The 59,135-nt window shown below is 39.1% G+C and overlaps 1 protein-coding gene across 4 annotated transcripts; it reads right to left on the bottom strand.

Annotated features, from left to right (window-relative positions):
* Nucleotides 1-13,930: 13,930 nt before the first annotated feature.
* On the bottom strand, nucleotides 13,931-58,813 carry PRTFDC1 (phosphoribosyl transferase domain containing 1). 4 transcript variants are annotated; one of them, XM_052695318.1, is made up of 9 exons: nucleotides 58,562-58,811; nucleotides 53,870-53,976; nucleotides 50,796-50,979; nucleotides 33,229-33,294; nucleotides 21,024-21,041; nucleotides 19,563-19,645; nucleotides 19,072-19,118; nucleotides 17,515-17,591; nucleotides 13,931-16,906 (listed from the first exon to the last, which is right to left on the bottom strand). In XM_052695318.1, exons 1-9 carry the CDS (start codon nucleotides 58,619-58,621, stop codon nucleotides 16,859-16,861), a joined length of 690 nt encoding a protein of 229 aa, XP_052551278.1. In that variant the 5' UTR covers nucleotides 58,622-58,811; the 3' UTR covers nucleotides 13,931-16,858. The 4 variants fall into 4 exon arrangements, with proteins under 4 accessions (XP_052551278.1, XP_052551279.1, XP_052551276.1 ...); XM_052695320.1 differs by lacking the exon at nucleotides 13,931-16,906 and adding an exon at nucleotides 18,182-18,249 and having other exon boundaries at nucleotides 58,562-58,813; XM_052695319.1 differs by lacking the exon at nucleotides 33,229-33,294 and having other exon boundaries at nucleotides 58,562-58,813.
* Nucleotides 58,814-59,135: the final 322 nt, after the last annotated feature.

Genomic DNA, 59,135 nt, shown 5'->3' with positions numbered 1-59,135 from the left:
AGGAGTGGATAACAGCTTATCTTCTTCACTGCCGGATAATGTGGTAACTGGAGTTCCATCCCTTCATCCTAACTGAAACTGAGAACCAAAGCCTCCCTACAACAGATTGTTTTCCAATCCTTGTGGCTGTAGGACAGCCTTTGGGTGTGACTTGAACTCATATCAGTGCAGTTACTCTCCTGGTGCTGCCAGCAAAGTCCAAGAACTGCCACATTTATCGCAGTTACGATATTAATTTATGAAGTGCATACAGCTCAGAGTTTTAACAATAATTCTTCCATAGGGATGAGTGTATTGAAAGGTACACCAGATGTTGAAGGTGCTGTTGACTACAGATGTGATTTAAAGGTGAAGAAAAGATATTATGAAAAAGAAGTGCCAGTGGGGTCAAAAATGGATTTAGTTTTGTGCACACGGGAGAAACTGTGATTCAGAGACCCATCTAAAACAGGCTTTTGGCAGTAAGAAGGGCCAGCTGGAGAAACCATCATATTCCAATGGATGCCAAGGGAACCTGCTAAAACCTCTGTGGATCACTGGTGTCAGGTCCTGCAAAGCTCTCCTAAACCTCTGCGTATCTCACTGTGGATCCTCCTTTATCTACTTGCTTTGGTGTCAAGAAATAGAGTCCCACACATTCCAAACCAAAATGGCAGCCTCCCACTCGCTCCATACTCACATGCTGCCATGACAGGGACTGCTGAGGTGGCCTGCAGTTCCTGAAAGTCTCCACGTGACAGTGGCATGAGGAATGAAGGCCTATCTGAAAGGGGTACTTATCATTATTTCAACAATTATATGTATGAAATAATGAATATAGTATTGAATATGCTTTTTTTCCTGCTCAATTGTAAGAAAACCCATTTTCATCTTTCTTTGAGATTGGCATCCAAATGCTACTGCGTCTCAGTACCTGCAAAACCCACTTCTGTTTCTGAAGTACACTTTCCTTCTTGATTAGGATTTACAGGAGTATAGTCGTGTTGAGGAAGTCACTGAATCACAGCAGGGAATGCTCCAGGCACCTCACCATTTTTGTGTCCCTCCATTGGACTCTCTAGAAACTTCCTGTCTATCTTGAAACGAGGAACCCAGATTTGGACACAGTACTCCAGATGTGGCCTCACCAGGGCAGAGTCCAGGGAGCAGAAAAAGTAGAGGAAAGTCAAGCAAAGCAACAAGTCCTCTCACACATTTTTGTACTAGCCTCAGGGCCACCATGCCTCATTACTGCTCTCACAAAACTACTGTTGTGTGGTCACCCCGACAGACCCCCAGAGGTCTTTACAATACCAGTAGCACATTAGAAGTTCCATCTACGTCATTTACAAACTTTGGAGCTTTCCATGATTTTCTATTTCTGTGGAGAAATCCCTACAACTATAGGAGCCGGTTTTTAGCCGTGTGACTGGTTGTACACATAGCCCATAATTACTGAATTGGTATTCAGTGAGCAACGCTTTCAATGTGTGTTTCATCCACTGTGTAGCTAGATGGGAATCCGCGGCTCCATCCTTATTTCAGTGTAAAAGCATGCAACTGTTTAGTGCTGAACCAGAAGAATATCTTTTCCTGTTGTACCTCCAAAGTAGTTCTGTTAGGAAGATCTACTTCTAAACTAGCACATAGATGTCACTTAGAGACAGGTTGTAATGGGAAACATTTGGGTTTTGGCTAGATTAGTGCATTTAAATGGATCAATGATGAGATGCAGCTGTAGGGTGGAGGCTCTTTAAAAGCTGCACTGCTCATTGCCAAATATAATGAAATACGAATGACTTCCAGCTAACTTATTGTTGATCTTTATATGAGGGAAATTTTGCAACATGAGCGTTTGATACTGCAAAACTGCACCATGGGAAAAAAAAAAGATACACAGGAATTATGAAGATAAGACATAAAAGTCATTAAGGGAGGAAACAAAAGCTGAAAATACAGGTAAGGTAAACGTGAAATGAATGGAAACAACCAAAGGTGGGGGGGAAATCAGAAATATTAGAACTTTTTCCAAACAAGGGATGAAAATAATGGAAGGCTGTAACAGGAGTGGTAAGGAAATTGTTAGTAAAAGAATTGCTGCAAGCATTCAGAATTACTGATATAAAGAAGAATCTCTAGGGATGAAGTGTGAAGCTGTACAAATTCAAAGCTAAGAAAGTTGGTAAAAGGTAACTTTTACCAACACAAATAAAATATTTTGCTGTGTTCTACTTTCAGTTCCTGATTTGGATTGTATTACTCATCTAAACTTACACATTCTGATATGTAAGAAAAGGAGACTCAAAATGATTCCACTCGATCTTCTTGTTTCCCAGGTCATTTCATTGTTCCCCCTGTATATCCACCACAGCCACAATCAGTTTATTTACTTTGTCTTTGACTGTAAGATGGGAAATTCTCAGGCATCTCGTGGCAATCTAACAAGAGTTCAAAAACTAACTCCTTCTGCCAGCTGACAGAGAACATTCTGCGTGAAATCGCTCAGCCGAAAACAGCACAAAAAAAGTCCCTGACCTGTTGTCCTCTTCTGCAAACTGTAGAAAACGGGAACAGTTCTAGAGATAACAGAAGTAGTTTTTATCACATCCTTAAACTTGCAGAAAGCGATACGCAAAATTTTAGTCACAAGAAATCCTCAAGATGTGACCCCATTTGGGTTCAGCTTTCTTCAGTTCTTCAGTCCAACAGTAATGCAGTGCAGCAGACTTCAGTTAAGAAATACAACTGTGTGCAAACGAAAAGAGAAACTGTGGACTAACCACTCCTAATTGGATAACCTGTAGGTTTACATAACAAAGGGTTTGAATAGTGTAAATGGACAAGAAGGTCATTTGTAGCTTCTCTGACTCCTCTCATCACGTTCATTGCTTTTCCAAGTTTTTACACAACTATATACAAGCTGTTCTGTTGTTGTAATTATTTGTTGGTTTTTTTTCCCCCAAAAAGTTGGCGTAGATGGATTAGGGACTGTTTTCTTGGCCTGCTGTTCTTGAGAACTGGAAACTTGAATAATACATGGATAATAATATACTCCTGGGGCCAAATCCTACCTTCATTGACTGCACATGGATCTGGTCTGTCTTTCACGTGAACCATGACAGCAGACCTTTTCTAGCAAGCAGTTCTAGAGACGTTTGTAGGCTATGAGAGTTGCTGTTACTGCAAGGCTGTATTAAACTTTCACATTTTTAATTGCTTCAGTTGTGCCATCTAGGGGATCTCAGCCCAGCAGGTAGATCCTGCTGGTGCATGGTAGAGGAAGTAGTGAGGAGTCAGTGCAACACAAAGGAGATTTTTGGCAGAAAACTCTTATGATGGACCCACACAGGTCTGCACTATGGGGAGGACCTGGGTCCATGGGAGCATCGCTAGGAACACCAGCAACCTAAAGCTGTAGCACTCACATGGCACAAAAAAAATCAGTCACATCAGCATTTCAGCCTGACTGTGAGGAGGAGAACACAGCGCAGCTGTGGAGTTGGCAGCCTTCTGTGAACAGACCCTAAACAAGGCAGAATATTTGATTTCAGAATAAGAGAAACTGAGACCAAAACAGCCTTTCAAAACCACCTAGTTCATCCCTATCCAGTTCCATCTGGGTTGTTCCCAGCCCTGTTTTTCAGTGATTTATCTGGTCTATTTTTAAATGACTCAAGAGATGGAGTTTCTACTGCTTCCCATGGGAAATTGGTCCATGGTCTGATAGACACAGCCAGGATGTTTTCCTGATGTTCAGCCTTCAGTGGTTTTGCTTTGTTCGGTTTAATCTCATTACTCACAGTAATTCCCCATTGGTCGGTGCCGAACACTCAGCCCCTCTCCTTTGTGCTTACACCTTCACAGTTGGATACGGTTGTCTTTAGAAAAATCCAGTAGGCTTGATTCTATATTATTCACTTTTTCAAATGCAGAGACAAATCAAAAATGTGAGCAAAGGATGGGATAAATTACTCTTAGAGGTTGCTTTGAAGATTTAATCTACTTCTATTCAGAAAACCCGGCTGAGACCCACTCAGGTCTTCTAAGGTACGATGACTGGTGACCCCACATCCCACCACCTCCTTCCTACCTGTGTCAGAAGTATGGGAACACATTACATGAGGTGGGAGTAACTGATGTGGAAAAGCAACACCAGTTATCTATAATAAGGGAGTATAGAAACCAAAGACTTGCAGGAAAATGCGTTTAGTGGAGTGGTGTCAAGAAAAGATTACCAAAAATATCTCCATGTGGGTGCTGCTTTAACTCAGCTTAGGAAATACCAGACAGTAACACTGTAATTAATGCCAGAGAGACAAATCAAAATTTTAGCTCAAAAAGAATATGGCAAATCTGGAGTAGAAAGACTGGTGAATCATAAGCATGGGGAAAGCTGTTGAAATGTTATTTGTGGTGAGATTCTTCAGGGACCAAGTACAGAGAGGAAAAAAAAGGTGACTGAAAACAGCTATTTCTTGAGTGTTCAGAAAATGCTGGAAAGAGAACAAAGATCCTGTAATACTTTGTAAGAAAGTTTAAAGGTGTAGAAGCTAAAATAGAACTGTGGAAGTGAAATGAAAGCACGAAGAGTAACCTGATCAAATCTCTTGGAAGTAGGAGACAGATCAGAGGAGGGAGCAGTAGTATGAGCTAGAAGGAAATCAATAGAGGCTTTTGTGAGGCCCTTAAGAGATAACTGGCTTCCGGAAGCTTGAGTTGCAGTGCAGCATCAATAGAACAGGCTGTTCCTTGTTAGCCTTACTCATAACAAGGCTGCTGAGAGAGATGAGATGAACTATTCCTCTCCTTCTCTCACAAGCTCCTGTCTTTAAAATACCGGAGTTTTAGAAGTAACAGTTTAAAATTAAAATGAAAGATACATCTTACCTCCAGTTTTGAGTTTTGGGGGAGTCGTGAGCTAGGGATGCTGCAGCAGAAGGGACAAAAGCCAAATCAAGGAAGACAGAGGTCCGAAGTGAAGAAAGCACTGCAAGCAATGATTGTAGATATGCTGCCCAAGGAGCAGATCACAGCAAGGAGAGAGCACCTGGGGGGCAGGTAGGAGGGACTCAATTATCCTTGGGAAGCCTTGCTCCTTGCACCTATAAACATGCATTTTTTTCTTTCACAGGGAATCCATCAAGGAGACAGCAACAGAACATTATATCATGGATAACAACTAATTTTGTAGTGCTGACTTTATCAAGAGCTGCTCAAACAGCATGTGCACAAGCTCCTGGTGCTTGCCACTTGAACACAACTGTAATGTAAAAACATTCAGATATTATGTGGGACAAAAACCAGTTGTTATGGGCTCAGGCATGTCTGTTCCCAGGAAACTGCATTGCATTCCCGCCCATCTGGACTGCAGTGAGGTGCAAAAGAAGATACTCTGGCATATCTTTGTGACCTAAGTGTAAAGTTATTGTTGTTATGTGACGTGCTAGTGGTAGAAATTGGATGAACTTGTCTGGAGACAGCAGAACCTTCTTTCCACTCACTCAATTCAGATAACACCGAAGAGATAGACCCTGGCCAGAGACATCCAAATCAAGAGATAAATTTTAAACCACATAAGATATTTAGATTTGATTTTTAGATGTTTAATTCAAATGTCCTCTCTTGCTATGGATGACCTTTTGCAATGATTGTTTAAAAATTAGTTTTCTATGATTTCTTGGCTTTTTTTCCCCCTCACTTTTTTTAAATTGCAGTGTGATTTTTCAGTCTTTTCCTTCTTCTTGTCTTCCCCTATTTCTTATATCTCTTTTTCTTCTGTCAGTTTTTCCCTACTTATTTCTCTATTCTTTCATTAGTCTTTCCTTCCCACACCATCCATAGACAGGTGGCATTCCCCATAAGCTCATGTTCCATTCTTACTCATTTTCCAGATCTGCAGTTATCGCCCAGTCCTTTAGTTCCTAGAAGTGAAGTGCACAAAGAGAGGAATGCAGATGTGTGTTGGACCCAAGCTTATTTCTTAAATATTTCCAAGACAGATTCTGCCTTTCAGTGGGTCATTAAATGAATTTGGCCATGTTGTACACTCATACCTTGGCCGCTGTCTGAATAACCAAGTCAAGAAGATTCATAGTAACTGTGTACTCATTACTAACCTGCTGACAGCCACGGTAAAAACATGTCATATTATAACCAGCATGGCTTGTGACACTATGAACTGTGTGGACAGATTTTAAGGTTTTAATATGGTACCATTACACATTTTGACTTTCTACAACACAGGACAACATGAAGTGGCCTGGTCTGGCTGGCCTCCGCTCAAGCTCTCAGGAATGAAAAAAGACTGGGCAATGGCAATTTAGAACTCTTTTGAACTTTCTGAAAAGATACGGAGATCTGCTGAGGGGATTAGGAATTATCAGGGTACATAGTTTTTATGTTATCTGTAAAGCAACACTATGAAAATAAAAATATTGTGCAGGCCAAAATCTAGCGATCTGTGTTAATTCTGCATTTTGTACTGACTCCACCTAAGCCATTTGTCTAGATATTGTTGGCTAGGCAGTAGTGGTATGGTATGCAACTTCACTTAATTGTCCATTTTCAGGATCAGCCTTTGGCTCAAAAAGATAAGAGAAAAGTCAAAATGGAAAGCAAGAACCTGTGATTCACAAGATGTCACAATCTTTGGTTTCTTGACTGAAATTTCTGAAATGAGAACCACCTGCTCCTGGTAGTAAGGAAGCATCAATGACTGGAAAGTCCAATGCCAATTTCAGTAAAGTTCAAATAGAGAAGAGGGAAAAATAAAGCGACAATTACAAAATTCTGCCAGAAGCTTCAGCAGTGGTCCTGGGAGACTGGAAAGAAAGCACAGCAGATCCTTTAGAGTCTGACAGTCTTACAGAAGACAGCTAATTCCAGTGAAATAAAGGCAAAACAGAATCACAAATGCAACAAAAGGCAAAGCAGGACAATAAAAGAAATGCAGCAAAGTAGACAGGAGGTGGTATGACAAAGAGGCAGCAAGCAGAGTACGCTCCAGCTGCTGAGCAGGGAGGCAAGAAGGTGAACTCCAGGGCAACTGCACAGTCCTACAATGAGATCCTCACCTCAGAGTGCTGCCATTAAATAGGACTCTGCCATCTGCAGAAGCCATTGGCACCAGGCCCTACAGCAGCTTGCTTTCAACTGTTGCGCTTCTTTACTTAGTGTGAGGGTGAAGCTGACTCGTATCTCTAACATCAGGGCTGTAACCTTTCAGTTTTTGAATCAAAAGGTGAGGCTAACTACATGCCCACATCATACATTTATGCCATGAGAGCCAGCTTAGAAATGTCTGCAAAGGGTCAGCTTGTAACACTCTTATCTGAAGTACTGCTGTACAATTAACAAACATACAGTCAGAAGAGCGACATGGTTAGGATGGTATTTTACAGGCTTATAGATAGAAAGATCATTGTGGGAGAAAGAGACAATGAAAAATGAAATGTTCACTTGTGTCCTAGGCTCACAGTAAAAAAACTCCAAAAGGAGGGATCTCCAGAAAGAAATCTTTCCTGAGTGGCAGTCAGCCCTTAAATGGGGGCTAGGAGAGGCGCAGCCAGGCTCTACCCCTTCTGGTCACGCAGCTGAATCACCTCCACCTGTGCTCCCATGGCCGACCCAGTGCTTGCCCCAGGTGATCAATCAGAGGTTCAGGCTGTGACTCAACAGTTCCCATACAAGTGCTTTACCCTTGGATGTCATCACGCTCAGCCATCCGTGCCGTTGGACGTACCTCCACTTTCTTCTCAAGAGCAACTTAAAAATATGAACAATGAAAGAAAGATGGTGTCCAGAAAGAACAAGAGGACAGCACATGACCCCAAGCAGCACAGAATATCTGGGTGGGAGGTGCTGAACGCACACAACTGCTACTTTCAACTGTAGTTGTAAAGAAACTGAAAGAAATCCGAATTAATGTCATGAGAGCTCAGAGCGAATGGCTTGGCACAAGCCCGGCCTGTGGTTAGTTTAATCATCTATCCGGCTCACCCCTGGTAAATCAGGGTCAGGAAACAATGAGAGGGCTGGGGACTGTTTGCGCTGTTGTTTGCTGACTGCCTGTTTAAAGGAATGTTGGAGGAATGTGCCAAGAATCTGGCCTGGTCAGGGAAAACGTTCTCGTTTTTGAAAGACTGACAGACCTTTACAAAGAAACAGGCGAGAGCCGACGTGTCAGTGAAGAGCGCCGAAGCCAGTTGAGCTTCTCGAAGTTTCTCCAGCTACTAGAAATATTGGAACCAGCAGGAGAAGCAGCTTCACAGAAGGCCAGGCTTGTGGCACTGGGCATGGCCTGCTGTTGGTGCTGCGGCTCAGGGAGCTGCTGGCAGCAAACTTCATGCTGTGAGGCACCTGCACACTGAGCGGCGAGTGGCCTGTGCTGCATTGCTGCCTGCTTCCACGTCACCACCCTCACCTGGGCCAGAGTGGAGATGAGGCCCTGTGTCTGTTTATTGCTAAGGGCTCACAGAATGAGAGAAATTCTAGAGCTAGCTGTTCTTGCTTTAAGGCTGACTTACTGCACCCTAAAACGTCGCTGGAGTGAGAAAGAATAACCTCTTGGTGGCTGAAATAACTCAGTGTTCTGACGGGAGCATCACAGTGCACTGTCAGAGATGCACATGGAAAGAAAAAGTGAGTGAATGTGCTGTGGAAAGCATGAAGGAAGGCAAAAAGAAATTTGATTGGGGTGAGTAGTCCAGGTGCTGCCTTTCTAACGTACTGCTCTGTAATGCACTGAGCCTCTAAAAGGAGAAAGCCAAAGCAGTGGGTTCCCTTAGCCACTGTTTCCAGCATCAATAAAGCTGAGCTGAAGAGAGAGGTGGAGCAGGGATCCTGTGAGTGACTGAAAAAAGCTGAATGCAGGAGAATCATAGAATCAGAAAATCGTAGAATGGCTTGAGTTGGAAGGGACCTCAAGGATCATCAAGGTCCAATTAGCAGGGTTGCCAGTTGCTAAATCAAGTCCTAGACCAGGCTGCCCAGAGCCCAGTTCAATCTGGCCTTAAACGCCTCCAGGGACAGAGATCCACAGCCTCTCTGGGCAGCCTGTTCCAGCACCTCATCACTCTCTCAGGAGTTTTGGTAGAGTTCTGGAAAACAGTGAGAAAATGGGAAAGAGAAAAATACATTTTAGCTGAAACTTCATTAAAAACAGGAATAAAAATACTGGGTTTTATTCTAGGCCATTTTTCTATGTCCATATTTCTATTAACAATTATACATAATTAAGAACATTTTGCGTTTCACAGAACAATTAACGCACAGGGAAACATGCCCAATTGTGTATTTTGACTCTTAAAGAGAGTTTATTGTGATTATTTTTATATAACTCGGAACAGTGAAGGAAAATTCACAGGACTTGATTTCAACTTAGATGAGCCTATAGACAGAATATCAGGTAAGCATTTGCTTCCCTGCAGTGAGTCACTTGAAGACTTTTGAAAATATGATGGAGGGGCTTTTTGCAAAGCGTGTCAAGGCAGAGGAGAATTTCCCTCCTTCCCTCCCAAAGCCCTAAATTCTCCAACAATAATTTCTAAGTTTGGAGCTCCTTATCTGTTATTAGCTATGCTACAGATAAATACAGCGCTGGGACTACAGGACGCTGCATTTCCATATGCATCAACACATCTGAGGGAGTGAAAGCAGCATCTCCTTTCACCAGCAGCGAGAGGACACTGGCCAGGCCCTGCTGCTCCTGTGCTTAAGTGCCTCAGTGCTGTAATTTTGGCAAAACCTAAACATGGAAATTACCTACATACCTGATTTTCAAAATCCTTTACACTCACCTAATTATCTACACTGAGCCATGGGCTGGCACAGGCTGTAGTCAGGAGTTTGGGGCCTGTAAAGCAGCACCCGGCCTCAGGGGGCAGATTAAGAGAAGAGGTTGGGGACACAAGCGGGAGCAGCCAAGGACGAGAAGAGCTGGTGCTGGCAAGAAGCTCAGAGGAGGCAGCACTGGCACTCGTGCAGCAGCTTCTCAGAGGAAGGGCAGGGATGCTTCAAGAAGTTAACTCAATGACTTTCTTTTAAATTTAGAGCATATTCTCAGTGAAAAGCTAACTCCTACGTCTTTACAGTTTTAAACTGTGATCCCATCTGTTCTAAAGTTGAGCAATGAGCTGGGAAAATACCAGGAGACCTCAGCATGAGGCTGGGGATGAAGCTGGTGGTGGGGCTGCCATCTCCTCTCTGCCACCATGTCCTCCAGAGGTGATTCTGAGGAGTCCTGGCCAGTTGTGCATTTGATGAACTTTACTGAGAATCAAATAACTGCATTTCCATCCTATTTGGTAGTGTATGAAATTCAACTGAAAATTTAAATTATTGGAGTTAGCAACAATACAGGCATTTCTACCTTTAGGCCGATGCCATTATTCTGGCATGCTGAAGGAATGACATTCACATGGAAAATTGCTATATTTTCATACTATTTTCATACATACACCTGTACTACACTAACTAAAAACTAGTCTGATAACTTGCTGAGACTTCTAGGGGTGTAACCAGGGGAGTGTGAGCACTTGTATTCAGTCTGTATGTCTGTGGAGGAACTGGGCCCATGTTATTATTTTGCTACCCAAATACACAGAACAGGTGCTCCTTGTTCTTGAGGAGCTTACACACAATTTTCACAACCTATTTTTACTTTATAAAACACTTTTGTTCTCCTGCATACAACAATTTAAATGTCTCATGCTGAGGCTGAGACAGCGTAAACACAGTTTGAGGAATGGAAAATAACATCAGAATGCTGCGCCCATCCGAAGAATTCAGATCATGCTGAGGTAGTGCCATGACGTACCTTGACTTCCTTCTTCCCTTTTGCACAGGAAATGTGTTCTTGTAGTTGACTCTTTTTCTATAAATAAGTGGGACATAGTCAGGAAAACACTCACCAGCTTCAGACTCTACTTTGCGACCTATGTGGGGACAATATCAAAATATTTTGATGCGTATTTCGGCCAGGCTGCTGCAAGATATGGTGGAGGCTTGACAGAATCAACTGCATGCCAGACCTGACCTGGATAAACCCTCTTCTATTCTTGGATGATGCTGAAGCCAGAAATACCACAGCGAAGCAGGATGTTGGTTGTGCAAATTTGCGTGGCCATGGGCAGATTCCTCCTCAGCTCACAGGCAGCTGCAGCCAGGATGCTACAGGGCCCTAGGAAAATACAGAAGGCCTTGGCAAAGCTGGTGACACATGGGACTCTCTCTGTGCTTTGCAAACCACTTAGTTTCTCCATTTTTATACTTTTGGACACAAATCAGAAGTCTTTCTCCCCCAAAACTATCTCCTTCTTAAATATCTCTCATAGAAGATATCTGTAACTGCCTGCTGGTGGTATTTCAGCTGTTCTTGGGGTGTGTTTTCCCTAAGGATGACAAACTCATCCATATTTGTGGCACATTCCAATTCTGCATTCACCAGATCATCCTTCACTTTTACTCCCAGCAACTGCTGAGCTCATAAACTGATTTCTGCCCTACATAGACTAGGAGAAAATGGGAGAGATGGAAGTAAAAGATGTAGGGAATAGGGTAAAGCCTGAGATGGAAAGATTCTGATACCTTAAAAAGTAAGAAACTGTGAGCAACCACACTGGGATCTAGTCAGATGAACTAACATAGATGCATAATTTGTTTGATTAAAGGCAAAGAGAGATTCAGATTTACTTTACATAGCTGACTCTGTCTCATACTGTTTAGCTTAGGCAAAACAGTATTTGGAAGCTTAAATTGGCTGTTTGTAGTTAAATGCTTGAAAGCAGTTAATAGCATCCTGTTATTATGTACAATGCCTTCAGGAGGAAGATAAGCAATTTTGGTTTATTACAGTTTTCTTTCCTATATGGCACAAATGGGCCCAGGATCAAACTGTCTCTCAGCAGAAACCTTCCTTGTCCACACTCATTCAGCAGGTCATATTTAACCATTTTCAGTATCCTTCCTGTATGCTCACTAGTGGACTCATTCCAATTAATGTTCTACAGTTAAAGCTTGCAAGGACACCTCATTTTTTAACCTCTCTTACTCTGCTGCTCTGCTACTGCTGAATACAACTCTGTCTCTGGCCTGCCTTTGGTGCCATGAAAGCTGTCTGCTTTTTGTCTCTGTCTGTGACTGTTTAGGCTGAGCTATGTCTTCCAAAATTCAAATTTTGAGCACTCTCACCTCATTCCAAATTTCCTAAGAAAAAGCAGAAACACTACTCCAGTAATCCTCATGAAAACCCAAACAAATAAATCAATTAAACACTTGTATGACTCAGAAAGACAAAGAGATATTGATTCCCAAATCAAAGAATGACACAATTGTACTTGCCTCTCCTTTTCATTCTGGTACCTCCCGTTTTCATCCCAGGTTGCATGTTTTCCCATTCTATCCAGATTGGGAAACAAACATATTTTCAAAGGAACAAAACCTGAAGGATGCGGGTAGGCACTTAACCAAACAAGTGAAATCCCATAATTTCTTGGATACTTACGAACTTTCAAAAATCCAGCCCTGAACAACACAGAACCAGGGCTTATCTTTCCTGGAAACAAACAAACAAACAAACAACTGTCCGTGAGTGACATTAAAGTGACAAGGATTTGGTTACGATGCACCAGGATAAAGGAGAGAATACCATGTGACAAAAGATATACCTAATGAAACTAGAGAAAAGCAACCTGATGAAAAAAGGTAAATACTCGTAACAATTTAAGAAAATGAAATAGCTAAGAAAAGATATCACTGATTTCTTCCATTGCTCCCATAACATCTTTGATGTTTGTGGATGTTTTTCTACGCAATTTCAATAACTGTAAATGTGTAGAACTGACCTTCCAGCAAGTGTTGTCCCTTGTCAAGCCTTATGACTTAACAGCTCTGGCAAATGCAGGGAGCTTTACTAATGGTAGGACCAGAGGGTTGTGCAACAAGTGATTTAATCTAATGAAACGCTGTGTCATGATTAGAAATGAAATTTTCTTGTCATTATCAGAGGTCCAATCATGCAGGTCTAAAAGAGTACTGGATCACAATAATAAAGTCACTTTTGTTTCTTTCTGCAGTGGAAAAAGAAGGGAAAACTGTCAGGACACTCCCGAAGCAAACTAAAGGTCAGTCTTTGAATGGTATCCAAACCTTTTTCTCCCTTAGTATTACAAATAAATTGCTGTACTGCAGGCTCCAGCTGTTTGCCAGTAGTTCACTCCTCTGTGCAGAAGCAGAAGGAACGAAGCATGACAGCAAAGTACTGCACTAATTGAGTCGAAGTTTTTGCCAATTTGGAATTTGTGTTGTGTTCCAAAAAAACCCGTGGTAACAGCGAAAAGTGCACGTGGATACGTGTGCTCATGTGAGAACACAAAGGAACCAACCAGGGTTTCTGGGCAGAAAGAAGGATGGTGTCAGCTCATAATTCCTGGCAGAGGAATGTGCAAATTTCTCTCTCCAGTCTAAGGAGGAAAATAAATTAAAATACCCTTCATAGAATGCTTAGACATTGCATTCATCTCAGCTCCTATAGGTAGACAATCAGAATTTCTGGAAAACATTTGAAAAGGTAAAAGAAGGAAAGACATTCCTAAATCGATGGCTTCACAAAAGGGAAAGCAGGCTTCTATCGCTTGTTGTGATACTCTGTGCTTTTGAGATTCTCATCTAATTTTTAACAGAAACTGAAAATTAAAGTGTTCCAGGGAGCTAGAGTCAATTGCAGGCTTCTTGTCTATCAAGTCTGATTACAACAGAGGCTTTCAGTGCTCTTTTATCTGGGTACAGTGGAAATGCAAACATATGGAGAGAAGCTGATTAGGTCTTTTTCAGTCTAAAGAAATACTAAAATTTTAAACTCCAGTATTTTTATTCCAATGAATGTTATTCTCACTACAGAGCAGTAGAGATGACTCCTGTCAGAAGTGCATATCCAAGTTAAGCATTTTATTGCGCGCAAAGAGCGATGATTTGACTCCTTCCCAGGCCAGAAGCTGTTCTGAATACGGCATACACAATTTGTTTGTTTGTTTTAGCAAACACCTGAATGTCACATAGAAATGTAATTACAAACACAAAAAGCTTCTAAGATTAACACAGTATGTTCAGGAAATGCATCACCAATAGTAAGCAATCAAAAAATCCCAGGCACATTTACTACTTTGTTCAACTACAAATACAAGCATGCAGCAGCATGCTTGGAAAAGAAATAATTACGTACATACCAGTCAGGTTATTTAAAATTCTTTTACTTTCAGATATTTTGGAACTGGACCAGATACAAGCATGACTGAATTGAATGAAATCTAAAACCTGAAGACTGCTAAACATTTACGGCAGCTTTAAACCAAATAACTGCCTCTGTTCATCTGTATTCAGTAGGTAGGGAAAGGATGCTGGTGTTAAGAGCGCATGAGAAGAAAAACTGAGACGAAAATGGATGCCTGCCAAATACATGAACACAATGTCCAGAAAAATAACTGATGGTAAAGAACATCCTCTCTTCTTCAGCAACAGATGTTACTGAACTGATTCAAAAAAAATACATTGCTTTGTGGGTCATAGGGTGCAACTGCAACTGAAAAAATGCTTAGTGGCCTTTCAGTTCAGGAGCACTGTGACACATGCAATCAACACTGTTATTAAGCCATGAAACAGACATAGGAAAAAGTAAGGGTTGTTTTTTGTTTGTTTGTTTGTTTTAAATTATCTGAACAGAATGGAAAAACTAAACATTATTGAGACATATTCGCATAATGACCCACTGCCTGGACGGGCTTTGTTCTGTAAGGGTACAAGATTCAAATATGATGTTAGAAGTATAAAACACCTCTTATTCACAGTATAATTGCACATGTAAATTCACTACTGAAATTCATATAGTGCTTTATCACTGTGTTTAAAATACGATGGCAGGAGGAAATAAGTTTAACTTGAATAAACATTCCAATTTCTTCTTATATTTTCTATAAGTTCTTTTTTGTTGGTTACATAGATTTTAACAACCTGAATCTTCCAAAGAAACAACTTTTACGAAGTCTGAATGAAGTGCATCTACATATTTTCACACTAATTTCATGCTAATTCACCTGTTACATTCTTTTGTTCTTGTTGCTGTTGGCTGATCATAGCCACAAGGGGAATTGGGCTGCACTTTTTTGAGATGAGAAGATAAAAGGACAAAGTCTCAGGGATCTCCCACATTAGGCTTAAGCATGTCAGCCTGCACCACGTCAGTGCTACTGAATCCGTGGAAAACAGAAACATTAAGTAAAACTTTCATACTCTCATAGAAGGAAAAAAGATGAAACTTCTTTCAACACCTTTCACCAGAGGTGTGGGCCTCTCTAAAGCAGAACGTTATTCTGTAAAGGAAAGCTTTTCAACATAAATCTTTAAAAATATAGGCTAAAAGAGTAAAGAAAAAAGGACTTCAACATTAATCTAGCAATCGCAGTAATTCTTTGATCTCACTTCATGTCATTAACATCATGGATTTTATCCAAATAGAAGTAGATTATGAGTGACAGGATACATTCATAAGGTACATTTAGATTAACAATTAAATGCATGCTTTGGAAGAGCTTTTTGGGATATGCAAAATATGCTAAAGCAGGAAAACAAACAACTGTGCATTGTAACAAGAGTTCTTACAGTGTCTGTTTTAACTTAAAAGAAACCCACGCTGATAAGAACATACCTCTTGCAGTTCAGAGTAAAGCTGTTGGTACAGAGCTGCTTACATTTGCTTCCCTCAGGAAGTTATTGAGCACTGCTGTATACAGCACAGAACTAAATGTTTCAACTAAATACAGCATGTAAACTAACAGACTTCTTCCAACACAATGTACGAGGGAAAGAAGGAATCTCCAGAGTCTACAGCATTTACAGGTTAACTTATTGCCCCTGTTCTCCTGCACATTTTTTCCTTTCTGACACTAGCTTTCAGCACTGTCAGATCTGTATTCCTTAAAGAAGACATACAGTCACAGCAAGTCTCAAGTCAGACATGCCATGACAATCAATTTGGCATTAAGTTATTGTTTAACATTAAACTTTTGTGCTTGATGAGGTTTAATTAAGAAAATACACACAGAACACTATGCTAATTTTTTCACTTGCTTGTGTACTACAGAAGTCAAAGGATACTATACAGAAATGGAAGCCTGCCTGGTGTTTTCTCTTGGTTAAAATTCAGCACATTTAACTGATAAGATCTATGCTACATCACCTACTAGAAGCAAGACAACTTCCAAGCTCAGGTCAACAGTGTCTTGCAAAGGTCCATTTTGTACCAGCACTCTAATTCAGTGCATTCTGAGAGTTACAATTTCCATTTGGAAGAGGCAGTAAGGACTATCTGAAGTCATACAGCATACAACTTCAGCTGAAACTTCTGAACCGTGGAACTAAATAAAAATAATGTTTTCAGTTTGGTAGCAGCATATCCAGCCAAAATCACACGGACGCTGAAGTTCCTAAAATTCTCTATAATAAACTTAATGCACATGACATTTCTGAACAATTTTTGCAACACATTATGAACACATAATGTGAAGTACATTAATTGTAATGGATGGAATGATGGACTGCACAAACAAGATGCATTCACAGTGAGCTGAGACAAATCATTAGTAAAAAGAAATTATACCATAATTTTAGTACTTAAAACATGTAGTAACTTTCAATGTCTACTTCAGATTTTAGATAGGAACACTCACTTCTGTATATATTCATCAGTACCTCAAGAGTAAATTCCTTATTACACTGAATTAATAGAAACAGAAGTCAGTTGAACTTCCTTCTGGGAGATGCTTGAAGGAGTGCAGTCAAATTTCTTCTTCTCTGAGCTTACAAATCTTCTGATGAGGGTGCAACTGCTTCAGACTCTGTATTTTGCTTTTCCACGATCATTGATAACACATATGTGCTGAAAAAAAATTAAACACTGATTACAACAGCATAGTTAATTACATTATTAATCATTAATGCATTGTTCAGAAATAATTCTGTCTGGCCAACCCAGTAATCTTGCTATTATCCTTCCTCTCCAGAGACCTGAAATTGAATTCTGATTTCACTTTCTACTTACTGCAATTTCTGGCACTCACAATTGCCAGCATCCAGCTCCACCCCTGGAAGTAACATAAGAAGCAATGACAGGCTAGTGAAGTTTGCATCATTATCTAACTGAGAAAAGGAACATAACAGTAAAATGCCCAAGTTGTCTAAAGTCGCTGTATTTCAGTTGTTACTGCTGTCACTGCATTTACTGGGAGTGAAGGAACTGTGAAGTTCTAGGCGCACAGAAGATAGAAGCATGGCAGAAGTGAAAACTTCTGCTCTTGGTGGCTAAGAGGCGGGAAGGAATCATCCACAGTGCTGAGCAGCGACTCCTCTGGATTATCTGAGCTTTTGCAAGGAGTTCTACACTCACTGGGAGGATCCAGCCATGGCATTAGACCCCAGGAATAAGGTAAATTACAGTCTCTAAAACCCCGTAAAACAGTGTTTTCTTTTTAAAAAAAAGAAACTTACGTTCAGATCTCTGAAGTACTCGTTGTAGTCTAAGGCATAACCTACCACAAATAAATCTGGAATTTCAAATCCATAATCTGTATTGAGATAAATAACAAACAGCATCACTACTAGATATGTGGCTCCTATATAGCCCTTAAATACATCTGTTGGTTTCCTGACCAGAAAGCTACGGATAGGCAAAGTCAGTTCAGGTTATGCTACTTTTGACTAAGACACCAAGGTCAGCAAGCAGCCCATCATGCTCACAGACTGTTTGTGACGGGCTTGTGAACAGTCAGCGGAGAGCAGGAGAGCTGTTTACAATTACCAGTGGTACAACAGACACATTGTTTAAGGAAACCAAAATCAGAACCAAAAAATTCTGCTCTCCAGAAGGGGCAGCTCCATCGGTATATGCATGTGATGACAACTGTCCAGAAGCACATAAATGACAAAAAAAAAGTATAGCTTTAATTCAGAAGTTGCTCACAGAACTACTCAGAGGGTTGTGTATTTTCTTCCGAGGGTAGGCAAAACTATTATGCATATCATCCTACCAAAACGTGTCACATGCTTCTTAAAGCCCAGTCTCACAAAGACTCATGGCCATGCCTAACCAAGGAACTGCATGCAGTGCGGCTGAATCATGCAACTCACACACTTCAAACCAATCTTAGACATGCACCTGTATGAGTGTGAAGTTCTGTGCAGTATCAGCACTATAGAAAATGAGTCAGACTCTCTCTGAGTTGCCTGTTATGTAACCAGAGAAGAACAGAACCTTATGAAGACACCTTGGAATCACAGATCCAATATGTGAGGAAATGACATAGCACTGTTAGTGATTTAAAGGGTGACCTGATGCTTTATAAAATTAATCGCAGTAAAGGTAAACAAGAAAATGGAAAAACCTGTTGTAGCCACATACCTGATACTACATCATTTTTTCTATGAAATCTAAAATGACAGTAGCTTGGTACAGCTTCATTTAGGGCTCTGATTAAGCATAGTACAGGTACCAAAATTGCAGAGAAAAGTGGTGCTGCTATGAGAAAGCTTAAAAAGCCCGTTTTATCTTTTACTTTTTTTTGGGGGGGGGAGGGGTGAATATGATGTTACTGTATCATTGTTTACCCTTTAAACAATAATACTTCTCAAAAATATATTTTTAAATGTTACTGTTCTATAACTATACACAACTTACAAGTAATGAGGTCACTAAGAAAAAGCTTTTGTGTTCCAGTGAATTCCAGCAGCTCCTCTAAAGAAAAGTTAATAAAGAAGGAAAAGGAAGAAATGGACTTTCTCTTCCACATAGCTTGTCAGGGACAGGAGAGAAAGCAATCACCTTTCATGGGTAACACTTAACCCCTTCATAACTTCCTTATGAAATCTGTACTCTGCAGAAAACATCAAATAAGGCTGGGATTAAACCATAGTTTCACAGATCTTTCAGTTGCATCCCATACTCCCACTGCCAACTGATATCTTACAACACCTCTAGCAGTCCACCTAATGACAGAATAACAGTAACTTCTTGAACTGGGATATAAAGAATTTCACAACAACACTTACAGTCTGGTCTGTACCCATCAGGCCAAGATGTTCTTTTCACCAACAAACTGTAAAAAACAAAAAAGTCTAGATATTCACCAGAATAAAAAACTGTTTTCTCTGTCAATAAATAAATAAATAAATAAATAAATAAAAATCAACCCACAGCTTCTGAGCCACATGAATCACTGTTTGTTACCTTTCTGCTACTTCTTTGACAATAATCTAATGATAGGGAAGAGATGGGTGTGTTTCCCTTCAAAGTCTATCAATGCCAGTCTTGAAATGGCTGGAGAGGAATGAATGGGGCTGAATGTCACTGCAGAACAATATAATGGCGTTTTCTCTCCTGTCCTCCACCCTCCCCTTGGTGATTCAGGCAGCTTCTCTGCAGAGCTCCCCATGTGATTAGGCAGCACAGCTTTAAAGCAGGATCTTGGAACAGGAATCCCACTGAGAAACATGTTGGGCTGGACTAATTAATTAATAAGTTTTGTGATCATTTTACTCACCTTGCCACTTTAATCATTTTTGGATTATATTTTTCTATATGATTAAGCAGAACCTTCATAGTCCTTCCAGTCCCAACAATATCCTTGTAAAACATGAAAAATACAAGAAGTTAAAACAAAGGAAAGCTGAAAAGAGGAAATCTGGACAATGACTGAGCAGTTCCACATTCTTATTTTGTAGAAATTATACTATTATACACTCTAGAAGCAATCACTTTCTACTCACAAAATAAAGAATGGAAGGTCTCCCCATTTCCTTCTAGTACTTGGGATCTTACAAGGGACTAGGGATAACTTTACTGTGCAGTGCAAGTATACAGGGATCAGAACTTTCAAATTATGATCAAGAATAGCAAATGTCAATACCTCTCCATCTCAGGGCTAGATCTGCTCTATTTGTTGTTTTCTTAGCCCAGTACAAATGAGTATTTTCCAGGTCTGCTGTGCTCAACCTAATCTGAAGGAGATCAGTACATACCTGGCTACACAACTGAACACACATGGGGAGCAGCTGTTGATGCTGAACTCACTGAGTGTGTATTTTTCATTAGCAAAACCTTATATTTGCTCCCCAACTATCTACAAACATAAATAGAATTTGCTGCAGACATTTTTCAAGTTTACAGCAGTTAGCACTGACAAAGAGGGGGCTTGTAGCAGTTACTCAGGTAACCATCCACCTCTGCGGCTCATGACTTTTTCCCCTTTGCTATGGAAAGACATTGCAGCATCTATTTGTTTTCTTCGTTACACCATACAGCCTACTTCTCACACAGACAGACTGGGCCTGAAATGTCAGTCAGATCTTGGATGCTCTTGAAGCATCCCAGTCAATTTTCTGACATTTTAACACAGAATCACCTACATTATTAATTAAGAAAGATTTTGCAGCACCACTGAAGTGACACGTTTTCTTCCTCTAGAACTGAATGTTTTTGATCTACATCAGCAACATATCTATGATGGATCTTCCCAGGGAACACTCCAGGTTGCAGTGCTAATGAACAGGAGCCATGGAGACTTGAGAGAATGACTGACATTCCCATGCAGCGTGTGAACAACCCTGAAGTTGTAAAGCATATGTAGGGCTGTGTTGCCATTTCAAAGTCATGCAATAGGGAAATTCAGGGCACAATTGCAATTGATTTGTAGTCTTCCAAGGTACAGAACAACCTGCAGAACAGGAGATTATGAAGCTCTGAAAACAACAAATCAAGTGACATAGAAACACAAACTCCTGGCTATCACAAAGCAGAGTCCAAATTAGAGTGGTGGCAATGTAGTTTGATCTCTTTGCAGTTGCAAAAAGACTGAGAGGTTATTAAGTAAAGCAACTCCCTCTTCACCAGTTCCCAGTCAAACATTCTTAATACAGCCACGTTTTAGAGGTTAAGTGCACAACAAAGACTTCACTAGGTGACTTTCTCCAAGTACAGTATGACAGAAATACAGCCAACTTACCTCAACAATTAAAACATTCTGGAAAAAGAAAAGAAAAAAAAGTTACACAGTATTCACAAACCAAGTGAAAGAAATGTTTGAAAAAGTGATAGGCCCATGTGCACATGTACAGCTGGGTAGGACACCGCTTCCTGTTTCATTTCTGGTCATAGCCAGGGACTATGAGTTTATTCAGCTTTGTCTGGATTATCCCCCTTGTACGAGAATGGATGTAGCTCTGGAGAACACCAGAAGTGGAAGAAATACAAATGGGATGAACTCCACTTCCTTGCAGTGTGTCCAGCAGTGTACTACAGTGTAACCAATAGTTTACTAAAATGTACCTAATGTTAATATTAGGCTGCAGCAACCATATTCTTACTCTAAAATTCTTCTCTCCCCACACCTCCAGAAATCTCAAAGTGAAGGATTACAAGGCGAGTTCTATGTCTCACTCTCAGGCTGCAAAGTACCGTCTCCAACTACTGCTGCCCAAATCAGTAGCGTTATTTGAAGAGAAATGGTCCAAGACATGTCAAGCCTTATCACAGTGTGATCACAAAGGCTCAGCTTTTTGCTGACATGGCCCATAACTGTCCCAGGAATCACAGTATTTAAGGCGACTTCTGTTCTCCTATTAAAAGTAATAATAATAAGAAATAAGAACCTACTTACTAGAGGACATTATCGTATACATGTTGAAAGGGATAGTGTACTCTCTTAAAGTTTTGCATAAGATCAGCTTTCTAAGATGGAACTTAGAGTAACAGAAGCCAAGTTTTTGTGCAATATCTATCTACCCATGTATTCATCTTGCATGTATATGATCACTGCACATCCTGCAAAACCTTGAGACAAATAGTTTCATATCCGTGCAGTTGTTCACCAGACAAGCATACATTCCCTCTCTTGCAAGTTTGTTGGTTTTGCTACATAGGTAACATGGAGACTGTCTAACTTTCCTTTCAATCACATAGTCCCAAATCTGAGAGCTCTGAGAAAGACTCAAACACCATGGAGATGAAGCTTGTGCAAGGTCTGTATTTATAAACAGAGTGGCTTTGACATCTCAATAATAGGTATATATATATATATTTTTAATCTGCATAATAGAACTGATCAATATAGATCACACACACACACACACACATATATGTCCAGGTTGCAGTCCCTCCTAATAATTACAGTGCTTGGCAGGGAACTGTGGCATGCTTCATGCACACAACCACTGCAGAAATGTGTTTCCACACACTGTATAATCCCTAGATGCTTCTGAAATGGCAAAACATTTGGTAAAGGTGTGGAGGGAACTCCCAGCAGTAGTTGAATCAGTGTCAGCGATGGAGGTATCACTCAAGAAAGCCACTAATTTAGACTGAGCTCTGATGGAATGCATGTTAATCTGAGAGTGGCTCCTTTTTGGTGTTTCCAAAACAGGTTTCACTGGTCGTTATCCTGCTTGGCACTCCTGACTTTCAACCTCCCAGCTGCTGACAAAAACAGCTCTGGGTCTGAAAGACCTAAACCTGTGGAGGTAAGAATTCAAAGGCCTCTCAATTAACAGAAGACTAAAGATGTCCTACCTCTGAAAACTTTTGCCATCCATCTGGTCCAAATCCCCTGCAACAGGGACACTTACACTCGATCAGGTGCTCAGAGCCCCATCCAGCCTGACCTTGTGTGTTTCCAGGAACGGGGCATCCACCACCTCTCTGGGCAACCTGTGCCAGTTTTCACTACCGTTACTGTAAAAAACATTTTTCTTAAATCTTGTAAAGAGGCTCACCTGTTGATGTCAGTCTGACACTCTGAATTACTCTGCCAGTTTACTATGTTTCTTGGTCTATTGACAAGAACTTTACACCCAAAGGAAAAGCAGAGATCTTCTAGTGACAAGACCTATCCAGCAGGTACGGCAAGAGATGTGAAACATCAAATCTAGCACGGCAGAGACTGCATTAGTGGTCTGTCCAGGGTTCTGTAGAGGCTGATTCCTCTCCAGTTGAAGAGTAGGGCAGGGTAGGGGCTTCGTCAATCTAGGCCCAACCCTACAGTTTCCCAGCAAGATAAACAGGACAGCCCTGAGGCAGACTCAACAAACAGTCTAGGTTATCAGGTCAGTTCATGGTAAGGAGGCAGGTCTGAGGCTAAGCTCAGATGTTAGTCCACAAATCGGGATCAAATCCAGTGAGAGTAACCAGGGCTAAACACAACCTGCTGATTGCCAGATCATTCACAGTGACGAGACAGATCCAAGGTTAATCTGGGAAGTCAGTCTGTGAGTCAGGGTCCCAAGTGACAGAGTTTGTTGGTAAGGCACAGGAATGGCTGGAGCTGAATATCTGTACTCACAACAGTGCAGAATATCAGTACTCACAACAGAACAGATCGGTCATGGATTGAAAACGCAGGGTTGAGCATAACTGGGATCACCATGTTCACAGGTGTGGATAGTGGCCCTGGTTGAGACTGTTCAGGATCACTAAGGTCTAATAAGAACACTCGGGACTAAAAGATGGAGAGAAAATCATAGTCCTGGGATGTTTCATCTATAGACAAAGGTGTGTTTCTTTTTTTTCTACAGTAGCTAGCTTCAGTTATCCTATCATGAACAGCAACATAGATACTCTTGCTTACTTGCAAGCAAAAATTATAAATGAAGGGAAAGCAGCCTCTCTGACCATGGAACTGAGATTAAACCAATAGGGAGGAACTAACCTTGCTAGTTAACTAATGAGAAGAAATAATCATAAGTATTAATAGAAAGCAGGGCTGAGGAGATCTTGAAAGATCATTTAGATATCTTTTGGTCCAGAGAATCAACTTAAGCTATTCCTCACAGATAATCCAATTTTCCTCTTCTTCAACATGATGATTTCAGATTTGGGATAACCAGGTAATATGTCTCAGTGCCTCAATTTCTAAGAGAAAAAATACGGTAGAAAACTTCTGTTGCTATTTGGCCTGAACTTGTTTTGCTGTGGACACAGAAAAATAAATAAATAAATAAATTCTTTCTTCCACATTTGAAGTAGATAAATTTCCTGTTTCCTCTTCTTCAGATTAAACAGTTCCTATTTATTTGTTTTCTCACAAGTTGCATTTTCTATATTCCTGAACATTCTTTTGTTCTCCTCTGGAACCCATTCAGCTGGTCAGAATTCTTCTCCAGCTGTGGTGCCCCAAGCCAGAGAGAAGCCTTTCCCAGTCTCAAGAAGAATAAAAGAGCCACTCTCCATACCTTTTAAATTATCCTACCTTCTATAAATTCCATACAGTGGTTACCACTTCTGTAAAGCTATGCTGCTGTCTCATGTTCCACTTGTGATCCACCTATCGTCTCCAGCACAGAACTGTTGCTTAGTCAGTCCTTGCCTACTTGCAGTTATGCAAAAGATTCTGTATAAACATGGAAGTTAGTATTCATCTTGTCTGTTGTTGCACGTCATTCTTTGTGTCAAATTCTTAAAATAATTTCTTAAGCTCCTAATCCTATATTATAGTATTTTTCCAGGTAGTATCATTAGCATTAAATGCTAATTTCATCTTTAAGTAATGAATTAAATATTGTGGTTATTGAAGAACACGTTTTAATGCACCCAGTCTGTCAGTGAAGTGCAATGGTTTCTTGAGAACATCTTTCCAACCAGTTATACATCCACCTAATAGAAATTTAATTTAGTCCACATTTTGCTAACACAGATGACTCATGAGAAGGAAGGAAAATGAATGCGGAATCAGACATGCCTGAAAGGTTTGTCTGGCCACTACACTAATAGCCACCTGCACAAGACTTCAACAGAGGGGTAAGATCTCGTATTGATTAATTACCTTGAGAAGCAATGATACTGGTGGACTCTCAATTTCTCCAACCAGTGTTCTGTTATTCCTACCACTTCCTCTTCAGATTCAGTGAGCCCAAGAGCTGTAAATTACATACACTGAGAGATTTGTTTCTTTGAAAGTCCCTTTAATGAGGCAGCTGTCTAGCTAAGGAAACACAGATATTCTGGTTTGTATTGTATACACTCTCATTATTGCCAAAACATGATTGAGTATTTTCTATGCTTTGGAGACACCCTTTACGTAAGAACTTTGTAGTGGATAAGCCACTATAAAATATTTAGATATGAAAACACATATTAGTAAGCAGGCATCCTGATAGTCAAGAATGATAACACTAATCCCTGTTTTGATTAGTCAGGCTTACTGTGACTAAAGTCATCATATTTAACTTTTGCTTGTGAATGAGAGCATTCAAAATAGTTTGCCATCCTCCAGCACCAGAAATTATCTCCATAAAAATAACATGATGTGCTGGGACACAGACTGTATTGCTACCTATCCTCTACCTTTCTACTACTGAAGTGGGCAACTGCTTGGAGGGCTCCAGGAAAGGGATGTCACTGCAAAGTAGCAAAGAAACAAACTTCCAAGGAGTGTTTTGACACACAGTATCTGAAAGCAGGTAGTGGAGATATACGACTACAGTTGGTTGAAATGGATTTGCTTTTTTCTTGAGCAGATGGATGGGAGAAGATAAAAGAAGAATGAAGTGGATAGAACACATTAGTACACTAAGAGTAATGTCATCAGCATCCTAAATGGAAAACTGGCTGCATCCAGCATCCCTTGGGAAAGGTAACAGATATGAGCAAGTCTTTATTCAGCTTCACCATGAAATCCACCCACGAGCTGGGGAGTAAGAGACTGGTAGAATTCATCAGCTTGTGATGTTACTGCAGCAACTGACAGCTGGACACATGATGTGACAATACAGGATGCCAAAGAAAAGGTCTTTATCCAAGCATATGTAAATGTTTGAGGCTCCTATACCACAGAGATCAAGACTGTTTTGTCCCTTCAGATACAGCTGTGGTGGCTGCAGAGGAGGAAACCACATGAAAAGTAATCTGGCCTTCTGGCATGCATTTGATATTTTTTATCTATTTTTGGAGCTTGAAGAACAGGAAATAGGAATATTTACTGACACAGTGACTAGATTGAAAATGGCTTAATTTCTGAGCCATTCTCACCAATCCAAGCTGTGGAAGTATGTCCATAAATCTAATAGTGATTCCAACATATCTTATAGTGAGACAAAGAGAGAACATTCAATTTCTAAAATATATCCTGGAAATACTTCTCAGAGTCCAAATAAAGAAGGGGCAGTGGCTCAACTCTAAGAGACTGAAACATCTTTCCACTGACTCTTTACAAAAGTTCCAGTAGCTTTCATTGCTCATGGATCAGAGGAATGGTTGGGAGCTGACAGGTAGGGGTGACTGTGATTTGTCCTGTGATCACAGCTTTCTCTACCAGGTAGTAGGCTGGTGCAATACGTGTCCTGTGTTTTATAAATGCAAGAGAAAGTTTCTGCAAAGCTTAAAATTCTCCATTTTTGAGTGTCCAGGCTGCACACAATTTCAGACTCTGCACATAGATATTTGCACTGAGCAGAAACAATATTCACAACATGAACCGTTTTGAACTGAATTCACACAAAGATAAAAATTTGCTCTTGTATCCTTCTTTACATGGTAATAAACATTGGTTGTCACAAAAAAAAAAAAAAAAAAAAAAAAAGTTTTTGATGGTATTACTGTTATATATAATAAAGAAGCAATCATTTCTGTATTTCATATTTATCTTATACGTAGTTCCTGTATTCAGTAGGAATTTCTTGTCTCAAAAAGACATAATTTCACTTCTATTATAAAATGCCATGCATTTGTGCATTTAAAAATTAAAATGGAAATCTGCAAAAACTGAGAAACAGTCTTCTGTAATCTACTGCCTTTCAGTGCCACATGAGCTAATACACAGCTTGAAAGTAGGCTGGTATTGTAAGACATGTAAGGAAAATCCTGACTTGTGATAAGCTGAAAAACACTCCAGCCCTGAGTCAATACATTTCTATTGTTTACCTTCCCACAGGTCAATAACAAATGGAACAATGTCAGCTAACAAGACTAAGCAGAGTAATGAGATCATGTATAAATCCTGCCTGATAGTAATAAGTTCAATGGAAATTACTTTTTTTCTTCCTGGAAAATAATGACTTTTTTTCCCCTAGATTTTGACTTTACGTTCCACTTATAAGCTTTATTTTCAAGGAAAAAAAAAATCCTATGCTTTGAAATAATTACTTAATAAGTGTTTGAGGGAAAACTTGTCTTTGTACTCATATCAAATGTAATTTTTTTGTAAGTGAAAACACAGTTATAAATTTAGAAAGAGAGAGCATTTCCTGAAAAGCAGAAACTCTACTGAAATAATCAAATAAACAACAATACTTACAGCAATAGTACAGCTAACAGGACAAACATAGTCCTTGCAAGTATAGCAAGGATCAGGAGGTATTCTCCTTAAATGTCTCAGTGTAAAATCAATGGAATACCACGTATATACATTTTAAAAAATAAAAGCTGTTAAAAAACAAAAAGAACTGAAAAATGAGAAAAGTAAAATTACTTCAAACCTGGAAAAAAAAACACCTTACAGTGAAGCAGGGTTTGTAGCAGGAAGTAATAGCTTTTATTTAATTAACAGCCCAGTTCCCAGCAGGAGAACATTTTTCACAAAGGAACTTTGACCTCTCAGCCCACAACCTCAAAGAGACCACAAAATACCTTCAACAGCTGAGCCTGGGAACAAAAATTCACAACTGCTGTATGCAGTAGAAATCATGGACTCGATGAAATATGGAGTTTATGGCACATTATAATCTTCCACCGCAGCTGACCTCCAACTCATTTATCAATGTTCCACAGCTGATAACTTGCTCTTATTTTAGCTCAGAGGAATTCTTAACATTTTTATCTGCCTCTTTGGTCGTAGGGCAGGTGATTGTGTAGGGCAATTACCCTTTTCTCCCAAACTGTCTAACTTATTGCATGTTAGGTTAAAATTCATAATTATTGCTAATCTGTACTTAGCTTTAAGTTTGCTGATTCTATTCAGACTAACAGAAGGATCTGCGTACTTGAAATGGTTTTTCTTCCAGCTATAACCACTGGTCTAATATGAATTTCCAGTTGTTAATTCTACCTTAAATCCTTGCCACTACTTCACAACAGGCTCCCAATGGATTACTTTATCTAAAAGAAGCTTAAGTAATGACTGGACGATGGGTAAACATGCAACATGTAGCAATATAAATTCGATAACGTTAGGCAGCTCAATTTAGTAAGCAGAAGGATAAAAAAGGCAACAGTCAACAAAAATGTGGTCAGCAAAAAAGCTGACCAAATTCAGATGGGAAAATTAGGTTCGCATTTCAGCAGTGATGACAGTTAACTGTTAGTAAAATACTCGTGAAGTTTGGGGGCTTCTCCATCAAGGTGTTAAAGCTGGACTTCAAAATAGATGGTAGCTCCAAAGAGAAACTGCAGCTACATTGAAGAAATTGGTGGGTGAGACCCTTCAATCTAAATTATCCAGTGGCTCAAACAAGAACATAACAGTACTTTTGGATCTTTAAAAGAAAACAAAAATAAATAAAGAAAAAAAAAAAAAGAAAAATGGACAATAATGTAGCCAGATTTGTAGAATTTTAAGGCAGTAATTCAAAAGAGCTGCTGTAGGTTTTGTAAAGCCCATAGAAGGTAACCAGACAGCAAGCTCAAAAGAAGGAACAACAACTTTTCCTATACATCTTATATGTGAAACTCTTTGCTGCAGGATCCTATAGGACTGTTAGAGGCATACCTGGAATTACTAGAAGATTAGACAGATGGAATAGCAATTCTAGCACTGGATCTACTCAGAATGATAGCCTGGAAGTAACTTTGATTTAGAAAGTCTATGTACCAGCTGTGTTTCACATATCCTTTCCTAGTAAGATTCCAGTTAAGTGCTGCTGAAGATATAAAACGAGCCCAAACAGACCTTTCATCTTATATACTATGGCAGTAATGGTCTTATGTGTGTTACAATCTATGACGAACAGAGCAAGTTCTGTGTAAAGTAAGAGAAGAAATAAGAGACATAAGTCATAAGAGAGAAATTGCATTATGCTCCAGTAGCGTATTCCCATATGACAAGTGGGGCAGGAAAATGGTGGACAGTGGGTATATTTATTTAGGTGAGGTGTATTACAGATTTGCTATGACATATCTTGCTAAAAAGAAGTGCAGACTACTGAATGGTGGACACCTTCCTCTGAGTGAAACCTTGTCTTAATATGAGCTGATCAGTTCTTCCAGGAAAGCATTACAATAGTGATGAAATGCTTAAACAAATGCAATGAAGCACATAGAGAATAAAAGATATTGGCCTTCATTATTTCTCTTGATCTTATCTTCTGATCTTCTCCAAAAATGCTAAAACCACTGGCTGTCAAAATGATATGTTTAGCATGACTAAGGGAAACAGTCTTCCAAAAATAACATAAAGATTGATCCATGTTACAGACAGCTGGAACATTCATGGACTCCATAATTATATCATACTAACTAGGTTGCTAGGTTTTTTTTTAATTAGAAGTTCTTGGTAACTTAACAAATAAGAAAAATTAATTTTGTTCATGCTCTCCGTTAAATACAAATAGTGATAATTACATAATTATATTGGTGTAATTTTGAAAATAAATTTATTATCCCAACTAAATGAATACGTGCTTCTAAAATTGTAAGTTTGTGATTTTGTCTAACGTGCCTCATTTGCATGGATTCAAGTTGACATGGTGTAGGAACTTTTTTGACGGTTAAAGGACGGATTACATTTGGAATGAAATGCAGAATAACCTCTGCCAGTGGAGACTTTGGACTCTGTACCCAGCTCCAAAACTCTTGGATTAATTCTCTCTGATCTCCGTAATTCCCAAAGTTTTGGATATCAGATTAAAATTATAATTCCATTTCTCTCCAACAAAGACACAAACCTGAAGTAACGTACAGTACACTAAGAAAAAAAAAACCCACAATTACAAATAAAGGAAGTAAATGACAATGATAATTCACAACACTGGTCCAGCTGGATCTACTAAAATTTCTATCTGTTTCAAAATTTATTTTCTATAAATTCCACAACACTTCTAGTGTGAAGAATCATTAGTATATTATAAAGTATGATTACAGTATTAATACTAAACAGCATTATATTATTAGTGTTTTTACCCAATCTATATAAACTTTCATTACCACCTCACTTTGAAACAGCACCTCTAGTTTTCTGTGCAGTAATTACCTCCTGTTTTCAAAATGTATCCATCTTTACAAATACTCATGATAATTTTTACCCACATGAACATTTTAACTATAGAGCAATTGAAAGCTAAGTATTTGCCTAACTATGAAATTAACTACTGAGAAATTTTACGTTCATCACTTTCAACCTTAAAGGAGATGTAATGAAATTACATTTTATCTGCATAGAAATGAACAGTTACAAAGCATTAGAGTCTTAAGTATCAGGACTCATTTTCCAAGTACCTTCACTGATAGTTCTTATCACTGAAATCTTAATTTTTGCTTCTGTGACCTTCTTCACATAAGAATGTCAAATTGTGGATTACCTCTTTTCAGGTAGTTTGGGTCTCTGTGTTAATACCTCTCTTTTTCATTATTTGGATCATTATACATTTTTTTTCTGGTCTTTTAATATTTTCAAAACAAGAGCATATTCTACAGAGATACAGAGGAGAAATTCTTCCTTCCAAAGAGCTTTTACCCTTAACTGCTATTTTTTTAAATTTTCTTTTTAAAAAAAGTTTAACTGTCTTTAAGCTTTCTAAGAAAAAAAGCATTGTTACAGCATAGCATGTTCATAATTATACTCGATTTTTAATTTTTTTTTTCCACACAAAGAAATGATTCAGCTTTTCACTAAGATTTTTGGGTAGTCATAGTTCAAGGTATTATTACTTAATGAAGAACAATTTAAGATCTGAATCTCAGAATCTTTTCTGTATTTTTCTGTTAGAAGTTATTTATGGCCTCTAGTCTTACAAAAAGTTAATGGAACTTACAGGCACTCTCAGAAACACTTTCCATGATTATTTAGTGAATATGATTTAACCTGCCATATTAATTTTTCAATATAATTACAATTTTCTATAATAAGTGTTCCAAGAAGTCAGAAGCATTTAGCTGACTTAGAAGCAGGAAAGTTGAATTCCACCCATAAGCCTTCCACTAATTCATCCAGTGTCTTTAAAGCCAGCAGTTTTAAAAGCCAGAAGCTAAACTAAGGTACTAAAACACACTTCAGGAAAAGATTTACACTGACTGTTGGAGGCTCTGAATCAGTCCACAAATGATTGATTAGCAAAACATGCTAAATACTTCCACTAATTGCTTAAGTCAACAACAGATGGAAGAATTGGCATCAGTGGACATAAGGCTACTCCTTCATATATCCAACGTTAGACGCACAAGTCCAAGCATTTGAGCTCAAGCCTTGTTCAAATCTGCAATCAGAAAAACAGGTCTTAAGGAAACCCCATCTTCACGTCTTCTAGTGACAGTGCAATTCAGTTGTTCACTCATCAGCAGAGACAACCACACATACAACCTCTGTACATGCCCTTTCAGCAAGTCAGACCATGTTCTGTTTCATCCCATCCCATTCTCCTTTCCAGCCTCTCTGCACCCAGCTTCTAACAAAGGGCTTCATCCCTAATCAGTAACCACTGTGGTTCCCAAATCAGCGCATCCACACTTATCCAGGATCCTGTCTCTTTTCCCAACACAATCCCAAACATTACTGCTTCTTGGCCTTCTCCTTCTAGCTTCTCGATAGCCACATCTTTTGTCTCTGCTCCAAACCTGGGAGCAGGGGGTAGTGCCAATAAGAAAAGGTCACCAGGATTTTCAATATGAGGAAACACAGTACTTCATTTTTGGCAGGAGCAGAACTACTTGGGCTAAATTTTTCCTTCTCACTCACATGTATATGTACACAAAAGATCCAATACAAAAAGTAGTATTTTGCCCCAGAGAATTCAAATTATGCTAGGCTGTGTCTGGAAAAGATATAAACAGCCGAAACTAGGATTTGTCTCACCAGGGTCTCATCAAGAAAAATTTGCATTTGAAGATGAGAAAGGGGCTGGCCAAGAAGATAAGAAAGGGCTTGGACTACCTGGGAAGGAGAAATTATAGGTGCACTGACAGTTCTCCTGTGAAGTAGAGAAACATATGTAAAACCATTGTAGAAGAACAGGTTACTCCAGCAACTGGTATTAGAGAGCAGCAAATGAATTACTATTTCACAAGAACATGATGAACGCTTTCAGGATAATTTGCAAAAAACACCCACCCATCAGAATTTAGAAGTGTAAACTGAGGACATGCGTATCACTAAGATATTTGGAGAATACTAGCATTTTTTATTGAAGTTCTAGCTGCATCCAGATCTATTTAATACTAAAGAAATATTCAACATTTACTTTTTCTATTCTTTTTCGTGTGCGACAGTACAACAAAGCACATGAGATAGCTAGTGCTAGCTACATTTGACTGCTTTGAAGAAGATATTTAGTGCCAACTAATACAAAAGTAACTGCATGAACAGTACGAATAACAAAACTAGTATTATGTTGCCTTAATGCATAAGTAAAGAATCCATTTCTGACCATTTTCCACACAGACCATTTGCCTAATGAAATCAGCCTTCCTTCCTCTTCAAAGCACTGCTTTGTATCATCATGGTTGGATGAAAATAGCCTTTTCACTGGCTCAAACCACTCCATTTCATTACCACAGTGTATAATCATAGTGCAAAGCAAATTCAGTCATACAGACCACCTGATGTTGAAATAAAAAAATCCCATTTGATTAGCTGAGTGAAAGGTACTACTGCTGCACTTTGTACAGCAGGCAAAATTATCTTAAATCCCTCATATGCTGAAATTGACAGGGATACTCAAACTGCACTTTGCTTGCATGCACCCACCAAGAGTAGAAAATACAAGGCTCAGAACACAAATAAGCCCTGGGGAGGCATTCCAGCACAATTTTTGCCCGCAGTATCAGTGATGGTATACATGGAACTATTTGGCAAATCCCTACACTATTGGGATGAAGGGGCCACTTCTGACCTTTGGAGGCATCTGCAATCTGAATGCAATGGCATTACAGCAATTCAGTGGAGATGAATATATTTCTTTGATTGCAGTATTAGTATCTGTCTTGAAAATGACAGTTCATGTGCAAAATTACACAGCTTTTCTCAACCACTTGTAGTGGATGGATTTACTTTCTGAATTTTAAAATTAACAAACCTTTCCAGTCAGCTTTGAAAGATCATCTCCTCCCATTATCTGCATATCTTGCATAGACTGATCATTCTGAAAGAAAAAAGACAAAACTTTGAAACTGGATGTAGCAGTATAAAATAGAAGTATAAAAATATTAACAGTATTTTTATCTTTCACAGTCTTGGATACTGGATATTTGGATACTCAAATAATTATTAGCACTGATTTATGACAGAAAGACATTAATTCCTGTGGCTCCTACTATCTCCTGATTGTATTAACACTAAGATCAAACTTCAGGATTCACTCAACTAGATAATATTGTTTTTTTGGTTTTTTTAATAAGTGACGTTCCCTTGGTTGCTCTTCCTTAGCATGAAAAGTGTAACATATTTGTCCCTTCCAAAACATGAGAACAGGCGCAACTCTGCATCTGACAAAACACCTGTAAGTACATTCTTTTTGCAGAAGAGTTTTTATAAACACAGACAAAATGTACCTTTGTCTGTCACTCACACTCAGCTATGAAAGAAGAAATTCATTCACGCTTTTTCCTGGAAAATGCTTTGTAATTATCATTTTCTATGCAGCAAAGTTACAGCATAGATGTGTATGGCCATACAGTTTCAAGAGTTTATTTCTTCTTTTTCCACTAACATGAACATAAAATCCATGAGAGCAATTCAGTAAATCAAAATACTGTCAATCACTCAGAATGACCTTATCCCAGCAGAATAGCATGCTTCGATTTTCCTGCTAGGAAAGGTATCTACAAAAAACAAACAAACAAACAAACAAATAAATAAATAAACAACCTTCAGTACAACTTTTTCTTTAGATATATTTGCTTTACAGACATTTGCAACTGATGTCAGTTCTGATGGAAAATTCTCAGACAAGCTCTAGTTTAAACTGACTAATAGCAGCACACAATGTAAATGAGGGAGGAAATTAAAAAATACGTAGTCACAGCAAGTCTGTATGACTTCCCTAAAGAAAGCAACAGCAAAATTAAGTATAATTAATATGGTTTTTTTTGAGAAATTGGTGCATGTGCTACTCTAATCTCCCTACTCACAAGAGATAGGGCTGGTCCACCTTTATTAGTAGCTGCAGTGCTACATGACCCTGCAGTTCACTAATAACCCATAAGCTTTGCCATTACGAATAACTGCTGAAAATGTAACTTGAGAATACATTTGCTTTTTTTTTTTTTCATAAATAAACCCAATGCTCTGAAGTCAAACTTTTCAAAAATAACCAGTGAGACAGCAGCAGGAGCTCTGAGGTAGGTGAGGACTTCCTGGTGGACTGCAGGGTTAGCAGCAGGGTGGCATGGTTCCAGCCACATGCCTCTGCACTTCTCCTGTGCAGATGGGAGCTGCACCTGCTGGTGCTCCCAGCCCAGGCAGAGCCCCAGGGCTTCTAATAGTGCCACAGCAGCCACTTGGTCACCAGCAATGCTACAACCCCAGCAGCCATGCATGGTCTCAGCAGCCTTCCTACGTAACTGTAAGCAATGGCCCAGAGGAGAATTTGTCCAGGTTTGTGTACTGGAGACCCACCAGAAGAATTCACTTTTGCTCCAATTCCACTCCCTTAAAAAAATCCCGTAGCACAGCTCTGCACATCCATAGCAGTCATTGCCTTAAGAAGACAGAATGTAGCCCTGTCTTCACTTTTTCTGCAGCAGATATAGGAGCTCTAGATGTTTTTCATGCTGCTCTGATTCATTTCCTGGGAAACAGAGCTAGAGCTGGAATGAGAGTTACATCCATATGTCTTCTAATATAAATTCCAACATTTCTCTTATTTTTGCAAGAGTAACAGAAAAAATAACAAAGCAACTGATTCCTCATAAGATTATTTTAAAACTAAATAATAAGCAGAGGCAGGGAACATTTAAGCCTTAAATGCATAGGCCTTTTGTTGCAGAGCAGGCCAGGTCATTCTTCAAAAGTCAGGGACATATTCAGGTCAAGAGTAGTATTAGACTATAAAAAGAAGATTCTAATATCTATCACGGAGTGTGTAACCAAGGCAGTGACAAAATATTTTTTCATTTCCAAATGAGAAAGGCTAGAATTTCAGTAACAACCAACACACAGCAGTTGAAAGGGGCAGTTGGCCCTTGGTTGCTAGCTGAAAAAGAAAGAAGAAAAAAGAAAAAAAAGGAAAAAAGAAAAAAAGGAAAAAGAAAAAAGAAAAAAAAAAGACCAGTGAGGTATAGCAATTAATGAATTTGTTTATTTTTAATTAAAAAAAAAAATCTCTTTCAGCAGTCTTCACAGCAACACTGTTTCCTCTGCATTTGGTATTTCTGGCTTCAGCTGAAAGGGAGATGCTTAAATAGCAACTTTATTACTGGTGAGCTGTTAAGCAAACACAAAAGCCATTGAGAGCCAGGGGATCAGAGCATCCCCTAGGCTGGGTATTTACACACTGGTGGCTGTAGCATAACCGCACACCATTGGAAAAATCCTTGTGATCTGACTGGAGAATGATTGCTGTCAGAGGACAGGGCAGAGTGTTACTGTGTCTAAACACCATAAGAAGTGCATCTCGGAATGCTCCATACAAGGTGCTTTCAAGAAATATGGAATAATGTCTAGCATCACAGGGTAGTTATTCTATTAGGAAAAAAAAAAAGTTTCATTGACTTCCATGCCATTTAGAACCATCTCTAAATTTATCAATTAATTCACAAAGTGAAATACATACCTGCCAAATAGCAGGTCTCAGTAACACAATGTCACATTAGAGTAATTGCAACATTCATACAGAGAATGTGCACACTACGGTTGCCATAGGAACCTCACAGTGCTTTTTCCTGAGTTCTCAGTTTATAATTTCAAAATAACACTGTACTAAATGTTAAGTATAAAGCACAATAAATGTCAGGGGAAAAAAAAAAGGAGATCTGATTCATTCAGTACCTCTTGTAGCCCAATTCAGAACAGTTTGTTTAATTTTCACACTCTCAAGTCATTCAGTGCTCCTCTTTCCCTTGGGGAGACATTCCATATTTTCACACAACTGATACAATTGAGTCTACAGGGCTTCTAATAAATGCAAAGACATGAATTAAAGTTCACTTTCAGTATCCCGAAGTTCCTCAGTATTTGCTTTCTAACATATTTAACTGCTATCAACAACATTTTTGCTGTTAAATGCCTGAGACTAAATATAACATTCCAGATAGACATCTGAAAACCACACTGTGGTTTTGTTTGTGCAGCAAACAATGCGTTGCCCTTGTTCCCAACAAATCACAATGCATTCTGTGCTATCCCTACATCTCCTTGCATGTTTTATTTAATACAATATTTCTCTTTATTCTGTATTTAATAAATTTGCATTTTTTCTGGAAAAACTTCAATGGAGTTGTTCTACTTGCTGTGTTATGTTTTCTCACCTGTTCATCTTTGTTTTCTGATTTTATTTCCTGCACATCTTGTCATTATGTATCCTCACACCCTATGAATACTTAATGAGTGAAAGCTAGAATGCTGCAATTTCCACCACCATTTTTTGCAGCAAGCAAGATAAAACTTTGACTTTCTATGTTGATTGAAGGTATAGATATTTAAATTCCATCTATACTAAGTCATGTCTTTTGAACTGGGCGAGGCACAGAATTATTACATCTCACTTACATCTCCTGAGATCAGCAGTTGGATACAGTTCAAGTTACAAGTGAAATGAGTTGGGTGGTCTCAAGAAAATTTATTATAAACAACATTGCTCATCTGAAAATTGCACCAAACTGTGAACATCTGTTACTCTGCAAAAGAAACAGAATCTGGAGTACATTAATACTGGGCTCAGTGAAACAAAGACTTTTTAACCAAAAAAAAACAAAGAAAAAAAAAAGTAGTTCTAACAGTTTACAGTTTAAATGCATAATCAAATTACAAAATGACACCAAGGCATTATCACACAGAACACATACAGTCACTATAGTTTGCACAGCTCATATGCAGCTTCTTGGGAAGAAATGTGATTACTTTTTTCCATCTAAAATTCATTGGAGAAACAAAGGAACGTGACAATCAGAGCAGCTCACCAATGGGCTTGTCCTACACATCCCCTAAGCAGAGCAGAGTTCAGTCCATACATTCACATAGGCCTCCCCACTAAGCTTGTCATTAACAGCACATGATGCACGCTACTGCTAAGCTCACAGGGTCATCCATCACCTTCAGTAAAGACAGAATTACCCTGTCCCTAATTTAGGCATCTGAAAGTCAAAATCTATGAAACTCATCTTGGGCTCCCATCGTAATTACTGGAGGAAGCCAGATAGATCAAGGAAACCCTCTATTTCACCTCACGGGCAATCTACAGCAAATAATTCACACCTTGATGTCTAGTTGTCAGACATGTGAAGTTAGGTGAAATTAATCCCAGCTCAGTAGACTGAGATCAATATTTTCATCCCATAAACCTCACTGAGCATTCAGAAAAAAATTATTTTCAATCACATTCACTGCAGGCATATAAGAAGCAATGATCTTGACTACTTGCCACTACTAACATTCTGAACTCTCCACTTTGGATCTCTCACACAAACAATTAATGCAATTCTCTTGGTACTAACAGGATAATTTGCTTGTGTGTTTATTCAAAAGTTTCATTTTAACCACAGCAAAGTATATTTGAGGAGAGATATTAAAAGGTACAACCAGTCTAGGACTTCTCTTTGCATGTAAAAAAAAATAAATAGCAACCAAACTAGTCTTTGCAATTTTTTTTTTTCAAAAATATTATCTAGGATGATTAATAGGACTCTACAATCTAGATTTCCAAGATTATAAATATAAATTTACCCATAGTGTTTACCCACTGAATATCAAAAACAGTTGGATTTCATTTGTGTGGGGTTCATTATCTGGAAGAACAGAGTCTTAAAATGTCTCAATACAACAATAACTGGTGTTTGATACCAGAGAAAGGATAGCAGCTGGGCTGGATGTGTAGTAGTTCCTCTAAAGGCAATTGGAATAGCTACATTTTGATTGGCACTGAGGGAACAAGGTGGATGGCACTGAAGTCAAAGGGGAGATGACATTTGCCAGGGTAATGAATGATGATTATATGAATAAAATTCTTGGTACAAAAACTGATATTTTGAAACCTCACACGGACACAACTGACTTATGAAATAGAATTTCAGAGGCATGGCTGCGTGGAAGGCAACTGCTTAAACAGACCGCTGAAACTGAAATGGAAAATGACAGAAAACCCAAGCAGAACTATATATTTTGGCATAAAATTAACATATATTACAGATACGTTTTACAGTTAAGAAAAAAAATAGCACTCAGATGAGAACAGAAGCAAATATGACAAGAGTTTACTTCCCAGTTCACATCCATCAAAACTGAAGCCACAGAAGCAATGCCTCTCACATAACTTTAAATAGAAAATTATTACTTCTATGTGACTGAACAGAAGCTAACTGATTCATAAGAGAGCCAGACTTTCTCCATTCAGCAAATAGCAAAGTAGAAACTAATTGTAGGTATTTGCAGAATGTAGCTAGATATATCTGCAATTATAAATATTTCTGCTTTGGAATTATGTACTGTTCAATAATTATATCATCTTTTGCTACATGACCATGCTGTATCATTTCTGTCACAAACATAATAATTAACATGAATTTTTTGATGTTCCAGTTTGGATGCAGACATCCTAGCATAGAACTTGATTGCTTCGCAAGCTGCCTCTGAGAAGTGTACAACGTGTTGGTCTGAGAAGTGTCAGTATGATATCCACATCATCTATCAACGTATTTTGACTACTGAGTAAAGTCAAGCATTTAAACATATCAAGTACAAGCTATTAAATTATCTTCAATATATCATCACAAATAAGAAGATCAGTGGATTCATTATACACAAAGTACCATACTTAAAAGCAACATACACTTGAAATGATACTATTTTGGGTTTCTTTCTCTGAAGAATAACAGCTATGAACAAAGGACCTCAAATGCGTAGGTCAAAACATGAACTGTTTTCATGGTAGGAAACTAGGAGGACCATCTAATTAGCAACATTCAGAGAACAGCTAGTAAGTCCTGCTAAGCAGAAGGTTGTGCAAATGAATGGGAGTGATATGGATCATTCCTGGTAAAGACTGGAAAGCATACCTTCCCTTACCAAGAATCAAACGTGCACTGAAAGGTAGACTGCAACCTCCGGGGCACACCCGTATTCAAAACAATCCAGTGCCAAGTCACTGATAGATTTGTAGGAGCTGCCTTAAGTACCTTATAAACATAAAAAGGATGATGAACCAACTAGAATTACAGTAAACTGGCATACAATCACTGCTAGGCACCATTTGTTACACAGGAACAGTAAAGGTACATTTATATTTGAAGCACTGACAGCTTTGTACATCTCCATAAGCCTTGAAGTTGAGGACACAAAGCCTTCCTGACCTGCTTGTTAACTATACCACTAACAGTGCTGCACTGTCTCCTGTCTTACTGCCAGCATAACCTGAGATAGATAAACCCATACAAGTACAAATTTATAACCCGAGCTTCAGTTACTACAGCGTAAGACATACCTTTACATCTCTATGCTCCCATCTACAGTATGACTAATTTCACTTATTTCTCATTCTTTTTCCTCCGTGTTTTTATTCCTAAACAAAAAGCTCTATCACACAGATTTGGAAAAGCTTCAAATTTAGGCCTGTCTATCCAGTTCCAGGGAAGTCCAGAGCTCTGCAGTGAGAAAGTAGGCTGTGGACAGAGAAACATAAACAATGAACTTGTTTGCAGCAAGGAACTGCTCCTCACTAGCTGATGCAGTAGCACATGTATAAGATTCTTCCTTTCTATAAAAGCAAGGTAGATCCTTCAGCTTAACTTTCAGGATAACAGTAACTTATTAAACTTAAGAAATTGGACTGTTTATAATCATTTGCTCACACATTCAGTAATTTCTTGTATACCAGGACTCCTATAGGTTTTATGTTTTTAATCCAAAGAAGGTAAGGTATCTTGAAACAAGCATGATTTAGTACGTACTAAAAATTAATCTCTCATAGGAAAGGCTTCCATGGAGATCCTCTGATATCTACTAAAGCACAAACTGCCACTGAAGCTTTTCACCTCCTGGTCAAGGCATTTGGAACTGATCCTTCTTGTGTGTACTCTTAGACATTAGCAGAGATGGAGCTGACATACTAAGTAAATACAGATTACACCTGTAAATAAGAACATATTTGCTGGAGACAAATACTAAAAGATGTAAATTCTTTACAGTATGGTTTTGTGGGTGGGTTTTTATTTATACATATATAGATTTTTTATGCTGGATGCATGTGTTCAACACCATATTTCCATATATTACTAAGTTCTGTAGATATACAAAATTAAAAATATTCAAATATTTTCAAGTAAAAAAACAGTTCTAAACATCAAATCTAAAACTTACAGGAAAAAGAAGAATTCAGGAACCATGCTTGCCAGAACTGCCTTAATCCTTCTCAGGCACTCATTTAGGTCTGCCAAGTGGTATTACAGCCCACATGTAAGCCGACGGTCACAGCATGGCCGACTGGGGCTTCTTTTCTTCCTCAGTTCTCAGTAGACTGCTAGGAGCTAAAGATCGCAGGGAGACCTCTTGTTGCTGTGCCAAGGCAATGCAGACATAGAGGATATCAAGCAGGTTGTGGTCCACTATATTATCGTCAGCAAAAAGAAGATCATTGTTGGTTTAAGTCTATACTAAGTTGAGTATCTATCTTATACCTAATTACTGTTTATCATTACATACATGAGCATCACAGCAGCAAGACTAGGAGTCACATTTCCTAGTATTAGTATGCCAGCTGGGACACTACCAGATCCACAGGTACTGTCTTACCCCATGTTTCTAATTCTACTGAAAAGTAGCACAGAAAAGTAAACTAACAGCGAAAAAAAGTACAGCAAGTTTGTAGTTCTGCACTAAAAACACTGAGAGCTTCTGATAGGATGGGAGAAAACAGGTTTATCTAGACTATGCACAAAGTACCAACCTCCTGACCCTGACCATCAGCAGCTTCTAGGATTTGATGACAAAAGAAAGCTAGGAGAAAAACCTTCAAACCTGTCACATTGCAATGGGCTGAAACAACAGATAGACTAGTTTAAGCAAATTCTCAAGAAATAAAAAACTCAAATGTTTAATCCCTCTTAGCAATCTGAAGCCTAGTGTACAACTGACTATCACAATTACTTCAGCTCTGTAGTGCACTCTTTTATACCACTGCATTTAGTCCCTTAGCTAGTGACAACTTGGAAACTTCAGACAATACAAAACCTTCGTCAGTTTTCTTGAAAAGTTATTTTCTAGTATTTCTTCTCCATTTAAATATTCAAACTTATGTTTATCAAAGGAAGAGGGAAACCAATTTTGTATTTGTCACACTACTAAGCATTGAAGTAACACAGCACTTTTTGTTGTCATTATATTCCTTTACAGTAACCCTTTTGTTTTATGCCTTACAGCATCCCTGAGGTGTGGCACATCACACATGCTATGATCTGTTTTAAGAAACAGCATTTAAGAGATGACAGTAGAACAGAGTCATAGAATTCCTTGAGAAAATTAGAACCCTCAGGCATCTTTTAATTAATTTTGCCCCATTTCAGATCTTAAAAAAAACCACACACTAAATAGTATTATTAGCATCCAAATAAATGAATCAAGATGGTACTTTGCCAATGCATAAACATGGCAAGGTACTTTCAATCTTGCCAGATCTCATTTGTATAGCAGGATTAGCGACCATTGTGTTCTGGACCTTTCATATAGGGAAAAGCCTATCGCCCTGATACTGCAAAGCAGCCTGAAAATATGGTTTCTCCTATTGATGATAGATAGTATTGCTGCAGATGTCATTTAGCAGTACCTTGCTACATTTTTGGCAGAATACAGAACAAAATATTTTACTAAGACTTAATTTCAATTTTTTTAGGCTTTGTAGCAAACCACCGCTTTACAACCAATACTGCATCCAGGGGAACTTCAGAATCTAATTCTTCTAAAAGACAACCTCTTGAATGATCTTAAATGATATCCCTTGGTGCTTTGGATCTGTTCTCAAATCAAACAGTTTAAAAAACATCCACAGTCTCAAATGTCAAGATGTTCCAGAAGGCTGGATTGCTGAAATATACCAAAGATTCAGGCTCGTGAAGAAAATATATTAAAAAAGTTAAGAAAAATGAACTTCAGATTTAAAACTTCATTTTTTCACAGTAGCTGTACCCTCTGTGACATGGTGTAATCTAAAACTTTTTTTTTTTTTTTTTTCCAATTTAGGAAACATTTTTCAAAAGAAAAACATGACAGCTTATTAGAAAAACACTGCCCTTGGGGGAGACAAATTCCTCCAGAAAGATTAGAGAAAATCTCTCAAGGAGTTTGCATTAGATCTGAAGTCCAGCAGAACTGAGTATCGAACCCATATTATCTGAAAAGTATGTGCATGTATGTATTTTTTCAGTTAGAATTCCACAGCTAAAAAACACAAAGCAATACAAATGAAGGCAACAGCTAAGCAGGGAACAATGACTAAAAATGAAGTTTTTTGAGAAGGAAGGCAGCTGCTAGCGTTAATGTGTCTCAAAAATTCCTTAAAATAGTATTTTGATAGTGCTGGAGAGCTCAGCACAACCTTGCCTTCACAGCCACATCTGTTCCCATTCTGTCCCCATGGCAATCAGGCTGCTTCCTACTCAGCTCTCCCCCGGCTGATCTGTTTGGTTCGCCCAAATCTTTTATATGTGAATCACTCAAACACTTACTCATACTTTAAAAAAAATCCCTAAGAATTCAGATGGTGTTAACATATTTAAGTGGTGTGTAGGTGTATTATCTGATGCATGAAGTTACAGAGATCACCTTTCTATGAGCAAGTTTTACATTATAGATGAACTTGATAAATTGCCTTTATGATAGGTTTATAATGATCTTTGTTGAACTATGCCACAAATCAGTGCCTTAGATTATTACTAACACTTTGACCTGTAAGCAGCATCCAACAGGAAATGCTGTATGTTTTAATTAAAATCACTCAGAAACATTTTATTGCTTCTTACATTCAAGACAGCCTTGAGCAAGTGATGACTTTAAGCCCTCATATCTCAAAGCTCTGCAATCAGATTGAATGGAGCTGTGGATGCCTAGGAGAGCATCCACCTCCAGATCATGACACCGAGTCTTCGGATCACATTTTATTACGAATAGTAGGGCTTTTTCCATCTGGCCTTGGAGCACCAGGAAATGTAGGCTGGCTCTCTAAAAGCAATTAAGGTTGATTCTTGATAAAGGAGAGGTGGGGTCTGAGGCTCCATCTCCAGTATGGAGGATTCACAGGCTATGGACAGACCCATGCCTCCAGCTGGAGCGGTGCTGGCTATGCAACTTACTGCTCACCAGCTGTCCCAGCTGCTTGTAACTCCCTCTGGCAGGGGCTGCTGGGAGGCTGAGATGCTTGTGTGCAGCTGGTTCATTAGCAATGGACCTAGCTGGCTGGAGCAGTTTGGATGGGAAGCCTCTGGAAACCACTCTCACATGGGCTGAACTGTGCTCAGAACAAACCGAGCTGGCAAATGTGACTGGCACGAGGACACCACACCCAATGAAGAATAACAGGAGGCTGTCACTGCTCGAGTCAGTGCAGATGCAGTCAGGAAAAAAAAAAGGCCCATTTCCAGAGCTTATACAACAAACTAAGAACTATCCATACCTGGTCTGACACAGATGTACCTGGCATGAGCTTTTCTCAAAGCTGTCATCCTGTCACACTGCTAACACCAGTCACATTTTAACCAACTGGGCTGACATTCCTCGCATGATTTTTTTGTAATTATTCAGCCAGTTGCAAGAATGAGCTTTTGGAACAATTTCCACTACTAACACTTGTTCAGTTATTTCTCTGAAAAGACTGAGTGTCTCTGAGGCTGACACTTTGCAGTAAGACACTACTGCAACTCAAAGCAGTTTTTGTTTCCCTCAGGAAAATCTTTCTGTTTTTAAACAAATCTTAACACTGGGAAAATGAACATTTGGACAGAGATTGGAGGAGTTTCGAGGGCTGTGAATTCTAGCACTTTAAACATTCTCTCTGCACAAAATACGATCTGTTTCCACTGTTCCTCATCTTGTTAACAACTTCAGGTCTCATCGAGTTTCAGAAAATGATGAAATCCACCAGAAATCCAGAGACAGGTTTAGTGCCCGCTTAAGACTTGGTAGTATCTTCAGCTTGGATCTCTACAGGGCCTTTTACTCATTAGTTTTCACAAATCTGAACATTTCACAGAGCTTTTAGTCAAAAAGATTCTACTACTTGAGGATCCGAATATAATTTTATCTGTGGAAAAGTACATCAAGACAAGATCCCTCTGCTAATGCTTGCAATAGAATTCTAGTCCCAAGAATCCCATGTTTTGCTCACCCATATGGCAGACATCTATTTGGCAGCACTGTCTATCCTCACTAGAACACATTTCTCAGCACAACTACAACTTAAGGTCCATATCAGGAACACTGGTAGCTTCTGTGGACTAAAGACTTTTGTTGCCAGTTATCTTTTAAGATTTTTAATCTCTGTACAGGTGTTCAGTTTCAACAGGGCTGATCACCAGCTGCTCTCCTGAAAAAGGTTTAGAAAATTAATATTTTTTTAAGTGTTGTACACATACAACCATTTACCCATCAAATTGATCTTCTGCAGATAATATGGAGTTCAATCCTCTGGAAGTATTGCAAAATTTGGCCTTAAAGTTCAAAGGAATTCATTCTATCAGGTAGGCTCTAATTTCTAATTCTTCTGTACTTAACATCAAGGAAGATGAAATGATCATCAGCCAAACTGTGCTAATGAAGCAAAATCAAGGGAATTCAGAACTTATCCAAGAGAAAGCCTGTAACTAACTGCAAGAGCCGATGTGGGTTCCCTTTCATCTCAGAACACACGTTTTTCTCAGGAGATCATAAGCTGTGTTATGACAGCAGGTAGGTATGGAGATAAACAATCATCATAACACCGCTGAGGAGTTTGGGGATTGGTTGCAAATCATTAAATCCAAACAATGCACATAGTCGTTTCTTTTCTGTTGCTGCAGTAGTAAAATCACTAAGAAGTTACTTGCTTGTAAGTTGATCACAACTTAACATTTTAAGATCTAAATGTGAAGTTCACACTTAAAAAATAAGTTCTGTATAATAAAATTGTCTTGAATAGGAATAGGTGATTATGCAAAGAACGGATGTACATTGCACACAGTGGTTACAGTCTGATGTCTCACGCTGCTGTGCTTTTCAAAATCTAAGTATTTAATAATGGCATATGAAAAGTAAAGCTGTGTGGCAGAAAAATAAACTATTTTACTACATTTACTAACTAGCTTTCAGCTTACTCATTAAAAAATCCCAGTCTCCTTACTCCTACAGTAGAGCGGTTTAGCAAAACTATTTACTGAAATGGCCTCATATGGACAAAAACATTCAGATTTCTACTAAACAATGATTATTTTGTTGCTTGTTTTCAGAATTTTGCAGCAGGAATGGGCCCGTTTATGCCAAGATTAATAACCAACAGTTGTAAATATATTTCAAACAACTGGAGGCTGAAGAGGAAACAGATCATATCAATGGATTTGTTTGTGAACCGGCTTGAATGCAACCATTGTGCACGGATTACAATTCAAGGCCATTTTTCTCTATTAGTTATGTTCTGGAAACTATAAATAATGTACTAATTTTAAAGGATTGCATGAATTGGCTCAGTCCACAGAATCTTCTACAAGTTCCCTCCAAACTAGCAAACAACGATCCTTTGAAGTTCATTCATATTTTTTCAGGATGATTTTCAACAAAATCTTCCTGCTACTAGAAGATGGAAAATGCACTTCTAGAATCCACAGGCACTGCACAGAAAACAGATCAATATTCTGCAATAATCTTTGCTTGACATGGAATCTGTAACTATGGTATATCATCTGACTGTCACAATACATCTACTATCCTCTTTCAGAAGCGCACTATGCACATTCAAGATAACAGAGATGATTGGTCTGCTGTCATGTTAGACCACACGGGTATACCCAAAGAAATCACAGAAGTCTATAAGAAAATGATCAATCTCACTCCTAGTTTAGCTCAATATCCTTTTCATGGGAAAAGCTATGCCATCGAGATTCACTCATCCTGCTCCAGAACATGAAGTTTACTATCATACTAATTTAGTATCACATAATAATTCTAAGAATGAAATAGACAGCTAGGGAAAATAATATGGGAGAAAAAAAATTCAGAAGAACAAGTGCACACAAAGGGCACACTGGTCTGCCTTGGATGATATTTGCAAGCCCATCTTCCTTCTCTATTGCTTTTTATTCTTGACTTCAACTTTTCATGTATCTGAAAACTTTTTAAAATTTTCGTATGAAATGCAGAGCTCTGACTCCCTGTGCAGGAGTGATTACTTGGGAAGAAAATTCAGTACAGTGAAACTGAATCACAGAATCAGAGAATGCCTGGGTTGGAAGGGCTCCAAGGCTCATCAAGTTCCAACCACCCTGCCACAGGCTGGGCCACCAACCTCCAGATCTGGCACTAGAGCAGGCTGCTCAGGGCCCCATCCAACCTGGATGTTCCAGGAGCATCCACAACTTCTCACGGCAGCCTGTTCCAGCACCTCACCACTCTCTCTGTAAAGAACTTCTCCTTGATATGCAGCCTAAATCTTCCCTCCCTCAACTTAAAACCATTTCCTGTGTCCTATCGCTGTCTACCCTTGCAGAAGGTTGATTCCCCTTCTTTTTATAATCCCCTTTTAAATACTGGAAGGCTGCAATCTGGTCTCCTCACAGGCTTCTTTTCTCTAGGCTGAACAAACCCATCTCCCTCAGTCTGTATTCATGGGGGAGGTGCTCCAGCCAGATCATGGCTCTCCTCTGGACCCTTTCCAACAGCTCTGCATTATTCTTGTACTGGGGGCTCCAGACCTGAACACCCTTCTTCTGATGGAGCCCAGGATACCATTGGCCTTCTGAGCTGCAAGAGCACACTGCTGGCTCATGTTAAGTTTTTCATCCACCAGGACCCCCAGGTCCTTCTCCACAAAGCTACTCTCAAGGAGTTCTTCTGTACATGTATCTGGGATTACTCCAACCCAAGAGCAAAACCTTGCATTTTGCTTTGTTGAACCTCATTAGAATCACACGGGTCTACCTTTCAAGTTTGTCCAGGTCCCTCTGGATAGCATCCTTTCTTTCTAACGTGTCAATGGCACCACTCCGATTAGATTGTATTCTCCCACTCAAAAGTCCCTATTCATAGCTTATGCTATATTCAAATCCAGTCTCTTTGAATTTGATATCTAAGATGTTGCCAGATTCTATCAGTATTTCCATTGTTTTCCCTTAAAACTTTGCATGCAGCTTATCCATACCTGCATCATATTTCAGGAGAGGACTACTTTAGTATTTCTTTGCCTACCCACTGGACATATTGGTTCTCAAACCTTCAATTCCTGTAACTGAATGCACAGGTTGCAGCCTTGTCTGAAAGCATATTTTTACTTCCTATAGAAACTGAACTGTATTTTTCCATTTCCTTAGCTCACCGGAATGCTAAAATGATGCAGTATGGATAGCTAGGAAGTTTATATATGTGCACAGAAACTTAAAAGCTCAGATGTAGGTCAATAAAGAAAAAAATATCGGTCTACCTCAGATCTTAAGAACATAAACAGTATTTTTAAATACAGTTTCTTATGTTGGACTTCTGAAAATAACTATAAAATAATGAATTAACAGTGTTTTCCCATATTACTTTTATATAAACAAAAGTCAGTAAACTGACATGCCAATGAGATCCTGAAACAAGGCAATACTTGCATAACATGGGAATTTTTCTCATAAAAATAATCAGTCTTATGTACATATTTCAATACCTCCCAAATCAAATAAAACCATTCTGATTCTATAAGTACAAGCAGCCACTCATATTGCCAAAACCCAGAGAACTTAAATGTAATGTTTTTTAAAAAATCAATTCATTTGCATGAAGAAGTTTAATGATATTGTCACTGATGCCGACATCTGATTTTAGGTCACAATTGCAGCCCATTTGCACTACACAGTTAAATCAGGAACTCCCCAGTTTAAAGTATGACCTCTAAAAGTTGACTAACCTTTCAGTATTGAAGCAGGAATGAGACAATTCAAAAATCCCATGAATTTGAGCTGAAGTTAGTTGTTGGTTTTAAACAGCTGGAGGGGAGGGAAAAGGATACATATCTGAAAGAAGTACATTGAGAGCAGCAGGATTCCCTTTTGAGAGAAATAGAGAGCAGTTAGTAAAAGGAAGCAGAATAAATCGTATGAAAAGAACTATGTTTGTAAAATGAAAGAGGAATGAAAACAGAAAAAAATGAGTCAATATAATAAGTCTTTATAGAGAGCAGAACAGAAAAGGCAAAAGGAAGGAAATTAGCAGAACTGGTAGTGCTTCAAAACTTCACATAGTCTTACTTATAAAACTGTAATTATTAGAATCATGTTGAAGTGTAAATCATTGTGGGTATGCTGTTACAGAATAAACTGACATGAAGGCTTTGGTAGTCTCATATAAAGCTGCGAGGCAGAGTCATTCAAACTCATAACAGCTCCAATGTTCTGACCAGAGCTGTGTTGCACAGGGCTATGATCTGAAATTTCAGAGAAACTCCCCTTACCTGTAACTGAACTGGACCCAGCTGTAGTTCAAAACGCAAAGGACAGCAGGCAGTGGTACTTTTGTCAGCATTACAAGTACAGATCGCTCACTGAATGAACCCACAAACATTAACATCATTTTGAACTTACACCCCAGTATTGCTCAGCTTCTCAAGACAAGGCAGACATCAAGCACTGCTCCAAGGACAGTTCTGTTCCAATCAAGAATAGTTTCAGTCTGACATCTGATGGGAAGCTTTTATGAGAAATATTTATTTTCTAGAAATTAGATGCAATCAGTAGTTCTGGTGAAGGAGTTAACTTCCTGCTGAAGCACCCAAAATATCCAGCCATCAAATGCTAAGATAATCCAGAACTCAGCCTTGATGATTGCATCCTGTATGCCCAAATTTGTATTGCAGTTTCAGCTTTATATAGCATGCTGTTACTTTATTTCTTAAGTAATTATGTGAAGATTTCCAAACTTCTGTGGTATATGTCTCATGTCACCTAAGGATTATGGGTTAGCATTGCTAATAAGAGTTGACTTGTCACCCAAAAGAGATATATTAGAACTGTGGTATCTTCACACTGGATAAGAGAAAACTCAGTAGGAAAGCCATGGGCATTACCTATAATGTTAAAAAAACCCCACAAAACAGTTTAAATAATTGCATTATTCTCTAAGCAGTACTACTGAATTGCTGTCATTGCCATGCTGAAGAAAAATCTTTAATTTCTACATACCTTTGTATGAGACTAATCTAGTATTCTGATTTATTCTATAATACTGGTAAATAACTGGAAACTGTATTGTACAGTCTTTGTATTGCACATGTCCTTCACACACCTTACTAGTTCTTGAAACAGAAGCCCTAGGACCAAGTTCTAACCAAATGGAGACAAAAGGCACTCATACTCTTCTCTCCTATGATGGAAAAAAAAGGTTGGATTTGCAAAAATTAGGAAAAGCATATGGTTGTTGAGAGCAGAGCAAAATGCTCACCAATCAGCCTGTCTGTGGAAAGGACACAGAGATACTGCGGAAGCTCCTGAACTCAGCAAGTTCCATTTCAAAGAGAAATCATCCCATCATTCGGTATACTTCCTCAGACATTTCTAGGACAACTTCTAGAAATGCTCCCTCGCTATGGGTGTGAACAAGAAGTACGATGTGGAATATAAATATGTACAGCTTATGCAAACAGAAATTGTAATCACACACTCCAAAAAGACGCAGGCCATCTCATTATCGTTGCCCCACAGAAACAAATGAATCATTACTGCAGAACTTCTTCAGAAGATAACAGGAGGACTTTGAGCCTGCCTCAGCACTGCATTTGGTTCAACATCTTATTTAATTTTCTTATAAAGCACTATCATCATCTAGTGGTATATTTTGCTTCCATGTAAACTGCATGTTTTCAGGAACAAAGCACTTCATTTACTTAGCATTGAATATGGCAGAGATTTATTTCCTTGAAGTTGTGCCAAACTGTGGAGGGATACAAGGAATGTAAAGAGAAGTAACATGAAATAACAACAAAACTGTTGAGGATTTCGAGAGCAAACAACATGTAGACATTCCACAAGATGAGAACTTCAATAATTTTATGTCCAAAAGTGATGACAGGCTAAATAAAAAATACAGCTTGAGGATGCTTCATACTATCACTCACACTATTCAGAAAGTATACAGGGTTGTGAACAAATATTTTGGGGAAAAAAAAAATCACAGAAAAATATTTTGAAACAAAAAGATTTTTCAAAGCTTTTTTCTTATAATTAAAAAGGTACCACAATTGTGAGAGTCCACTATTTATTATGAACACACAACTGGATGTTGACTTACGTGGTAACTTTTCAGTCTAACAAAATCGACTTTCATGGAGATGAATCTTTCTGAATTTCTGCTGAGATTTTTGATGTGCTCCACAAGGTCAGCGCAGAACTTGTAGCCACCTTTGAGAACACAGAGAACCACAATATCATTGTCTCCAATGTCTTGCATAATATCCTTAGCCAGTCGTTCTGTCCTGGGGCAAAAAAAAAAAAAAAGAAAAAAAGATGAAATAATGTTAGGTGTGCGTTCCCTAAGTTTATGGTATGCTTTCTTATGGTTACAAGGAAATAGAATCATAAAAATATTGCATGGCCCACAGTCTGCTTCAGCACCTTGACTTGGTTTGAGTGGGACTGAACAACAGGCAGATATGCAGGCTGGATGCAAGACGCAAAGGATGTGAATCAAGCTGGATATGTTTAAATTTATTAATCTCCTAATTATATAAAACGAGTAGCACATCTCACTGTGTGCTGAATTCACAAGCACTTCAGAGACTTCAGAGTAACAGGTGAAACACTGCATTCAGTTTTGTCATGGAGGAAACTTCAATATAAATTATTTCTGTAAAACGACATACCTGATTATTTTATTTGCTACCTGAGAACACTAAATCAAATGAAAGAGAGGGAGGAGAATTATTAAAAAATATTTCAAACTGACAGGCTTTGGAGAATGCTACAAGTACAGTTTTAATAAGAATATAAGCAAGTACTATAAAGACATATCTCATCAATAAAAATTTTATGTAGAGTGCAGTGTAAGTGCCTTGTTCTCGGTCACACACATGAGAATAATCAAGGTTATGTTCTGATTAACCTGCAGTTGCAGGGTCTTCTCTTCAGTTATTCTGCATTGCAAACACAATGTGGCAGATTGAAACCAAAAGACACAACATTTCTGCCACTAGTACAGAACAGAACTAGTACAGAATTTTTCAAGATGAAAACAATAAACTTGAATGTTCATCTCAAATAGTTTTCATTTCTAAAGAACAAGGTAGAGAGTATTTTAGATCTAAAACAAATACCTGGTCACTGCTAGAGGTAAAACTCAGATCAACAGAAAACTGAAAATGCCATTTAATGTTCTGAGCAAGAACAACTCAGTGCATTGTTTTCTGTAGAAGCTTTTTTTCTGGAAAGTTTTTTGATAAGTCTCTGGATTAGATTAGTAGATTCAATAATACATTTCTTGGCAATACGTAATTTATCAATAGATAAATCCCATAATTTATCCTGCATCTTTCATGATCATACTTTTTTCTCTACCTGCAATAGAAATGTGTTTGCCCCTATATGTACATATACATTGAACTTGAGTGAAATCTACACATATGCATGTACCAGCGAAGAACAGACACTAAACTGAAGCTAACAGACTAGTTATGAGCCAGCATGACATGTTTTCACATCTTTGTAATGCTCAAGAAAATTATGTAAAGCAATAATTCATATTTTTAGATTCAGAAAACAGACATATTGTGAGATTATCTTGTTAGATCTTAAACATGTAATTCTTTTTATTGAAGTACAGACCAAGATTAGTAAAAGTTTTTCACTTATTTTTTCATTAAAAAAGTCTTTTGTCATCTCTTATCAAGTCTGAGAGTTATGGGGAAAACTTTTTATTCAGAAGAACCATTTTTCTGATGATATTTATTTATATTATTTCTTAGATTGTCTTAGGAAATGAAATTTACAAAAATTCCAAAGACCTGTTAGTATTTTAAATGAGTATGAACTCCAGAGCAGACAAAAATGTACTCAGTAAAAAGACGCCAGTTTTTAAACCTACATACAGAGAAACAAGAAAATTTTCTCAAGTGCTGAGCCTTCTTCCTACAGGAAAATTTTGCATGGTCACAATATATTCAATTCTGTTTTCTTGTCCATCAGAACAGAATGAGCCTTTTCTGGAAGAGTACAAAAATACAGTGGAATTCATTTTGCTGGAGTACAAAAACACCAAATACCACTGTTACTTCAGACAAATTTATAGTGAATCCCATGAGAAATAAAGTAGTAACATATTTATTTAAAAAGATGAATCAAGAGTCAGTTGGCCTTACACAAAAAAAGACAAAAAAGTCAACACAATGGTAGCTGAAAAGGTGATGAAAGAGAGCTTGTGTTTGAAACAAATATAGGAGTTATTACTCTTCCTTAAGATGAATGTTTACAACCTTCTTTCAAGGAGTTCCAACAATTTTAATACTTGCAACTGGCTGTTTAAATGCGGAAGGTAGAAAGCTGCAGATTAAAAATCTCCCATGAAATCCATTCAGACTGGTTGGACTAGATGATCTAATCAGTCTTTTCCAATCTAAATGATTCCATGATTCTATGCTCCCAGTACTTTCTTAAAAACTACCATTTTTCATTTTGTAATTTTTGAAAAGATTTTTAACAGCATATCAAATTAACAACTGAGTATCAACACTGAGTTGGACTACCACAAATATCAAAGCAACTTAGCTGCATGCACTGAGAGCATACAGGAACTATTACTAGGAGATATGATGGTTGATGAAGCCTAGGCAGGCTGGCTCTCTACACAGCTTAAATGACAGAAGTCAATGGTGCAGTCTGGAACAATCGGGTTAGTCTACATTAATGATTTCTATCAGGGAATTCTCAAAATTGTACTCAATTAAAGATTTTTTTCTCTCTTTTTATGTAAAAAACATGCTAAAGGATGCAAGAGAAACATTCAAGTATTACTATGTGCAGAACTTTGTATTTGTCCTTCCTGTGTCTGTTCATCCCTCCTGTACACTGGCACTTCAGCACCAGTGTCTCTATATGATCACATTCTCTTTTTTGTGGGAATCCTGTACCATTCAGTGTCCAAATCAGAAGCTACGTGAAACAAATTACACAATGAGTTGCAAGAGACAGCAAGTCTATCATTTCTTAACTGTCAAGCAGTATTTTTACATCCCAAATTAAAGAAATAAATGTATAATACAACATATTAGGACAAATGTTATATATACACTGCCTGCAGATAACACGGATAACAAAAAAGAATTCTAATACTGACCAAAGTATTTATTTAATAACAAAAAAAGCCACACATACCTGTCAACAATAATGCCATGCGGAATAAGCACGTATTCCAAATCTCCATAGTAGTGCTGTGGATAAGTGAACAAATCCAGACTGTATCCAGGCCAATCATCTGAAATCTGAATATTAAATAATACTGTTAGGAATACCCAATGGTGTTTGACAGTATATAACTGATATAAACTCATTCGTTTAATACACTGGACTGAAATAATAGAATGACACACACTCTTCCATATATGCTGACACGTAAAAAATAAGCTTCAAAATTATGTAATCAGAAATTATTATTTCATTTTTTCTACTCATTACTTTGCTTTTGTATACCTCAGAAATTAAGTGTTAGTCAGGTTTTTGTTTTGTTTTGTTTTTCCAAAGAACATGGGAAAATTCACTTGAGTTACAGTTAGATATAGAGGGGAAATAATACTGAACTAGAGCAAGTCTAAGTTTCTTACTACTTGCAAACCGGAAATACAAATGTAAGATTTCCAGAAAGAAAGGACTCTGCAAAGGCAGATTCAGACAGTGGGCTTGGAAGTTATAAAATCATAAATTAAAAGCATGAATTCTGCTTTAGAGGTAGTGTAAAGCCACATATTCTATAGACAGAGCAGTACATATAGTAAATTATGTGCTTCATGGACTGTATTCATAAAAATCAGTGAAAGACTGTCTTGCCAAAAGCAAGGTTCCTAATTTAAGTAAGTCATCAAAGATAAACTTTTACCAAGAGTTCATGTGTCACCTCAGTATCAGCTAGTCTGTAAACTCACACATTTACAGCAAAAAGTATTTTAAGATTTAATACACATTAGCTTCATAACTGTCAGAGTACAACAACTATGAGAATACAATGGTAGTAGAGATTATATAAGGCAAAAATCAGCCAGGCAAAGTTATCAGTAGATTCCTAAGAGAAAAAAGATGCTACAACTCCTCACCAACAATTTTCACAATACAGTTCTGTATGAAAAACAAGACCTGCAAGTTAAAAATCTTTCTTGGAATCATAATTAAATTTTGCTTTAGTATTGGTACATAGATTCCAGTCTGTACAGATATGTGTAGAGACTGGGAGAAGAACCCATAGAGAGCAGCTCAGAGAAGGACTCGGGGATTCTGGTGGATGAAAAGCCAGATATGAGCCAGCAGTGTGGAAGGCCAACAGTATCCTGGACGACATCAAAAGAGGGGTGGCCATTAGGGTGAGGGAGGTGACTGTCCCCCTCTACTCTGCCCTTCTGGGGCCCCATCAGTAGTACAGCAACCAGGTCAGGGACTCCAAGCACAAGAAAGATCTGAAACTGTTAGAGAGGTTCAGAGGAGGGCCATGAAGATGATCAGAGTGCTGAAGCGCCTCTCCTATGAAGAAAGACTGAGGGAGTTAGGCTTGTTCAACTCGGAGAAGGCTCAGGGAAACTGTACAGTGGCCATCCAGTACATAAAGGGAGCTTATAAGAAGGATGGAAACTGAAAATTTACATGGACAGGTAGTGATAGGACAAGGGGGATTGGTTTTAAACAAAAAGAGGGGGGATTTAGATTAGATATTAGGAAGATATTCTTTACTCAGAGGGCAGTGAGGCACTGGAACGCCCAGAATGCCCAGAGGAGCTGCGGATGCCCCATCCCTGAGATGCTCAAGGCTGAGTTGGATGGAGCCCTGGACAGTAGGATCTGGTGGATGTCAATCTTGCCCACAGCAGGGAGTTGGAACTAGAAGGGATTCAAGGTCCCTTCCAACCCAAGCCCATGACTTCTAAATGCCGGTCTCTGAAACTAACCTCTACTTACAATTTCATCCAGTAGAGCAACAAACCATGACACTAAGATACCTAGGCTAACATGGCATACTTGTTTCTGAGCTGTTCCTCCACATCTGTAATCTTGTTGAAGTTACCTGCAGTGCTGTGTAGTGCTGCATGATAACAGTGCTACATCTCACAGATTTTTGGTTGGTTGGGTTCTATTCCACATCCGTGGGCAACTACAGACACCCATACCATCAGGTGTTCTTAGCTCTGCACAATAGTTTCTGTATTAAAAAATAATAATAATAATAATAAAAAAAAAACCAAACCAAACCAAACCAAAAAGCTTTGTTGGCAACTAGTATGCATGCGCATAAAGTGCATGACTCAGAGATCACTGGAATCAATGAAAGCTTTTCCTGACTTACACAAGCCTTGAGACTACACATAGGAAAAAAGTTATTTAGTTATGTTCCTCGTTTCCACAGAAACAGGAGAGTATAAATATACTCCTCAGCAAGAATTTTAATGAGGCAAATCTTGCTTCAAAAACATTGCCGCTGAAGGCCTGGGAAGCCTATTTTCCTGTCTTCCTTCTCAGGGCATAGAGGTGGCTGACACTTACTTAAATATTTTGTAGCAATGAACTGTCTGGCACAGTCCTGCGCAGAAGCACTTTAACATAAAAGGAAACAATTTCATGTAGTGATTTGAATTACGTAAGAGCTATAAGCTCTCACAAAAAAATTCCAATATCAATTCTTTAAGTCAGTTTCACTTCTTTACACATCTTTCTCATCAAATTATATGTTTCTAAACATGGTGCACATCACACGAAATGAATTGAAACTGCTTCAGAATTCATACAAATAGACATCTCTTACTCAAGTTAGAAACTATCCTTTCTGAAACAGCATCAGTATGAGACCTTTATGCTTTTATCTATCCTTCCAGTTCTCAGGAATAAAAAACTAGAATAAAGAAGTTCTTTACAACTGTCCACTGGCTTTTGGCAAATAAAATTAAATTCATAGGTACTTTCTAATTAATTGCTTTGTAATATAATAAGTCCATTCCATAGTCTACTTTCTTTTAGACTGACATTTCCCAACAATATGCCTTAGAAAATCTGATTTATCCCAAAGCTAATCAGAGTGTTATGCTGTAGGACAATTTTCAGGTAACTGCCAATTTTGATGAGCATTTTGCTTGTGAACTGTGTGATTACCCTCAGTAGCAAAAAAAAAAAAAAAAAAAAAAAAAAAAAAAAAAAAATAAGTAAATCTCAAATTAAATTCAACTTCCATTCCATAGAGTCTCAGCCTCATTAAGGTTGGAAAAGACCACTGAGATTATCTAGTCTAACCATCAAACCATCTCCACCATGCACACCGAGCCACGTCCCTCAGTGCCACATCTACACAGTTCTTGAACACCACCAGGGACAGTGACTCCACCACCTTCCTGGGCAGCCTGTGCCAATGCACTATCACTGTTTCTGAGAATAAATTTTTCCTAACATCCAACCTGAACCTCCCCTGGCACAGCTTGAGGCTATTCCCTCTCATCTTATCTCTGTTACTTGGGAGAAGAGATCAACCCCCACCTCAGCACAGCCTCCTTTCAGGCAGTTGTAGAGAGCTGCAAGGTCTCCCCTTGTGCCTCTCCAGATCAAACAACCCATATCCCTCAGCCACTCCCCATAAGGCTTGTGCTCCAGATCCCTCACCAGCTGTGTTGCCCTTCTCTGGACACACTGGGGACTCAATATCTTTCCTATGGTAAGAAGCCCAAAACCAAATACAGTGCTCAAAGTGCAACGAGTATTTCCAGCTTTAATCCTTGAAAAACCTAAGGAAAATTTTTGATTGTTTTGACCAGATAAATAAACATAGATACTAATTATATTGGTACACAAATGTGTTTAAAAAAACCCACAGTGAAAGAAGCAGCTATTTCTTAAGTTCATGTTCCGCATGTTCAAGCAGCCCAGGAAAAATTTCTTGGTGAGTCTTCACAAAGCTGATCGAATGTACACAAATAAGAATACAAAAACACATGGCAAGATCTGAAAGACTTCCTTTGAGACAGAAAAGAGAAAACGGAGAAATCCTACTGAACTACTTTCGGAGGAACACTGCTGGCTTTGTTGTCCAACCAAGTGGGCACACAAGGGGCTTAGCACAGCTCTTCCCTTAAAGTAACAAAGGCCTGGGTTCTGCTTTGGTACGAAATAAGACAGCTGAGCACCAAGCAAAATCCGTGTTTTGTAAATGCAAATCCTTCTCCCGGTAGTTTTTGGAAGGGTACCAAGCAAAAGACACAAAGTCAGTGCAGCGAGGAACATACATCTCTGCCGTAGCACTCTCTCGCACATTACGACAGGCACTGACCATGGCAGAGACCACCGGGAGAAGGCAGCGGCCGCAGCTCAGCCCAGGCGCAGCGGCGGTCAGGGTGCGAGCGCCGAGCCGCCGCCGCGGGAACATGAGAGCGTTCCCAGCGGGGTGCCAGCGATACCGCGCAACTCCGTGTCTGTTTCATAGGATAAATTCACTTGCGCCATGGAACAACGAGCACATTCCTTCACTTCTGCGTCATTCATTCATTCCCACTGCGCTCAAGCGCCTTTCTGAGGTGCTCGCTTCCTCCCGCCACGCAAGGGCGCGGAGCAACGTGACGGTGCTTCCCCACGGGCCCGCACCGCGCCAAGGCAGCCCGGCATCGCGGCGGGGGCCGGAGCGGCTCTATGGACACCTCGAGCTCCATTAATCAATACGTTCTGTCAAAGCCACGGCACGAAGCGGGGCTCGGAGCCGGGGCAGGGCCGGGAGCGAAGCAGGGGACCGGCCGGGCCGAGCGCAGAGCGGGCGGGAAGGAAGGAAGGGGCGGCGGGGAAGCGGGAGGGGTCCCGAGCGGCCGGGCCGGGCCGGGCGCCGCTTGCATTTACCACAACGCCGCGGCCTCCGCCTCCCCGCGCCGCCGCGCCGCTCCCGCCGTGCCCGGCCATCTTCCTCCGAGCCCGCCCGAGGGGCTGCGGCGGGGCGGAGTCGAGCAGGGCCGGGCCGTCCGGTGCCCCCGGCCCCCGGCGGGAGGTGGGCGGCAGAGGGAACGGCTGGGAGCCAGGCTGAGGGGCGAGCCCCGGTGTAGGCCGCGGAACTGGGGGTGTGCGTCCCGATCAGCGGCTTTCGGAGAGGAAGTACCGTGATGCACGCGTTAAAATGTGTGCCGTTCCGAGAGAGGAAACGGCGGCGCGTGCAGAGCTTTGTCTATAAAAGGCGGTTGGAGATGGAAGGCGCCTGGAACTGTCTGAAGCTTGAGAAGGGCAGCGCTGCCGGCGGGCTGGGCAGGAGCGAGGCACCGTGCTGGAGATGTGGGTGCAGCCTCATAAGGGGCCCGGGCCGAAGGAGCGAGGTGGATAAGATTAAAGCGGTGTGGCTTAAACGGACGGTTTAACAGGTTTGCACTTACACTCTAGAGAAGGAGAAAAACGAACAAAAAAAAACCCTGTCAGGGATTTTACT

The sequence above is a fragment of the Tympanuchus pallidicinctus genome, unplaced genomic scaffold (genome assembly GCF_026119805.1).
Source record: "Tympanuchus pallidicinctus isolate F22 unplaced genomic scaffold, pur_lepc_1.0 scaffold3, whole genome shotgun sequence".
NCBI lineage: Eukaryota > Metazoa > Chordata > Aves > Galliformes > Phasianidae > Tympanuchus > Tympanuchus pallidicinctus.
Note: the sequence above shows the minus strand (reverse complement) of the source record. Positions and strands in the feature narration are given on the sequence as shown.

Bases quoted from the DNA above. Each gene is read 5' to 3' on its own strand.
- PRTFDC1 (XM_052695316.1), bottom strand. From the start codon at position 54,045: ATGAGTTTATATCAGTTATATACTGTCAAACACCATTGGGTATTCCTA. The intron at 19,119-19,562 runs GTGAGTAAAATG...TGTTTTTTACAG, and splicing joins AAAATGATTAAAGTGGCAAG to TTTGTTGGTGAAAAGAACAT. The intron at 16,907-17,514 runs GTAAGTTTCTTT...ATTTTTTTTCAG, and splicing joins AGTACTTCAGAGATCTGAAC to CACATATGTGTTATCAATGA.